The sequence below is a fragment of the Pungitius pungitius genome, chromosome 15, assembly GCF_949316345.1.
Source record: "Pungitius pungitius chromosome 15, fPunPun2.1, whole genome shotgun sequence".
Classification (NCBI taxonomy): domain Eukaryota; kingdom Metazoa; phylum Chordata; class Actinopteri; order Perciformes; family Gasterosteidae; genus Pungitius; species Pungitius pungitius.
Genome location: NC_084914.1, coordinates 196,414 through 266,216, shown reverse-complemented (window position 1 = coordinate 266,216; position 69,803 = coordinate 196,414). Strand labels below are relative to the sequence as shown.

At 48.1% G+C, this 69,803-nt stretch overlaps 1 protein-coding gene and 2 non-coding genes across 3 annotated transcripts; 1 reads left to right on the top strand and 2 right to left on the bottom strand.

Annotated features, from left to right (window-relative positions):
* Window positions 1-9,937: 9,937 nt before the first annotated feature.
* LOC119209370 (contactin-associated protein-like 4) lies at window positions 9,938-66,522 on the bottom strand. Its single transcript, XM_037458655.2, has 24 exons — window positions 66,290-66,522; window positions 46,430-46,540; window positions 42,890-43,083; window positions 41,608-41,755; window positions 39,471-39,668; window positions 35,568-35,740; window positions 35,343-35,471; window positions 34,178-34,445; window positions 33,917-34,060; window positions 32,841-33,012; window positions 28,531-28,637; window positions 27,451-27,570; window positions 27,056-27,256; window positions 25,004-25,166; window positions 24,056-24,183; window positions 23,305-23,475; window positions 20,742-20,960; window positions 17,604-17,843; window positions 16,368-16,592; window positions 15,127-15,260; window positions 14,220-14,307; window positions 12,056-12,274; window positions 11,630-11,701; window positions 9,938-10,569 (listed from the first exon to the last, which is right to left on the bottom strand). The coding sequence occupies exons 1-24, from the start codon at window positions 66,456-66,458 to the stop codon at window positions 10,373-10,375; spliced, it is 3,990 nt and encodes a 1,329-aa protein (XP_037314552.2). The 5' UTR covers window positions 66,459-66,522; the 3' UTR covers window positions 9,938-10,372.
* trnal-uaa (transfer RNA leucine (anticodon UAA)) lies at window positions 31,717-31,799 on the top strand. The gene has a single exon. It is a non-coding gene; the product is annotated as a tRNA-Leu (tRNA).
* Window positions 32,097-32,179, bottom strand: trnal-uaa (transfer RNA leucine (anticodon UAA)). Its single transcript has one exon. It is a non-coding gene; the product is annotated as a tRNA-Leu (tRNA).
* Window positions 66,523-69,803: the final 3,281 nt, after the last annotated feature.

The following is a 69,803-nucleotide window of genomic DNA, read 5'->3' as shown; positions in this document are numbered from 1 at the left end:
AATTATGTGTAATTACAGGAGAAAAGGGTGATAAGATAAGGAGGAGGGGAGATAACAGCTGGGGGGGGGTGAGGGGGGGTTTACAGTTCAACACTGTGCATCAGAACACTTTCATCTTCAATCAGCACTTTATGTTCAATGCATTATAAGCTGTGTTCTTCCAGCCCCTCCAGGGACTACTGCAACGTCAAGGCAGTAAAACAGCAGCGCTCATAATGAACCCTTTTTATTTCTGCTTTTACCCAAAAACAAAAGTACAGCAATAAAAAAAAGAGGCAGCTGATGTGCAGAATGAGAGGCTTAAAAAAACCCTTCTGCATTATGAATATTCACAAAGCCCCGTTTCACTGATGCATTCTGCAGCTGATGGATTCATTTCAATCTGGTCAAAGCATTGCCAAAGAGCGCTTTGTGTGGCCGTGTTTCTTCATCATCATCATCATCATCACCATCATCACCACCATCTGCACCATGAAGCTGCTCAACAGGTCTTCATTATAAACCCGATCTACAAAGGTGCTGCATGTCAGTCACAAGAAGCGACATAAAGAAGACGTACGTCTCATTTACATCAAAATTAGAGAATAAAACAAAATCTATATTTATTAAGGGAATTTATAACTTGCAGGCTTTTTTTCTTCTAAAAATACCATTATTTTATGAAACTATTACAGAGAAACTACCTGGATGAATTTTCTTCCTGATCAGCTGAACACCTGCCCGGTACCTGCTTAAAGCGCCTTATTAGACTAAATATTGATGATTATTGATTTGACCCAATCGACCTGTCGGCAGATTGTTGGACACAGAAATGTTCTAAAGTTGCAGCAGTGTCATAATGACCCGATCGCTGCTGCTTTGGGAATAAAATGACAACAAAGCACAAACAAGGTCTCATTTCACGCTGCTGCAGCTCGAGATGCACGGGAGCACATCGCAGCTGTCAATCAAAGCCAAGGCTCCCTGCACCCATCACATTCCTGTCCTGCATGTGGTTAACTACACAAATTGGATATTTAATCTGATAAATATATTGAGGGAACTGCAGGTTTCTTTGCCCATCTAATTAAGAAATAAATAATCTCATCAATTACACAAATGTGTAGACACCCAATTTTATCTATGAACTGTCATTACAGCAATCAAGATAGTAATGTATTTCTCACCACAATGTAATAAGAGTGTGAGAGTCAGCCTGACATCATCATCATCATCATCATCATGTCAATGCCTCAAAGTTCCTTTTGGAAATCACTGAATAGCAAATATTGTATTAAATATACAGCTGTTCCATCCCTTGTGTGTGTGTGCGGTTCTGTTCCAGCAGGATTACACTTTAGCCAGCAGGGAGCAGCGTCACTTCTCGTGATTTAACGTCGCAGCGGCCTGCAGGAGAGACGCGGTTTTAAATGGTCGCCTGCAGTGCCGTCGCCGACCAACAGAGGTCAGTAGAACACTGGCTCGTTTGATGACGTCATTCACTCATGGGTCGGCATCTCTCGGACGAAAAAGCAGCTTGAACCTTCTCCCGTGTTTCATTAATGAAGGATTAGAGCAAACTAATCCCAGCCGGTACACGTGTGCGTGTCCTGTTGAACTCGCTCATTAGCAAACATTAAGTAGGACCCACGACGTCTTCCTCCAACAACCGACGTGAGAAGAAACTACAACAAAGACATCGTCCACCGACGTATCTCACTCCCTCGTCAGGAGAATCCCTTCAGAGGATCCAAAAAGAAATCAAAAGTCTACCTTCATGTGCAGCAGGTGTTTCCAGCCTCCAGATGAACCTCCAGGCCCTGCAGACCTCTCATTGGCTGTGGATCGTTGGATCAAAGCGGTGCCTGAAGGAGTCTCCTTCAAACAGCATCAGGCCTCAATGCGTCACTCTTATGAAATAAGAAATAACGCGGTGCAAGGACACAGAGGACCACGGGGCGGTGACTTTACCCAGCATGCACCGCGGGGCGGATTCGGAGTCCAAATATTTCTACGTTTATAAATAGTGAAGCGGTTTATCTGGCGACACACTCGTCCTTGACGGGAACCATTTAAATTCCCTTCAAAATGGACTGAAAATACACGCAGAGGGTTTCATGCTTTAAGGAGATTTGAATCCTCGTTTCCTCTGAATGTTGTCGGAGGGACACACAAGGCTAAAAATATGATGAATAAAAAATAAGGTTTTATTTTGTAAACGGAGGACGGGTTCAACAAGAGAGACACTGACCTGCAATAAAAGCTGGATTTGACTTGAGGGTTGACGGAGGGTTATGGGGTCGACTGAAACCACAGCGTCTTGGGGAATCAAAGGGTTCGTCGTGAGAGAGAGGAGCTAGAAGCTCAAAGAGGGAAGCCGACGACTACGAAGACGTGAAGTGATGGAGGCTTGTTTCACAGTTTGTGCGAGCGGTAAAAAAAACAGAATCTAAACGCAGGAGAAGAATTGGACATCATTTAAGATTCACTCATCGACACCATAAGGGTCACATGTACCAACACTGGGGCTTAAATCCTTCACCCCTGAAGGGAGGCAGAAGCTCTACGGGGGGGGGGGGGGGGGGGGCAGGTGACCAGCCGGCAGTATTATGGCGCCACACTCTGCATAAAGACTTTATGAAGACTTTATAAAGACTTTATGAAGACTTTATGAAGACTTTATGAAGACTTTATAAAGACTTTATGAAGACTTTATGAAGACTTTATGAAGACTTTATGAAGACTTTATGAAGACTTTATGAAGACTTTATAAAGACTTTATGAAGACTTTATGAAGACTTTATGAAGACTTTATAAAGACTTTATGAAGACTTTATGAAGACTTTATGAAGACTTTATAAAGACTTTATGCAGATGGGACACGTGGCTTGAGGACACTGGAAACGAGACGTTTTCTTGCAGCTCAAGAAAAGAGTAAAACTTCAGTCTTTTAGAGAAATACTTTCAAACAATGACAAAAGGATCCCAATGCTCTCAAATGTAAAGTGTTTCCTCCTTAGTTCCTTTAGGGTTTAGTTCCCTCTCTTTACGTTTAACCACATTCACAAAGAGTCAAAGAAAGAGCAGATACCTGAGCAGGAGGCATGTTTGATGGTATTCTTCTTCTTCTTCTTGTTCCAGGGATGCAAGCGGTATCTTCATGGTTTGGACCACTTAGCGTCTGTGACTGGACGCTTCTCCTCCCGATGACCCGAGGCAGCGCAGGTCAGGCAGAGAGGAGGCGCTGCAGGACACGTCGGGTCCTTCTGAGTCCTTCTGTCCAAATGCAGCAGTTTTATTAGCACTATAAACACAAAAGACCTTGCTTGTTAAATCACCCTTATTTAAATGTGCATTGGCTGTCTCTTCTTTTTAAGGAGGTGAAACAGATTGAAGCCATAAACAAAACAAGAGACGCATCATGAGACACGAGAGGCTTCGTTTTGGACCATGGACTCCAGTCCCATGGGACGTCACCTCCACACACGGGTCGTCAGATGGACTCTGTGGAGGCAACAACAGGGACCTCCTGGAGTTTGATGGACGCATTCTGTACCTGACTCCATATCCACCGGAGGGGGGGGGAGGGGGGGGGGGGGGGGTCGATGCATCCGGCTGAGGGCGTAACGCTGCTGGAGTTTGCAGGTTGCTCTCTGATCCCACGAAGGGGAAGAAGAAGCCGATAAGAGGATCTCCGCAGGCTTCAGGATGAGTGCAGACGAGCAGGAGGAGGAAAGTGTAACCAGGGGGGGGGGGGCATAACGGAGATGAATGGAGATCCTCTGGGGAGCCGCACAAAGAGGAACGTAAAGCCGCTCTCCTCCTTCACATTGACAGCTTCCTCCTCCTCTGGCGAGTTTCTCCTTCTTCACCTCGTCCTCCTCACCCCGAGAGACCTCAACTCAACAGAGGACTAAATTAAAAAGGTTCCTACATGGAACTTTCAGGCGATTCTTTGTGTCTCAGGGAGCTTCAACGCCGACCGTCACAACCACCCGTCCCCTGAATGCTCCACATCTCCAGCTCCTAGAGGTCACAGAAGGTCGTTTTATACAGTGATGTCAGCTTTTTAAAGAGGAACGGCGTCCGTGTGTGAAATGGCTTAAAAATGTGGTTAAAGAGAACACGTTTGTACTGTGTGGTCGTTGCATGTAAACCACACGCCATTAGGGTGCAGTCTGTAAGAGGAAGAGTTCTTCTACCCATAAACCCCTTGTTATCCATACATCGTGAGGCCAGAGTTCAGGTGGACCCATTGGGTCCGGCGCCAGGTTCCTCGCCAGGTTCCTCAAGTTCTTGAGATTCAACAAAAACGCCAGAAAATCAGTTTTCTGAGAGCTGCTTACAGCTGTTTGATGTTTGTGAGGAAAAACATCTGTCGAGCCGGTTCTAATGTGGGGGGGTGGGGGGGGGGTCACCACAATCACCTTGACGACGGCCACCTACGTTTACTCGCCGCTAAGAAGAAGGCGGGAGCTTCTGTTATTTACGTTTTTATGTAAATATGTGATTTAAATGAATTAAATGTACACAAGGTCAAACACACAAACAAACAACAAATAATGAACCTAATCGCTAATTATAATCAGTGTTTACTTAAAACAACCAAAGCAGATCTGTACATTATGCTAATATCACCTTAAAATGGTACTTTTATTTGAGCTGTATTTAAGTTCAGCTGGAATGTATTCATCGAATAACAGTAAATAAAATTAAATTAAACCTCAATGAATATTCAACAAAATGTTTGTACCATCCCGGGTTATTTGTGGCTAACGTTTTATATATATGTATATATATATATATTTTCCAGCCCCGTTCATCCATAAATGATTTGCATGCAGTTTAATTATTGGGACAAATGAAAGGTTTTGTTCCATTTATAAAAGTCATTATTAATGAAAACAGAAAGAATCTTTTGGATTTGCAGATAGCAGACCAGTTCTAATGAAAGTCTGATTAATAATAATAATATGACAGACATTTGGTCTCCAGAAGATGAGTTTTCGTCTGTTTTTGACTGATGATGTCTTTAAATAAATATATAAACATTGACATTTATCAGTTAAGTATTTTATCAATTAATTGTAAAACAAATTAGAATAAATGAAAATTCTAACCACTGTGCTTCTACTTTAATCTTTCATTTTTTTTGAAGAGTTTGACATATTCTGAAATGTTTGTCTCTTTTGAACCCTTTGTTTGGATTCGGAGTGATTTCGTTCACACACAGTGACGCTAGGTGCTTCCAGTCTCTGTGCTAAGCTAAGCTAAGCTAAGCTAAGCTAAGCTAAGCGGCTGCAGCTTCTAATCTATACAGACATAAAAAGCGGTCTTTACCTTCTAAAAAAAACATATTTTGTATTCTTTGAATGTATTTCTAATGAATTCTTTTTTAAATGTGCTCCATATTGGCCCTGAAGTGCACTCGTACGTTCTGCTCCACCAGGGTAATCAGCACATGGCGCCCTGATGGCGACGCGCAGAAAGCCCCTCTGAAGTGATGGGGATCACTTGAAGCTGCTGGGACTCGTTCGGAGCTTCAGGAGATCTGAACGTGGTGATTAGAGTCTCTTCTGAAACTAAATGTGGCCAAGTAGACAAACACCACGCAAGATTGCACAATGTCACCTTCCAATATGCCGGTTGAACCCCTCAAAAAGACCCATTTTAAAAACACAATTCTCTGAGCTTTTACATGATTACCACCATTAAGTTTAATTATTACCACTTTCCTTCGGGACTGAATCTTTTAATAATATCTTTTCACACAGAAGCAAAGGTAATTACAGCGGCTGGGATCAGTTACGCGTGGGAGTCTCCACCGATGGACTAAGCTCGCGTTTGGACGCCACGGATCACCGGCGAGCCTCCTGGGAGGGGACCGAGGGGACCGAGGGGCCGAGGGGCCAAGGGGCTGAGGGGCTGAGGGGGCTGAGGGGACCGAGGGGGCGAGGGGCCAAGGGGCCAAGGGGCTGAGGGGGCTGAGGGGACCGAGGGGGCGAGGGGCCAAGGGGCTGAGGGGGCCGAGGGGCTGAGGGGGCCGAGGGGCCGAGGGGCCGAGGGGGCGAGGGGGCCGAGGTGCGTGAACAATGGCAGCGAGGAACATAAAAGTGAATCATACCGCAGCAGAAAGAAAACAGCTGCTTGTTGAGCGAAACATTAAAAAAGCAGCTGCATAATCAAGTTTTTTTTTAGTATCTGGCTGCACGAGAGTAACGAGAAGGTCGAAGGGTCGGAGCAGGAGGGAAACCAACGTAATGAAACCCCCCCCTTTTGACCCGGAGAACAGGCCGCAGGGTGATCGCCTCGCAGAATCCTCTCGAGCAGGAGGCTGGTGCGACACTCCCCATTCCCCCCCCCCCCCCCCCCCCCCCCCCCCCCCCGATGGCCCCAAACAGCTGTTTGTGTTGCTTAATCTCTCCGGATAAGTCGACCTGCTCAGCTGACGCTCCGTCAGGAGGAAACCTGAACGATTCGCCCTCTTTGGTTATTTTTCCTGAGAAATCAAATCCTGCAGAATTTCCCCCCCTGTCGCTTTTCCGTCAGCATCAAACAGTTTTTTAGAGGCCGAGGGGTAACGTAACGAGCTGCTTCTGCCCCCCCTCCCACGCGTCACATGACAGATCTGCTTCCAGGCTGCCCAAACAGGGGGCTCCTGTGGGTCTGTGCATCGGGCGAACTCCCCCGGCTGGGATTCAGTCCAGTAATTGTGTGTCTACTGTGACAAAGAACATTTTAAAAGAGCAAAGAGGGAAAACAAGTTTTAAAAAAGAACAACATTTACCAGACGTCTCTGAGGTGGCGCGGCCCCCGGTTTAAGAGCACCTCGACTCTTCCACCTGTCCTCCTCAGCAGGAGATAACCACATCTAGTCTGTGACGGGAAGGAAGCTAATCTGTGAGAAATAACAACAGAACGGGTGTCCCGTCTGAAGGGATTACCCTCCTCCTCCTCCTCCTCTTCGTCGTCCTCCTCCTCCTCCTCCTCTCCGTCGTCGTCCTCCTCCTCCTCCTCCTCTCCGTCGGCCTCCTCCTCCTCCTCCTCTTCGTCGTCGTCGTCCTCCTCCTCTCCGTCGGCATGTTGAGGAGGTCTGAGGCTGCAGGCTGACAATTACAATCAGGGTTTAACCCCCCCCCCCCCCCCATGAGTCTGAGAGAAGTCACGGATCATTTGGAGTTAATCGTCCCTCAACCCATGTTTCTATTGTTTGGTTGTGAATCAACATGATTTACGTTTTATACAGTTTTAGGAGAAGTGGAAACATGGGAACTAGTCCTCTAATGATTAATTGATTATTATATTACAGCTTAAATCATCCAGGATGACTCCACTGTGTCTTTTCATGTAGAGAGGAAATGAACCTGCTTCAACACCTTGTTGATGATTGGCGTGTGAACTCCATGCAAACACAACATCAGCCTCTTGCTGCTTCTTTGACAGCAGAACAAAGCCCTGCGTGCGTCATCGACATGCAGATCCGTGTCCTGATGCGTCCACGCTCCTGCCGAGAGGAGGGAGAAAGAGACAAGGAGGAGGAGGAGGGGGAGGAATGATGGGAGGAGGCATCGATGCGTCCCGCGGCGTTCTAGATAAACAGAGCAGATGCGATGAATGGAAACCAGAAGGTCGTTCCAGGGTCCGGGTTTTTATTTGGGGCTCGTTGGACCTCGTTGGTCTCATTGCTGATTAGTAAATGTCAGCATCGTTAACATTAGCATTTAATAACAATAGCGCTAATATTGTCTTAAAGCTGCACTCTCTGTAGTGACCCCCAGGGGGCGACCCCTCTGGTCCTATAGTATGTGTCTATGAGAGTAAACATTGTTCACGTGAGATCATGACGTCATCTCACGTTCACGCTCGGGTCTGACCTTTCCACTCCGGGTCACCTGGGTATCGGCTGACCCGGAGGTGTTGGTCCACGTCCAAGTGTCCCCGAGCAAGAGGCCCGACCCCCAATTGGGGTAAAAAATAACATGGGTTACAAATGCAATGCGAGTGGCTTTGGAAAAAGGCGTCGGCTAAACGACATGTAATTAAATCGCACACGTGGATTAGTGGAGGATGGCGTCGCTCAACATGTCGCTTTATAATCTTCACACCTGATCTCCAGTGACTGGCTGAGGGTCCCTTTGATCTCCACAGCTTTAGATGATTACCTCATTGCGTTCACCCTCCCACGCTGTGCCCTTTGAAAAGGAGCAAATATTCAAAGATGTATGTAAATTATTATTGTTATTTGACGGGAAAGTCTTTGCTGTTGTTTCTCAGCTTCGTTTAAGAAACAAAAAGAGCTCAGTGGTTTGGAGACAGAATCCCACAGTGAAGTCCTTCCCCAAGGTGTGAATGTGGGAACAAACTGCTTCACGAGCCGAGTGGATTCCACCCTGATAACATTTATTCCTCTGGTGAATCATCCATAAAGCAGAAAAAAAACAACCAGCATGATCTTTTTGCTGATGAGCACAGAAACCAGAATGAGGGTCAAATCAGTTTCTCTGGAGGCGTCACTCACAACATCACGGATACACTGAGCAGATTCTTGTTCACTTGTTTTTATCCTGCAGCCAACAAACTTCATCAAGAGTCCAAATGGAACAATTTCTGTGTCTGTCTCTGACTTCACAAACACAAACGCACTTAACGCGGCTTAACTTGTGAGTACTAGATATGGAAGAAGGTCACAAAGTACACACCTGCTTTTTTTTCCAGTTTTCAGCAAACCAAGAGGAGACGATACTGAGGCCATTGGACTGGTGCACATTGAGGCCCGTTCAGAGGGCAGCAGTGCTCCCTGAAACCAGCACATCACCCACCAGGCCTGCACATCACGGCTTTAAGAGACATTCTGACCGCATCACTTTTACTCTTTATCGAGTACACATTGATGCAACTGGCTGGGAAGTTAGCTTGTTAGCTCGTTAGCTTGTTGTAGCTTCTAGTGTTGCCACCAGAGGTTCGACAGACTTATTTTTATAAATGTACAATTATTAGTATTACAAAATGTTTATCTGTCACAAGCTGTTGTGTTGTGGTGTTTTACCCTGTAAAGAGTTTGTTGTGGGTTACTCATTGTTATTAATTAATTAATTTATAACCGTGTAAGACAATTAGCTCCGGCCGCTCTGTGATGACGTGTAAAAATAAAACCGGTACACCGTGCAGCCCAGACTCAGACTGTGCAATTCATTGTTTGTAAAAACAAATCAAGAGAGGTGCTAGCGCGTTAGCCATTAGCTCGCCAGTCAAAACAATCTACAAACCAGCCGTGTGAGTAGTGAGTACACTGCAAAGCCCTCAGATGGTTATCTTTTTAGTTTTCTCTGGCTGAAGGTCAAACCTTTGTTTCCTCCCCCCCTCCCTTCCCGCTTGTTTGCACGCATCACAGCTCGCGTCCCTCACTTCCTGCTAATGTTTCCCACATGTCGTCTTAAAAAAGTCCCTGTCTGGATCTCGATAAACTATTTATTTTAGCAGCGTCCTTCCAGCGGCGCTCGGCCCTCAGGGTTCTTCGTGAGTTGGTGACGACGGAAACACGAAGAGTTCAATCTTAGCGATACTTTTAGCTACTTTTATGTCATTAAACTCCCGTCCTGCAGCACCTCCAGCTGGGTTTTCAGGTGTTGGTTAATTAGTCTCGGTCTGACTCTCTGCTCCGTCTGTCAGACAGCTTCTCAAACACATTAACCGTCTGTGCAGGAGGTGACACGCGGTGAAAGCTTTGCTCTTCGGGGGCATTTAGAGACAACATTTGGAATACAGCGGAAAAGCTGAAAAACCCTGTCTGTGTTTTTCTTTTACTAAAAAGTTTGCAAACTATAGAAACAAGAAGCGTTCAGTGCGGTTCCTGCTCGACAAAAAGAATACGAGAGAAAAGACAGAAATAAGTACGAGAGAAAGAGAGCAGTAAAAAAAGTCTCTTAAAAGGCTCAGTATCTGCAGGAGAAACCCCCCCCCCCCCCCCAAACCACTTGAACCTCCAAACAGCAGCTTCCTGCATCACGGGCCACTGGGCTTTCATCCGGACGCCAGCTGGTCGCGTCGCGTCAGTCCTTTTTTGCCAGTGGGTTCATTAATATTTACTTCCTTCATTTGGAAAAGACACCATGCATGTTGGTATGTGATGATAACGGAGCCTTTGGGCCAATCACAGTCCACGTGTCTGTCGCCCCCCGGTGGACTGAAATGAACCTGCGTTTAAGTGAAAATCAGTTTGCATCCTTTCCCACACGTTCACTTCCACGTTTACATTTTTAAATATTTAAAAGGATATGAACAGGTTATATGTCCAGCGCTGTTTGCATTTCTATCTACAGAATGTACACTGGGAGGAAAAGCAGCCGTGGTCTCCAGCTTTGAGGCTCTGAGCGGCGCCCGCTGGCCTCGTCCCTCAGATGAAGTACTCCTTTGGCTTTTCGGTGGAGACGCTCTGGGAGTCCCTCTGGTCGGTGAAAGCAAAATCTTGGCTGTCCTCCCGTTTGACCCCCTCCGCCTCCTGGCTGCGGTACGTCTCTTTCCGGCGGTACAGGAACCTGCCGCCGATCGCCAGGCCGCTGGCCATCACGAAGACGGCCGCCGCTATGACACCTGCCGGGTGGAGGACGCTCACTGTGAGAAACGCGTTCCATTTCCTTCAAATGTGTCCCAATTTAAAGTGATCCTGTGAATAGTACACACGTTCAAGCCTAAATCAAGACCTTTGAACGTTTCAGCAGGTGGAGAAAATACTGTGAGCTTTTATTTCAGTAGTGTTCCGGTGCTTTTATTGTGAAGGAAAGGACGGAAAGAAAGAGGAAGGAGAAAAAGGAGTTCAGGAGTGTGCACCAACCTGAAGGCGCACCACGAATACAGTTTCATTCCTTTTAGAGGACGGTCATGTTGTGGTGCACTTCAGCCTCTTGTGGCCACAATTAGGATCAAATAAAGTAACTTTTATCCAGGCAAAATCCTTTTTAGAAAAATAATTCAATTCCCTCACAATATTTACATTTGATTCTTGGTAATAAATGCAACTCACTGATCTTTAGACCTTTGGAATGCAGGACCTTTACTTGTATTTAGGCACCGTGGTATTTCTACATTATTTATTTAACTACTTATTTTATTTGGCCAAGCGGCGTCCGCACTGAGCACGAGTCACACTCGTGTGGTTGTGCTATTGTGTGTGTGTCTGACGGACATGCTGACCTTCCCGGGGGGGGGGGGGGATTTAATCGATCTCAGTGGACTTTGTGAAGCTGCTGTGATGCTTTCTACCCCCCCCCCCCCCCCCCTCAACCTCTCTCTGGCCCAAGTGTATGAATCTAAAACTTCGACGACTCTTTGGCTCATTTCATTATCCGGAGAAAGTCTCATTTAATTGTAATTTTAAAAAACAGCCAAAATCAATTTAGCTCCGCATTGCTTTGGTGTTTGAAGATAAGAACGAGAAGCTTTTCTCCACCAGCGGAGGTTTAATTACTTCAGCTGCCCTTTGTGCACTGAGACACACACACACACACACACACACACACACACACACACACACACACACACACACACACTCTCTCTCTGAATCAACGTGACAGCGCTGATTGTGTTCTCTCGCTGTTGGTGGCGTTTAGATGAACGCGAGCTCAGGGGGGGGGAAGGTAAACGGGGGCCGTACCTCCGATCAGAGCCGAGTCCGTCCGGACGCCGTTGACCAAAGGTTGACCCGAACCCACGGAACCAGAGCGGTCTACAGCAACAGAGAGAGAGAAAGGCAGGAAACGGGAAACATAAGAGAGAACATCGGAGCCGACGGGGGAGGGGGGAGGGGGGAGGGGCGAGGGGGGGGGGGGGGGGACGAAGCTCCCCTCTGTGTCCTCACATTAACGATCGAGCGCGTAGAAGCGAAAGCAGCTCGCTGGCTGCTGCTCGTTCAGCACAATGTCAAGAAATCGACCCGTAATTATTGGGCAGTGAGGTCCAAATTGAGGTGATAACATCCCCTGATTACCCACAATTCACTGCTGCGAACAACCGCAGCGGGCTGAGTGCAGAAGACAAAACCCCCCCCCCAACCTCTACCTGACTCCTCCCCTTTTCCTACCTGACAGGCGGCGCGTGTCCTCCGCCGCGTGGGGATTGGCCGAAGCCGAGGAGCCGCAGCTGGACCGGACCAGCGGCCCGGTGACGACGACGGGGCTGCTGTGCGGGTGGAGCAGAGCGGCTTTCAGGGGGCTGACGGGGTTGAAGCGGACCACCGAGAGACAACCCGTGAAGCCCAGGGACGCCAAGCGGGACAGGTCCGGGTCCACGTCCTCCGGGTCTGGAGGCGGGAAGAGAGAGAGACTGGAAATGATGAATGTGACACTACACCTTTTTTTATTCTCAATTCCGTTTTAAAAAAGAGTTAATATAAAAACTGCTTAGCTTAGCTTAGCTTAGCATAAAGACATTAAAAAGCTCAGGTGTGTCCAAATGAAACAAAATGCTCTGACGTGTTGTATGTCGTTATAATCACAATAAAACAAGGGGCTGTTTGCTAAGGACGGTTCCTCCTACAAACAGTCCTTAGTTCTCCATAGACGCTCATTCTTTGAGGGGGGGTTGGTATTTTTTTGCAGTGTGGTTTCCGGTGCACAAGTTAACGAAGCGAAAGCCTTGAGTTTTAGAAAGAGCTCAGAAACGGGATTTGACTCATCAATGCTATTGATTGAACTTTCAACCTCTCGTTTGGAGGCCTTCGCGCTGACAGGCTCATTGACTCCGCCTCCCAAAGCCCGCCATCACCGCCGGACAATAGTGGCAGCAAATTGACTTTAGTGATTAGCGCGCACACACACACACACACACACACACACACACACACACACACACACACACACACAATGCAGCAGACAAACTACCAGTGGTGCCCGGTCTGCATCCATCACTCCTGCAGACAGATGTGCTTCCTGTCGGTTTACTTCATTGACTTAAATCGCTTCATCCGTCACCAGCGGAGAGCTCGGGTGACGGAGAGGCGACGCGTCGGTGACGAGAGCACCGGGGAAACGTTACGGTAAGCGCCCCTTCACTCCGTCACACACACACACACACACACACACACACACACACACACATCTGTGTCTCCTGTATTCCATTCGGGGGCATTAGTTAGGGAGATGGATGACAGGGTTTGGCTGGAAACAACAGAAAATCCACTTTCCTGCTGCTTTTCTGATCTCGATGTGACTGAGGGGGAGGAAGGGAGGGAGGGAGGAGGTGGGGGAGGGGGTGGGGGTGGGGGGCGCATGCCGACACGACGGGGTTCAAACGGGCCGAGCTGAGAGACGACGTCCCGGAGCTTCACACACACACGTTTGATCTTGATCATTTCCCCAAAGTCTTGGGCCGACTGACTTATTGTGAGAATGGAACGACAAGTGGAACGTGGAGAAACAAAGAATATCTGAATAACACACATTTATGCATGTGTGCAAGGATTATTTTTGCTGCTTCCTCTTCTAGTGGAACAAACAGAAGCACACGGATCATAAGAAGCAGAGAACGTTCTGCAGAACAATTCCTCGGCAGTAACGGTGCCGGTTCTTTGCGTCCGTGTGACGCGTGTGGTCCTCGCCGCTCTGTCCTCGCCGCTCTGTCCAGCAGCGCGTTTCCTGTTAACTCAACAGAGAGCCGCGGCCCCTCACCTCAGAGGGAACATGAATAAGTCATGACGGAGACAATTACTGCCTGCCCCCCCCCAGGGAGTCAGACTGCTGGTTCAACTGGAGCCTTCTGACCGATCTTTATGACAGGCAGTGAAAGGTAATCAAGAATTATTAAGCCAATCAATTATGCATAAAGCTCTTCTTTGTTTGACAGCAAACATGAAACATGAAACAAGTAGATAAAATATACACAAAGTTGTGGGAGTTATTTTTTTAAACCTGGAGTTGCATAATTATTTTTGCTTTATTCATTTAACTGATTTGCACCAATTTGAGAACTATCAAAGTGAATAACTGATCTTAGTAGAAGGTTCTGGTCATTCAGGCGTAAGGTCACTGCTACTAAAAATGTTCTAACCTTTCAATTCATGACCTCATTCAACCCCCCCCCCCCCTCCTCCCCCCCGCCATCCGCGCACTGATGACCGGAAGCCACCGCGCACGCCGTGCCACCAGTCACTGGCGTTCACGCACGGGCAGGGAGGGGGGGGGGGGGGGCAGCGTTCTGGGGCTCGGACCGTGACCCCTCGGTGACCTTGAGGCTTGAAAAGGTCTCACCGTGCACTCGGCCCAGCACCAGCGACTTGATGGCGTTGAACTCGCCGTCGGCCGTCAGGTTGAAGACTTCTTTGGGTCTTTGGTCGATCTGAAAGAGAACGATGTTTCCTTTGAATTTGCATTTTTTAAAGGGAGGTGACCCGTGGCGTTGGACGCTTTCTGTGTAAACGGTACATTTTAAGAGATGTATCTGCTGTGCATCTCTTTGTCCACACTGCAGTGTCCCCATGTGCCTGGTTCTGAATACACAAAGCTTTAGTTTGATGGGAAGTGACAACACGAGACGCACCTCGTATTCTACCGGAGCCTCACACAGCAGGCCGCTGCACCCGCGCAACACGGGGGTCACCTTGTTTTCCATCTTGGGGGCTGATCATTATTCATTCATTATTTATCACCAGAGGCCGCCGTTACCCAGATAAGAATTCACAAGATCCAGATATGATTTCAACGCTCCGTATTTCACGCTGAGCTCCGTTAACGTGTTGTTCGGCCCCTCAGAGGGACGGCGGGGGCCTTAACACGTGGATGAATATCACGATACTGTGGCACAGTGACCGCAGGGGGGGGCGGGTCGCCCTTGGGATCGGCGCCTCATTTGGAAAACATTGAAAAGGGTTCAGCGGCACGTCGGCAGCGGAGCGCCTCGAGCTTCCTTTCCGAACATTAACACACGCACACACACACACACACACACAGACACACACACACACACACACACACACACACACACAGACACACACACACACACACACACACACACACACACACACACAGACACACACACACACACACACACACACACACACACACACACACACACACACACACACACACACACACACACAGACTATGTAATTCTGTTGCCCGGCAACAACACGGGTCCTTGTCAACGAGGCGGTGGTACCTGCAGGGACACGGCGTCCGTCCGCCTCCTGAGGGAGACGGCGTGGAGACGTCCGTCCGCCAGGCTCCTCGCGGCGCTGCTCAGCACCTCGGCGCCTCGGCTGGCGTCCAGCTTGTACCGGACCTCCAGCGCCTCTTCACACACACACAAAAACGCACGCCACACCCTGGGGTTACCTTTGGGGGGAAATGCTTTCACAGTGACAGATTTACAAAGAAAACGTAGTCATCATCATTTGGATGTGTGTGAACATCTCAAAGAGGGGCTTCCTCTATTAATTAATACGTCTATATTAAGAGAATAAGTTCCTCATCAACACCGCAGCTAATCTAATTAGTTGTAATTAATTCAGTTAATATTTAGAACAAAAAGAGCACCTTTGACAAAATAATCCATTAATAATATTTCGTTACAGCATAATAGTGTGCGTAAAGATAAAACATCCCACATCAAAGGTGTGAGGGAATAATTGCTTGTAGTGGGAGGACCTGCAGCTACCTGCTGATCACACATTAGTTCTGGAAGAAAGGCGCGGCGAGGAGGTGTAATGGCAGCCGGGGGTGAAAAGAAACCAGCCCTCTCACGGCGGAGGAGAGAAAGCTCTCAGGGATTTAATTGGACACTTGAGTTTAAGTGTGTCTACCTGAGTCCATCAGAGTCATTAACAACGCACAAAAGAATTAAACACCCATCTGCAGCTAATCTGCCGGCAAAGTGACACATTTGTCCGACTGCTGGATGCTGAAAATGTCATTTTCAAAAGGGCCTTTTAACATTAAAAGCCAAACTCAACAGTGTTATGTCACACAAAAGTATACAAAACACATCAGTAAGTTTTCCGCCCTTTTTATTTTTCAATTTCAGAGCACTGACTGTATTCACCCCGTGTTTATAGTGAATGGCTCTCTGCTATCACTGAAGGTCTGCTGGGGCTCTTCTCTCCTACTTCTGCTCTCACATGTCTCTGCTTTCTGTCTCCTGAGTGCAACGACCCCGTCAAAATAAAATCCCACCCACTGAGAGGACGCCTCTCCTCTCCACGGGGGGGGGGGGGGGGGTTAAAGGAGGAGAGGTCGAGGGAAAGAGGGAGGAAGAGACTCTCCAGGTTTAACAATAACACGGAATGAGACAAAGCAGAGTAATTATAACAAATTCCAATAGGCGGACAAAACAAAAGCACCAGCTGAGGCTTAAACATCTGCCCCATTAAAGGAGCGCCTTCAAAATAAAAGCCTCCCCACCGTGCTTGTTGATGAGCAGGGCCAGGGACTCCCCGTGGTGCGAGCTGACGTAGAGCAGCAGAGCCGGACTCTGGGTGGTGCTGAAGCTCAGGGAGACGTCCTCTCCTCTCAGGGTGGTGTCGGAGTAGATGGAGGAGGGCCGGGCGCTGCTGTTCCGCCCCGACTCGTGCGGCTGCCCGAAGGTGTAGCTCACGGTCGTCCCCGGCAGGAAGCGGGCCGACACCTCTGGAGAAAAGAAGTCATGCGAGTTGTTGCTGTTCGTTTAGTTCTTAGCGGAGGATTTGGTGAACGCGCTGGTGTTTAAGCTCATGTAAGATCTAAAGCTACGTCCCCCAGGCGTAGGAGACCAGGGCCTCGCTGGCGTGCTTCAGATCTCAAGAGCCACACTAGGAATTAAAACTACACACAAGTTAAACTTGGGGATTTATTTGAATGGTAACCGATTAAACACATTAGCTGTATTGCTGATTTAGTCCCTGTACATATTCCTCCGCTACCATCTTATTGCCATATTGCTTCCCCCCCCAATCACTAATTTCTTTGCTGAGAAATGTTCCATTGATTGAGAGCAGAAGCCAAAGACACGACTTGAAAAAGATCGCTTTGTCTGATACATATCAGTAATAAGCAGAAGCTTTTATTTTTCATTAAAATGATTATGAATGAACATAAATGGGTTAATTATCTTATTCAGTGTTGGAGAATGTCAACAGAGTTTTTAATACAACATTAAAAAAATCCTACATGATCAATTTGAAATGGCAGAGTACAAACAAACACATATTTAGACTTTCTCCCCAGAGATTCTCGACTTTAATTAACTTCGAAATGAAGCCTCTGATCAACTCTGCATGTTTGATTAGTGAGCAAGAGAAGTAAAAGAGGCTCTCAAAACATCTACAAAGCATTGGAAATATATATATGTACATATTGAAGTAAATAAAATAGTCTTTAGAACTGTAAAGGCCAATTTAACAACAGAAAACAGGAGATTGACTTTGTTCAAATCAAATGAACCACATCAAACAGACAGCAGACGGCGTGTCCGTGTGTGTGTGAGTGTTTACAGACGTGTGATACGTGATGTGCAAATGAGATGAGACGCACATGACACGACGTCCTCTCTACCGCTAAAATAAGGACTCACAAAAGGACATTCGTTCACATCCATGCGGGGAACTCTGTCCATGGTGCTGAATCCACCGTCCTGGTTGGTTTTTAGTAACACTGGCGTACCTGTGTGACAGAAGGCTCCGGTGTACGCCGACAGGCCGCAGTCACACAGGAAGCCGTTGGCCCTCTCGGCACAGCGGCCCCGGTTCCGGCACAGCGACCCGTAGCTGCCGCAGTGGCCCGGGCAGCCGGCCCGGACGCCCGGCGTGATCCTCGCCCTCTCCTCCAGGTCCAGGGCGACGCCGTTCAGCCGCAGGGCGCGGATGCACCCGCGGAAGCCCTTCTGCCTGGACGCCGTGCCGCCTGGAAACACCAACGTCAAGGAGGGGGAAAAACGCGTCACGCAGCGCGGGGGGGCGGGGGGGGGGGCGTGCGATGCAGCGCGGTCACGTCGTTGTTCGCACACTTCAAAACACGTCATCTCACCACTTGTGCAAAAGAAAACTCTCTTTGCTCTCCGAGTCTGAAGCTGACAACTTGCTGTTGTTCTTAAATAAATCACAGAGCTCCTCCGGGCCGCCTCCCTCTGCTCGGATTTGACCCGTTTGAATTATTGAACCGGCAGAGAAACACCGGATATGAAACATTTCCTCTGACAAGAACATTTTTCATCCTCATTAAAAGGCCTTCTGAAAGTCATTGTTCATCTTCTAGTGAAGTTGGAAATATTAAAATCCTGATCCATAAGGTTGGCACACCGACTGCTGACCGAAAGAATTAGGTCACGGGTACAAGGGCCCGAAAATGGGTTTCCTCAGGAGAGGAAAGGAGCCAGTTGAGGTGGTTTGGGCATCTGGTAAGGATGCCCCCTGGGCGCCTCCCCGGGGGAGGGGTTACATGCACGGCCAGCTGGGAAGAGCCCCCCCCCGGGGAAGACCCAGGACCAGAAGATGGATTTTTTATTTTAATCAGCACCCTAATTGCAAGTGTTATTAAACTTTGAAATTTAAGTGGCAACCATCAGAGACGGTGACCCAAAAATATCTGAGATATACTACGTTAAAGGCCAGGCTATAATGGTTATGTGTAGCTCTCCTCTGCTCATCCGCTTTAATGAGTTTTAAATTGTTTACTAAATGTATACAAAGGTAAATAAAATGGATAATTTAGCATCAGATAGAAATGGTGGTTGGACTCGTACTTTACTTCTCTCCTCAGGCTTGTAGCTCTTATAAATATTAGATATCTAGATTTGTGGTGCTTTTTTTCATGATGTGTTTGCAACTTAAGGTTAACTTGTTGTAACATGTGTAAAAAGCTGCGTCCCAGCAGGGGGGCCGGAGACGGATCCCTGAGGGCCGCCACCTCTGATCAAAGGTTATCGGAGCGGTGAGGATATTAACCTCACGTCTACAACACGGAGAACACCCTCCGCACATCAAATGGAGACAACTGCTTACAGGTGGAACTTAAAAGAGGGCAACAGCGTGCAGATCAAAGAATTCACAAAGACAAAGGGATCAGGGAGACCTTCCAGTCGTCATATCAAACAGCACAGTGTCTCCGCTGCAATTCTGCAGAGTGCAGGCTGGAGCCCGTGAGAACGCGCAAGAGTGGAAAACAATTAGCGTCAAGGTCTTCATCAAAGGAGGATGCACGTGCACACGGAGAGCGAAACGTGGACGGACTGGGATCCAAAACTCCTGGAGATCCCAAGCACAGAGATCAGTATCAAAGGTCTCATGCTTTTCACGGTTTCTCCAAAACTGCCCGATACCCCACGGATCGGCAGCTAAAGACGCGGCTCCTACGAGGAGGAGGGGGGGGGGATCTGGTTTGTGAAGCGAGGATCTGAGGACTCCTCGAGCTCCTCGTGCGCGCGGCTCTGCTCGCAGGCGGAGAGGAAAATGTGGCTCGAACACACAAAGGCTTAACTCCCCAAACAAGGCAAAAATAATTGCCTCTAAACCTTCACAAAAGGGAGTTATTTCTGCATTCATCGCAGAATTTTTTTTTAGCACCTGCAATGCGACTGAAGGAATTGGGGAAAAAGAACAATGGTGTGGATTATAGATACGGGCCAGCCAATAACACGGCTTATTAATCAAAACAATGGGACTAAAGCAAGGCGGGATTAGGCTCATAAATACAGTGTGAATTTAAACAACCCAACACAGCGACTTCTAATTCAAACAAAGGAACAGTTTGCTTCGTCTGCAGTACGATGCTCAGGAATCTGAGGGCCAACCCAAAGCAAATAATTCACACTTTGCCTCACAAACCTGCGCAGAGAGGATTGTGAGTGACACATCGAGGTGGTTCACTGTCATTCTGCAGCTCTGGAGAACTACGGACCGTTTTCTTTCCATTGTGAAAGTAGAGGAATTGGCTTGTGAACGACCTCGGGGCGGATAATTCAGCCAATCAGCATCCACACGCCGCGTGTTTACTGACATGAAGAGACGTACATGGGATTCACAGAATGAGAAGACCTGATGATAAATGTATTTTCATCATTTTCTCCCCCTGTAGCTCCGGGGGGGGGGGGGGGGTCACAGACAGAATTCATAACTGAGTCGAGATTAAGCGGCTGCAGTATTGATGAGGTTTGTGCTGAAGGTTAATAACACGACTGCCTGAAGAATCTCTTCACTTCACACGTGACTCTTACTGCTCCCTGAACGTGGTCAGAAACCAGCGACTCAGCGCTTTCAGCCTCCAATGCTGGCGAGCGGCTCTTGTGCCACTTTGAGACACAGTATTTATTCTCCTTTAATGGAGTAAGTAGGACTCCGGGTCCGTGCAGCTCCACTTCCACGTCATGGAAGCGCACACTCAGCACCTTCTGCATCCAACACTGAAGATCAAACGACGGGATCCAGCTGACAGCGGATTAGCCCAAGAAGAGAGTAGATCTTTGCTCCAGCTGATACTGGTTAAGCTTCACAAGGGGGGGGGGGGGGAATGAGTCAGATTGGCATCTTCCATATTTGACACCGTTTGGTGGCATTTAGTCAATAACTGCAGAGCCTTGTTTGAAACAGCTGCGATAGTGAAACCAGACGAGTAACTTCACCTGGGAGAGTAATCGCGTAAAAATCATCACGGTCGATGTCACGAAACGAAACTCAAAGTGAAAAACCCAGAGAGTCCGAGCTCTATTGAAGGAACACCATTGTTATTCATAGAAGGCTCCTGCGAATCCCTCCCAGAAACAGAAAAACCGAGCCGAACGGCGGCATGGCGTCAGCTCGCCCTCACCGATGAACAGCTGGCTGTTGAGCTGCAGGTGGAGGTGTCCGTCGGGGGGGGCCTCCCGCGCCGCCACAGGAAGTCCGTCCAGGCGGAGCGACGCCTCCCTGACGTTGCGCTCGGCCCGGACCCGGTGCCACCGGTCGTCGTTCAGGGGGACGCCCGAATCCACGCCGACCTCCAGCGGCCCGTCGCCGACGTCCAGGGAGAACACCACCCGGGTGGAGGCTGAGGGAGGGGGGCAAAGTGGTGATCAACATACTGACAAATGTGAAGAACTACTGAGATCGTACCTCGCTCTGCATGAACAACATTCTATTTTTTCCTACTGATTGCAAAGAAATAAATGAAAGTTCATTTATAAATTTAGCCGCTTTTCAATGGTTTGTAAAACGAACTGCTGCACTTTGAGTTTTCTTCCAGCTGCAGTCATTACAGACGCGACCTGCTTTTCGCCTCCAAACATTTAGGGTTTGAGTGGCATGTTTTTTGAGAGGCAGCTGACAAATGTTACAACAATATCATAGATCACCCGTCAATAACGTCTGTTTGGATCTTTAGGGCGAGACCAACAACGCGGAGCTGAGAAGCCCCCCCCCCCCCCCCCCCGCCGGGCCGGGGGCTGCACTACTTGTGAAACAAACCGTTTCCCCTCAGCTCAGCGATGCGCTCGGATCAAAAAGGTTCCCCGTCGCGTTCGTTCCGACAAAAACGCAGTTGATTGGGTCGCCTGGAGGCGCCTCGTGCTTTGGTGTTCTGGGGAAGCAGCGGATGCTCCGACAGCACGGAGCGCGAAGGAGGTAGCGGTGACTTTGTTTGGAAGCTGCGTCTCCGAGGAAGCAGACAACAGAGCAGCGTTATTCGGGCTGACGATGATTTCCCCCGAGGGTCCCAGCCTGCGCAGCACGGGGATAAAAATGAAAACCGCCCTGGTGAAATGGGGAGGATTCAGAAGGAAACCGTGACCCTCGATACGGCTTCAAAGCATCGAAGCAACATGGCGCTGCATGAAGAAAAACACATTTTAAGTGACAACATCCCACGAGGGACCCGACGCCACGTTGTGGTCCAAGAAGAAGAAGAAGGTCTTTGTGTTTTTATTCTCTGATAATTAAACCATTTCTGAAGCAAAGAGCAAAGAATAAACTTGTACCAAATAAAAGTTCTCTTTTAAAATGAACTTGAACTTGGAATGAGGTTTTCAGCTTCACTGCTACAGTTTGCAGTGAGATGTTGCTCCAGTGCACAAAACCAGCTGCATTAAACACCAGAGGTGGGATCAAGTCACTGTTATGCAAGTCACAAGCAAGTCTCAAGTCATTGCCCTCGAGTCCCGAGTCAAGTCGAGTCAAAGACGAAGCAAGTCCCAAGTCGAGTCACAAGTCACAGCCAACAAGTCTCAAGTCGAGTCACAAGTCGTACCATTTTAATTTCGAGTCATTTCGAGTCCTTTTATTATAGTGGGACGGGGAACCCTGGGTGATGGTGCGCTGCCTCACAGACCTAGACTACGAAGGGAAGGGTAACGGTGGATCGACTGTGACTGTGTTATAGTGCTGTAACGCTCACCCCAATGCTGCAGCGTAAATAAGGAGGCGATGACTGGCTTTATTTATATAAAACAACTCAACTTCGGTCACTTGGCCGTCACCACGCCGAACGAACACTTCCGCATACACGGCCCCCCAAAACTCGGGTTGTCTCGCGTAACTACAGCTGGTAACGGAGCATAACGTGAACACATGCAACATCTGCATAACTGATTAACTAATAACTTTAACTCAGCTCATTACACTACTTTAAAACGGACGTTGACATAATGTTGGCGAGGATTTCCATCGGAGTCTGAATCCGGGTTCAAAAATCCCGATGTTTGTAACCATGAACGAGCTGTCTCGTTGATACGGTCAAATGGACTGCAGTGATTGGATGTCGTGCAGGCAGCGCTCTCTGCATACAGGTGGCGCACATTTTTCTGACAGATGCAGATAAACAGAGCGGCGCGGTGGTGTGAAAATGTTTTCCCCCAGTTTTCATGGGAAGTAGCAAGTCTTCTCGAGTCAAAAGGCTCGAGTCCAAGTCAAGTCACGAGTCATCGGTGTTCAAGTCCAAGTCGAGTTGCAAGTCTTTGTACGTTTTGTCGAGTCGAGTCTCAAGTCATCAAATTCATGACTCGAGTCTGACTCGAGTCCAAGTCACATGACTCGAGTCCACACCTCTGTTAAACACTGCGTGTGGAAGGACTAGACTGATGTCCACAGGTCACCCGGTGCAGCCCCTTTGGGATGAACCGGAACAACGGAGCAAAGCTCTGAAATGGGTCAAATTCCTCCAGGCCGATAACAAATATTTGTAAAAAAAGGCGCCCGGGCTCCTCGGAGCTGAAGTTAAATTCCGGTCAGGGAGGAGAAGAAGATTCGTTCGACCTCGACAAACAGTATTTTCCCCGCAGGGTGTTTTGCTGCGGATTAAGTCTGCCACCTCGGGGCGCCACACGGATCCAAATTAGACTTTGACTTGCAGGTTTCACTGACACATCCGTCTAATCCGCCCCCCCGCAGCTCCTACTCACAGCTCAGTTGGATCCGGATGAAGTCTTTGATGCCCAGGTTCTCCAGGAAGACCCCGGAGGAGGCCGTGGTTTTGAACAGGAAGGAGATGTCTGCGCTCAGCTCTCCGTGGAAGGTGGGGAAGTGGAGGTACGACGTCTCCTTGTCGAAGAAGGCGGCGTTCCAGAAGTTCTCTGACAAACGTCATGAAAAGACACGTCGAGATCTTTGGATGCAAATCGGGCAGCGAACAAACGAGGCTCATTAACGAGCTTGCACAATGGCATGGTTTCTATTACGTAGTTTGTTTGAAATTTGAAATAATTCTTCATTTATCTGCCCGTGTGTGAAGAGAACAGCTGTAATTACTAATAATGAAAAAGAACAACGTGTTGTGTTCTACCTTGTAATGCATTAGTGAGGAGCGAGTTTCAGAGTGTGAGAACTAAGAAGGAAATATGAATTAGCAACGGTTCCGTTAATGATAATTAGCTTCTAGATGTTGCTGTGCTCTCACCCAGGAGAATTCTCATTAAACACCTGACACCGTATTTCCATAACAACAACGGGCCTGGAAGGAATCTCTCAGAAATAATGAGTCATTATCTGCAGTTGGACTAAGAGATACTGTCTGATTGGCTGGAGGTAAATGTAGGTTTGTTGGTTTGAATCCTTCCACCAGTTCAACAAAACAGGAAACGGCATTTTTCCACAGTAGAAATATTTCTGTCATCTCTCCATCATGCGTAACCAGGCAACCAGAGCTGGACCTACTGTCTCCATGACAACGCAGCGGTCCCACTCTGTAGACGGCCTCTGAACCCGCCCGCTGGATGTCACCCAGCACCAGAGCCCGGACGGGGAGGCTCTCCTCGTGGGTAAGCAGGCCCGAGTCTTCAGCCCTGGAGGAGGAGGAACGAGGGGATGGAGGGAGTAACAAGGAAGAGGGGGGGGGGAACAGAATTAGGATTTGGAGAAGCTGAGGAAAACAGAGATGGGAGGAAAAGGTTGAGGAGATGATGAAGAAGTAGAAGGGAAGAGACGAGAAAGCAAAGGTGAGCGAAGTGTCGACGAGACAAGGAGAAGGAAGAGGAGACGTAAAACACCTGGGTATGTATTCTGTACTGGGAAAGTAGAGCTAATGAAGAAGAAGGGAGGGAGGACATGAAGTGGAGAGGAAGAAGAAGAATTAGGAATTAGGGGGCAAAGCCAGAGAATAAAAGGGGAGATGGAAGAAGAGAAGGGGAGGAGACCAAGGAAGGAGACAGAGGGAAAGCAATAAAGAGGAAGGAGTGGTACATTAAGAAGACGTCCAGAAGAGGAAAGGGAATAAATCAAGATGCAAATGAAAGAGAAGTGCACGAGGAAGGGATAACAAGCAGAGGAGGAAGAAGAGAAGGGAGGAGATGAAGGAGACAGACGAGAAGCCATAAAAAACAAAGAAAAGGAGCCACTAAATCAAATGAAACAGAATCAGGGGAAGCGGACGGAACAGAGGAGCGGCGATGAGACGATAAAGGGCCCGGCCCGGAGAGCCGGAGCAAATGACAGAGAACTTTGACGTAATTGCTCATAACAGCTCGCTGACACCGGATCGAGTGCAGAGGGAGAAGAAGCCACCTCTTCGGATGGAGTCTCCTCGCTGTGTGAACACCTGTATGGATGGATGTGTGCACACACCACAACGACAAGCCATGTGTGTGTATTAAGTGTGTCGAGTACCACTCGGCGCGGTCGGCGTCACAGTTGCAGTAGTGCTGCGGGTCCACGCAGTCGCCCTGCAGGCCGCATGCACACTGCCGGCTGCCCGGCTGAGCGCCGCCCCAGTAGGTCTGGACCCGACCGGGACCGGGACCCCCGAGCCACCAGCTGAACGGAGAGCCCTCTGAAACACACACACACACAGAGCTTTACCTGAGGGACGCCTTCGTGCTTCACGAGGACACGTCCCTCTTTGCACACGGCACACGCTTCGGTATAATTGTTGTTACTTCTCAATAATCCCGTTAGTCATGAATGTGATTCACGTCCACTAATGAACAGATATTCATCCAAGAGATGCATTTTTATTTTTCTCTCTTTTTTTCACACTATTAGCGGAGAAACGCAGCCTCTTCTCCCGGTCCGCCACCACACAAAAGATGCTTGCAGGACACAAAAGTTCCACTGATGCAGAAAGGAGGAGGAACGGCGTACAGAGGAAATAGCTGAGCGCTGTATGGAAAGAAGCCCCCCCCCCCCATCCCTCTGCGTCCCAACACCAATCCGGGGTTCGTTTGCCAGCTCTCGCTGAATATATTGTTTCAGGGAGATGATAGTACACAGTGAAGAAATGTGCGTCTCATCTCTTGGGTGCGTGGGTGGAGAAGGTGATTGGAAAGGTCTCCGTTGAGTCAGCAAGTCTTTATTTTCCCAGAGAGCAGCGGGGGGGTTTAATGGAACCTCTATCTCTCTACCCATTCTGCTCTTTCCACCACTTTTACTACTTTCATCCATCATTCTTATCCCCCCCCCCCAAAAAAAGTTGCTGGACCGCTCACAACAAGAACAAATGGTGCCGAAGTGGCAAAAAATAAATAAAAATGGAAAGCAAAACAACCGGCTTCTGCAACAGCAATCCTTCGAGGTCCCACATTCGAGACAACGACGGATCAATGAGGGGGGGTGTGGGGGGCAGATAAAACCTGGATCTATTGCCTCGCCCCTGATGCATCCAGCTGCGTTTCTTTAAACTCAACGACGTGTCTCTCGTATTATGGACGTGGCATTAAAGTGTTAGCGGCACTACGGGGAGAAATCCAATGGAACTTGGGGATTGAAGGGATTCAACCCCCCCCCCCTCTATAGTCAATACGAGCACGAGACAAACACGAGGCTAAACAAGGAAAACACGGATCTCGCTCAATACTCATTGCTCAAAAGTAGGGGGTGTTAAGCAAATGCTGAATAATCAATTTGTCTGATTCATTAGTGAAAGAGAAGAAAATCCCTGTAAGCGAGTTTGCAGCAGCGGGCGTAATGATTGTGTTCAGGAGAGATTCGGCCCAACAAAGCTTGCACTCGTTTGTTATTCAACCACAAAAATTAACAACACGCTCTTGTTTGCAGTGATTACTGTTTTCTACGTGCACTTGAGGGGTGTTGAGGCAACAGAGAGGAGCTACTACCCCAGAAATAAGATTAAAAGGATTAAAAGATCAGATAAGATTTTCTTGTATAAGTATAACCACACAGAATTGAAAACAACTTTGCCTCCAGTAGAGTTCATTGAGGTTGTTGAAAGATAGAAGTAAGAAGCAATAACACAATGTCCAGATGCTAACAGAACCGCACAATGGGTCTATTGAATGCATGACGTCAGCAGCCGGACGGCTCGATCGGGGCGGAATGACGTCACGCATGCGTGATCGAACGCGGGAGATGACCGAAACCAATGCTAATGCTAACTAGCGATCCTCACGTACTAGCGGGTGGTGACCCAGCACGCGCGGGGTGTGTGTGACGTTTCCTCCTTGTTGTTTTATTCATTCCGGCCTCGTTTTTTTGTTGTTCCGTTGGGTTGCCGCTGGTACTCGTTCGGCCGAACCTTACCCGCCGCCCCGGGGCGGGGGGTCAGACCGCCATGACCCGGCCCAGTGCAAAAATGTAGCTCGCGAGCGGGAAGAGTGTGCGCGCCCCCGGCTCAGATTATCACACAGAACCTCCGCACAACCACCACAACTCAGCGAATCAACGTGTTCCATCAACGCGTTTCACCTTCCGGTGACGCCTTACCTGGAGTGTTGAGGAGGCGGGACTTCCTGCAGCGGTAGGAGAGCGCCTGTTCGCAGTGCTCCGATTGGCTGATGGCGGCCAATAGCTGCTCCTCTTCAGTGGAGTAGTCGAAGTGAACCGAGTGCTGCTCGACTCCCGGAGACGGCCGGACTCTGGTCAGCTCCGTGTTGTTGTGCTGGATCTCCATCCACGTGTTCTCCTCTTCACAGACACACAGACACGCTTGTAAATGTTAGAAGGTCAGAAGGTCAAAGTTCTTCTCCCTTAACTCTGATTTAATTTCCACAAGTAACACTTTTGTCTAATATCTTAAAGGGAACGCATTTCATAAGTAATTTAATTATAGAAAACGATGAGGGTGTGTGTGTGTGTGCGTGCGTGTGTGTGTGCGTCACCTGTCATGTTGCAGTAGACCAGCTGCGGTCTGATTGGTCCGCTGCCGTCCACGTCGATATAAAAGTGTCCCGACGTGTTGCCGTTGTGTTTGTACGCCTCACAGGACGGTTCGTACACAGCTGGGAGAGAAATAATGAGATCAGCTGACATGAATCAGCTGGCACACGCACACAGGACTACGCGCTGTGGAGGATTGTGTGTTGCTGCATCACTGTCTCATAAACAGAGCAAGAAAATCATCCGGGAGCACAGAGACTCAATGAATAAAACTTCAGACCTTTATCAGCCCTGCCCCTCCCCCCCCCCCCCCCCCCCACACACACACAGACCAGGGCATCCTCCAGAATCAAAGAATCAAGCCTTTCCAGTCAAATCCATATCTCAAGGTCCCCACACTTTGCTCCACAGCCAAAGGCCTTTTATTCCTCAGTGAGGTTGAAAAACGATTCGCCCAGAAAAAACCCAGCGATGAAAATGAATCCAGGGGCGAACCATGAAGAGAAACAGTTACCACCCCCCCCCTTCCCCCTCACCCCTGGGGTTTAATTTATTTCTTTAGTATTTGGCAGTTTAGTCACAGCTACAGTGTCATCAACATTCATCATATTTCTCACATGCTGTAACCACTGGAATGAAAACATTTGCAGTCGAGTAACTTGAATTATCTCATCAAAGCAGAGGCGACGTGCGTAAATATATTTTCCGTAGTGCGGCTCCAGGCCTTTGAATCAACGGGTAACGAGTTGACATTTTAGATATCAGGCAATTCCTGTGAGTGTTGTCGTAAACAATAGGATTTTTATACGTGCTTCATTCACTCAAACTGCGTTGTGACGATCCATCGGTGTTTGTGATGAACATTTTCAGTGCATCATGGAGGAGGAGGCGGCGGCCTTTTGATGTTTGCCAATCAATCTCTTTTTACCGTGTTAATAGGCTTGTACCGCAGTAAGTTTAATCTAACTCTATTTCTCTGTTCTGAGTTTAAATTACGCAGGAGGCATCACTCTGTTTGTCCTGTTTCACATTCCCGTGTCCCCGTGTCTTTCTGCAGACGCTGTGTTGAAGGTCCGACTCACAGCTGTGGCAGGTCGCGCCGCTGTAGCCGCTCGCGGAGCAGTTACAGCGGAAGACGGTCCAGGACTGACTGCAGCGGCCGCCATGCTCACAGCGACTGGGCGAGCACCTGAGAGAGAGAGAGATTACATTTGGGTGGATCTATTTGATTATTACAGTGACTTATTTTTCCCCATTGCATTATTTTGACCTAATATATTTGGATTTTTTTCTTCAAAATATTTTTTGACTTTCTTTTAATGACTTTTTTCAACCATACATATTTTGACTTTTTTTAAAATATATATTTAATCCTAACCCTAACCTTTTTATTTCCATGACATTTTTTGTTACTTTTTTTTCCAAATATTTTGACCTAGCATTTTTTGACTTTGCTGTCCATGACATTCTCTGTGATGTCACATGATGTCACTAACCATCACATCTCTACAAAGATGTTGCTTTTGACATGTTGAAAAAAATATATATATAAAAAAATATATAATAAATAATATAAAACGTGTGTGTGTGTGTGTGCGTGTGTGTCACCTGTCATGTTGCAGTAGGCCAGCTGTTTACATTTGGGTGGATCTATCTTATTAATACAGTGACTTATTTTTCCCCATTGCATTTTTTTGACCTAATATATTTTGGATTTTTTTCACAGAGAGTCGCCATCAGACTCTCTGTGATGTCACATGATCATAATGTTGTTATTGAGGTGATGTTCCTGACTGCGACATCATGTGACATCACAGAGAGTCGCCATCAGACTCTCTGTGATGTCACATGATCATAATGTTGTTATTGAGGTGATGTTCCTGACTGCGACATCATGTGACATCACAGAGAGTCGCCATCAGACTCTCTGTGATGTCACATGATCATAATGTTGTTATTGAGGTGATGTTCCTGACTGCGACGTCATGTGACATCACAGAGAGTCGCCATCAGACTCTCTGTGATGTCACATGATCATAATGTTGTTATTGAGGTGATGTTCCTGACTGCGACATCATGTGACATCACAGAGAGTCGCCATCAGACTCTCTGTGATGTCACATGATCATAATGTTGTTATTGAGGTGATGTTCCTGACTGCGACGTCATGTGACATCACAGAGAGTCGCCATCAGACTCTCTGTGATGTCACATGATCATAACGTTGTTATTGAGGTGATGTTCCTGACTGCGACGTCATGTGACATCACAGAGAGTCGCCATCAGACTCTCTGTGATGTCACATGATCATAATGTTGTTATTGAGGTGATGTTCCTGACTGCGACATCGTGTGACATCACAGAAAGTAGCCATCAGAGCTTAGATATAGACCCAAAGGATCCTTACCAAAGCAGGAAGGCATTCCGGCCGAGTGGTAGATCCACTGGGTTTTTAGATTTCCAGGCCCAGAGGTATTCTGGAGGAAACTGGAGGAATCGGATTAGGATTATAGAATCTATAAATACAATCAATTTTCTGCGGTTTATTTTTTTGCCGTTGTGTGTCTGTGTGTGTGTGTGTGTGTGTGTGTGTGTGTGTGCGTGTGTGTGTGTGTGTGTGTGTGTGTGCGTGTGTGTCTGTGTGTGTGTGTGTGTGCGTGTGTGTGTGTCACCTGTCATGTTGCAGTAGACCAGCTGTTTACATTTGGGTGGATCTATTTGATTATTACAGTGACTTATTTTTCCTTATTGCATTTTTTTGACCTAATATATTTGGATTTTGGATATTTTGACTTTTTTCAACCATACATATTTTGACTTTTTTTTAAATATATATTTTTTCGACCAAATGTTTTTTTTTACTGTTATTTCCATGACATTTTTAGTCTAGTTTTTTGACTTACGGTATTTTTTATTACTTTTTTCCAAATATTTTGACCTAGCATTTTTTGACTTTGCTGTCCATGACATTTTTCAACATGTTTTGACTTTCTTTTCAAAACATTTTTTGGGCAAAAAATATTTTTAGTTTTTAAAAAGAATTTTTTCTCACATATATTGACTCCTTTGAATTGAATGTATCATCCTGAACATTTGTTGCCCAGAGCATCATGTGTCTCAGTTTGAGAGACAAAACATTATTTAAGTTTTCCCAACAGAATCCCTGGTGCTGATAAAAAAAAAAAAAACCTAATTGCGTGAATTCCGAGTGGCATTGTGGGTAATATAGGCGGGAGATTTTGTCCGACACAGAAGAACAATGAGACGTTCTAAGGTAACAGAAGGTCACTGCGGTTATAATGAAAGTGTTGTGGACACATAATCTCTCACCACGTCATTTCCGCTTCATTTTCATAAAAATTGTGATGATTGGAGGAACTTTGCTTTCAAACTCCTGCTAACTAGCTGCCTCATTAAATTAATTGAGGCTCTTTCCATTTCTATCAGGGGAAAAACCTTTCAGCCGAAGCTCCTCAAGGTTATTTAGGAAAAGAACTTCAAGTAGAACATCTTACATTTTTTATATTGGTTCATGTATTTATATGTTGGGAGGTTGTTAAAAAAAAACTTTATTATATTGAATCAAGAGACGTCTCCAGCAGAAAATTCCAAATGAAAAACCTTTCACCGTTCCCCAGTGAGATCAAAAGATGAATTTCATTACTTTCTCGCTTTAGATGTTTCATTCATTTTCTGAAAAAATAAGGAAGTTTGCAGCTGAATGGAAAATATTCTTCTGCTGCTCCTCAGCAGATGTTCTAAAGCATTTGCAGAAGCTCTATGAACTCTCAGGGAAGCTGTGTGCTATTTATAGTTAAATATCAAACTGTTGTAAACATGACATCAGTTTATCTGAACTCTATCAGTGTAGAATGTTGAAAAATGTCCTCCGTCTTTACCTTCTTATAACGTGTTTCAGAGCGCCTTTACGTCACATGTCTTGACGGAGTGGAATATTGAAAGAGAAAACCGATGACTTCACAATCTGCACGCTCCCTTGTTGTTAAGATAAAAATGCTGACTCAGCAGCTTGTCTGGCTGCTACAGTGTGACTTTTCCCTCCATTTATCTCTCCACTGCCTTAATCTATGAGTTTCTATGTAATCTATGAGAATGTATTTCATGTTTGTGTGCGTGCAGCGGTGCTCCAGGGCGGACCTACACCGAGTCATCAGTATCACAGAATTATGTGATTGATTTAATCCCCATCCCTTTGTCATGTTAGTACAAAGTCTCAATCAGAAAAATCTCCATTTGGATCAGGAAGAACCAGGATGGCTGAGTGGTTAAGGCGTTGGACTTAAGACCCAATGGGCAGATGCCCTCGTGGGTTCAAACCCCACTCCTGGTATTATGTTTCTATACAAGATCATATTGCAACTGCACTGTTATATTCAACAATGAATATGTTGATTCAGACCACTGCAATGGAAATCATTGCTAATGGCAGAAATATTTCATTGCATGTTCCATCCCTTTGTCACGGTTAGTTGAGAGGCGCAGAGCATTATCTAGCCTTATGAGTCACATGGTGGAACATTTCATCAGCTTAATCTATAACTAACATTTGCCGCAATGATTCAAATCAATATTTCAATTGCTGATCATGGCAGTGTAATTGCAGTATGTATATAACATAATATATATATACCAGGAGTGGGGTTCGAACCCACGAGGGCATCTGCCCATTGGGTCTTAAGTCCAACGCCTTAACCACTCGGCCATCCTGGTGCTCTGTGGCTTCACCAGAAGACAATGATGTGATGATCTATTCACAAAGATAGAACTGATGATGTAAAAGTTGAAGAATTTATGTGGGATTAAAAGTGAATTGTGTTTTTTTTTGTATCATCATGTTACTCAAATAAATAACGTCTATAGCCATGAAAAAATCACATTTAAAACATATTGTGTACAAAATTTAAAAAAATAGATTTGGTGCTGAAAATTACATGAAATTAATTTCATTCTTTCACCATTTAATGTAAATAACTAACCAAGAAGAAGTAATGGTCACGTTGTGTTCGCCTGTTCCTTCACGACACCCATTGTGTATTAATTAGCTTTTAAAAAGAAAAGATGAATGATCAATTCATGCAATTTTTGGGCTTTGGCTTAGGACTCATTTTAATTGAGGTTTCAACAAATGTTATAACTGAGATGGCGGGGGGGGGTTGAAGCGCCACGTTTTCCTGCTAGGGGAGCGTTCCCAACAACAGTGCAGATTTATAGACGTGTACAGGTGTTTTACCTGTGCTGAATGTTTCATGGTGAGTGTTATTTAAGCTCAAGGTGGAGAACAGCAGCTCACCAGTGGAGACTGAAACTGACCGTGCGACTAAAATCACCACCGATGGTGCACCAACCCGAGAAGGTCTTCAGTGGGTCTGACCTGTCGATGATGCCGCACATGTCGATCTGCAGGTGGCTGTAATTTCCCAGCAGTCTTTGCTGCACCTTGATCAGATCCACCGGCTGGTCCTCCAGTCTGAGGAGACGCATGCAGCCTTGAAAGAGGCCGAAGGGATTCTTACAGTCCTGAGTGTCTTCTGCAGCAGGACAACCTGGACAGGAAAGCAAAGGAAAAACATGAGAATAGAGACAGAGACAGATGGAAGACAAATCAGAGCTAAAGTGGAAGACAGAGTTTAGACTAAAAACACTTGTATCTGCTGGTCATTACTCAGAGTTTACAATGTTCTACAGCAGTTAAGACACACAATGAGTATATAGTTATTCATTACTTCGTAGTCCATTTAGAGTTAGCGTGTGTGTGTGTGTGTGTGTGTGTGTGTGTGTGTGTGAGACGATATAAAGCCTGAGGCGGTTTGAAAACAAGCCTCGATTGTCACACTTCGGAGCAAAGAACAGACGAAAGAGATGAGATTTAAGAAAAGGAGGCAGCGAGGAAGTCAGTGGAGAAAAGAAGGAGGAGCCGAATGGAAAGGACAGCAGCGAAGGAGGAGAGGAGAGGAACGGGGAGGGAAAGAGCAGCGAGAAAGGAAGAGAATGAGCGGAGAAAAGAGGGAGGAGAAGATGAAGCAAACCTTATAAGTCATTATAAAACAGCCCGCAGCTAAATCTGTCCCAGACAAAACACAACGTTGGAGGTGAGACAGCTGCTCTGAACAAATGGAAAAGTGAACAGTCGGTTTAGAGGATGGTTTTAATTATACAAATGTGCTCAGAAAAGGTAGCGGCTTCCATACTACTGTGGAAATAATAATATAAATGTTAGCTGGGTCTTGGTCTTGACATTAAAAATAAAAGCAGAAGCAGTAAATACTGCAACATGTTGTTGAACAGAGCCTTCTTTGAATACTAATGCTGCACACACATTCTAGTGTTGGGACTCCTAATGAAGACTCAAACCATCATGTCCAGTATAAGGATGATGTAAAAGGGCAAAGTGCCCCCCCGCTCTGTGAATGGCACCTTCTGCACACGTCATTTGAGTCGTATCGTTACCACCGAAGAAGAGTTGGCTCCCTGCGGAGACGGGGTGGCCAGCGTGGGCGACGCCCTCTTCCTCGTCATCCACGGCGATGGTCAGACGACCCCGACGGGAGGTCAGCTCCACTGAGCGCCACTGGCCGTCATTGAGGGCGGAGCCTGGGCCGAAAACCAGGAAATATTTAGGAAGAAAAATGTTCAACCTCGTTTGAGGTCGATTTAAATCCGATATGAGTGTGGAGTTGAGCTAAAGGTGTCAAGAGATACACCTCTGACCTGCACTGAGCTCCAGCGGCGCCCGGCCGGCTTGATGGATCTGCAGGCGGAGTCTGGCCTCGCTCAGGTACAACCAGACCACGCCCCCTCCCTCGGGCAGGTCAAAGGTGAGCAGAAGCCCCGCGTCGTTCCACGTCCTGAACTGGAACCCGACGGACACGCCCTCCGACAGGGACGATGTCGCCCACGGCAACCGGAGGAAGCTCTGGGGACCCGGGAACGTCACGGCGACGGAAACCGACTCAGCACAAGAAAAGGTCACGTTGCCCTGAGAGAGAGAAACATGCAGCGTGGAGGGAAAGAGGGATGATTCCAAGAGAGATTAAACAACATTAAACATGAATATTAATCAGCTGCAGAGGGCGGGCTGACGTGACCTCCGCTCTCCTCATCTCATCAGCGAGTCTCCTTGAGAACGGAAGGCGTGAAATTCCCCCGAGAGGTGGGCGTGAATGTGAACGTGCTCTGTGGACCCATTGGGTCCACTGGCTGCAGCGGCTCTATTGTAGAGTCCCTGCGATCTTCGTAATGCTCCAGGAACACAGATGACATCCTGAAGCTCTTTGTGGAGCCGTTAAAGTGGTGCATGGACGTAGGGGGTGGAGGGTGCAGCACAAGATCCATTCACAAACACACTGTACACCACACATTTACCACTTCAAGTCTTACGTCCTTTAGTCCTCATACCTTTGGCCAGAAGGGGTTCTGTATATTAATAACAACTAGTGGAGCCCTATTAGAATCTCTGAGCTGTTATTTCTTAATCCCTCCTTCCTCACTGTAACGACTTTAGTTAGAAATGCTCTCTGCTCTCCACTTATTGTCTCTGTAGAAGAAGCTGATGGTCCTAATGACAGAGACAAGGGGAGTCGCTCAGGGTGCTCTTGACCTCATCCATAAAGCACGTGACTCTCCTCGTGGTCGCATCCCTTCTAGCGACTAAGTCACGAAACAACGGCCAGCAGAATCTTTCATCCGCTCACCGAGGGACAGACTTCGCCTGCAGCTGTCGATGCTGCGAACTCCCTCTGAGATAAAAGCTGCGGGTTTGAAGAGTTGAAGTTTAAAGCTTGTGCTTTGAGAGCTCCGGATGATCGACGAGATCTGTCCTACGAGGCTGATCTACGCTGTTGAGCAACAGTTGATGATGACGAAGCGCTCTCACCACGGCGGTGACCCGGCGGTCTTTGTTCTTCAACAACTCCACCAGGTCCAGGCCGTTGTGCTCGAGGTTCTCCAGGCAGCCGCGGAAGTTCCTCTCGGAGACGAGGCCTCGGAGCGCCCCGACGCTCAGCTGCACGGGGGGGGGGGGGGGGGGGAGACGAGAGACACTCGCTGTGAAAATGCACGTGCATGCAGTGTCGGAGCGGCGTCCCTCCCTCCCTCCCACCTGCTCCGCGTCCCAGCTGCCGAACTCCGCGGGGATTCGAACCCGCTCCGTGTGCTCGTCCACCGTGACGTTGAGCTGAGAGCCGCGCCGCTCCACCGCCACGCGGTGCCAGTGCTGGTCGTCCAACAGGCTGCCGAGGGAGGCGACGCGCCGGGGCTCAGAGGACGCAGGACCTGGAGGAGACGAGGAGGAGGAGGAGGAATGAAGCAAGGTGTAGCAGGAGAAGAGATGGGTGAGGAGGGAAATAAAGAAGGAGGGGAAGCATGGATTGACAAGAGGTTAGAAAGAGGAGGCGCGGGGACGGCGAGGGTGGAGGTGAGGTGGAGGGGAGGGTGGAGGAAGCAGATGACGAGATGACAGAAAAGGAGGCGGGGGAGAATGAAGATTAATCACGTACTGATAAAGACTTTTATCAACTTTTCAAAGGCGTTAAAAAAACGTTGTAGTCATTTGAAGTTGTTGAGTCTGTTGCTCTAATCCTGCTTCCTTTTTCCTTCCTGTCGTCCTCGTCTTTCTATCTTTAGTCATCCGACCCGTTTGTTTGTTTGTCTCCTCCGACCCGCTTCTCCTCAACTGACCCCGCGTCGAGCGTCGTGTCTAAATATTTCTCTTTCTCTCTGTATCCCGCGGCGAGGACGCCGGCGAGGTCACCCTCCCTCGTCTCATTGGGGGGGTGGAGAGGAGAGAGAGGAGAGGGAACCCAGCGGCACGTCATAAATGATTGATGAGCGGTCCGAACACGTGGATCGGTCCCTATGGGAAGAAAACGTTGTGTTTTCTGCAGAGAAAAAGAGGCAAACAGTCAACTATTAAAAATGTATTAGATGTTCTTCAGGGAGGGAGACGGCTTTGACTTCAAAGGAAACAGGCGGTTTGTGTTTCTCATAATGGTGGGGGGGGGGGGGTTCATTTGTCTGCAGCTCGGATGAGAAGAAACGACTTCATCCAAAACGCGGGTGACTTTTATTGTGACGGGTTACACAAACAAATCAGATGTATTACATCGGACTGATTGATGGAACAATTACGGTGTGCAGGGGGGGGGGGGGCGTTGTAATAGAGGGACGGATGATTTGATTACTGCGCGAATGGCTGGGAGAAGAAAGGAATCAATGAGAGGGATCAGAGGCCAAACAACTAGAATATCGCTGATATCCTCTTTTATCACCACTGAGCGTTGTTACAGAAGATACTTTTGTCTTCAGGAGTCAGGTATTTAAATTCTGCATCGTGTGGCAAAAAGAGAGAGAAAAGCTACACGGGGCTGATGAAGCACGTTTGGGATTCATGTTTTTATGTACAACCTTTCAAAGGTCAGTCAGTACGCTTTATTTTATTTATTTCTGGCTTCTCTTACCAAATGAAAATTCTTGAATTCCCGATCTCGTCTGCTTACTTCTATAATGTCTCACTCTTTGGGTCCATTCTGTCACAATTTGGGGGAGGGGGTGATGGAATGACAATGAATTCAATTTCAATTCAATTCATTTTATTTTGTATAGCCCAAAATCACAAATTACAAATTAGCCTCAGAGGGCTTAACAGTCCGTACACATGCAACATCCTCTGTCCCCAAAACCCTCACATCGGCACAGGAACAACTCCCCAAAATATGAAAAAAACCTTCAATGGGGAGAAAAGGGAAGAAACCTTAGGGAGAACGAAGTGTTGTTATTGTCATCATTTTTAATTGTAACACATAACCACTTTGCTGTCAGTTGAATCTCTTCTCTGGCGATCTGTTGTAAAATGTCAATTATTTGTGAGGCGTGTGACGGAGCCGACAGCTGCACCATAGATTTGATGATGCTGTCAAATTATTCAGTGATAAAAATTGACCAAGTCACAATGCAAGGCTGTATCGCCAAATGAGCCTCTTATTGTTGCCTCTCTGTGGCTTTTCCCTCTCCCAAAGCTGTGCTTTCAGATGCCCCCGTTAAGATATTGACCAATGATCCACTGATTTAGCACCGACGAGTTTAAGGTGTTGCTTCACGAGCAAACTGCACCGAGAAAAAGGATTAAAAAGTCTAAAAACGATCTGCCCGCCTGCGCCGCTTATCACCTCATCATTGTCCACTCGTCCTCCAGACAGAATCACCTCGTCTGCTATTCTGTTTCTGCCCGCTCAAAACCTGATTATGGAGAGAGAGAGACACACTGACGGCTCTTATCGGGAAAACAGGCCGGCTTCGACCCTTTCTGCCAGCGACTCGGGTGAAGCGCGCGACACCTGTCACATATTCATCAGCTCTGACTGCAGAGTCAATGCGTCCCTGCACAAACCCCGAGAAACAAGATCATCAACCAGATCATAACTGCAGCTCTTAACGGACCTTCCTGAAGGAAGTGATCATGCAGAGTCATTATAGGCTTTGCTTGTGCTTTCATAGCGTGTGGTGATGTCATACGTAGCTTAAGACAATTGTGATCAAAGTGCGTCATTTCAGTAATGAAGAAGTTCTCAGTTACTGTATGATCATTTAAACGCATCCACCCACAGACTTCTCCACTCCCAATGTCATTGAGCCTGTGACACAAGCATCAATCGCGCATCAGCGCACTAAACCAAACCCAGGATCGTTTGAACAGCCACACTGGTTGTTGGTGACTGAGAAATGCAGAGAGAGAAGAAGAGGTGAAAAAGGCTCATTGACATGCAGGGAAAATGGAGCTCTTCTGGTGTGCAGCAGAGTACGAGACCTATGGAGACAAACCAATATCAACAAGAGTAATGGCCACAAGAAGGAAGAGCTGAACACAAGCAGAGTGTCCCGTGCCACAGAGTTTGAGTTTGAGTTTAAGGGGAGACGGCCTTCACCCAAACACAGGCGGCCGAGCGAGGCCAACGCAGAAGTCTTGCATTCTCTCTACCGACCAGCAGGTGGCGACTCCTACGTTTGCCAAATTAAGTAAAGAAGTATATTAGTAACTCTACTTCTTATTTGGCCATTCCCTCATGTCACTAGTTTTAAGTCTTCTTCAACAGTCTTCTATGGGGCGGGGCGCAAAACTGATCTGCGGCGTTACCATGACTACGTCCTTGTCTTATCTCGGGACAAATCTCACCTTTGTGGAGTGTTACGGTGAAAGTGTGTTTTTTTCAAGGGGACGAGGGGGCAGATGGACATGGGAGGGTTGGGGTGGACAAGTGAGAGAAGAATGGACAAGATAAGGATGCTGAGATGAAGAGTATTTGAGTGAAAGAAAGGAAAGGGTTTCCGAAACGGATGGAGGGATAAATGAAGCATTTTAGCAGCCAGATGGTGATGATTCAGCGTGGGAACCTCTGGTTTAACCCCATTTACACACACACACACACACACACACCTCCACATGTAATGACTGTAAGCCATGCATCACCCCCTCCAGGCTCCGGCCCGAACACATGCTGCAGTGAACGGTACCATCCATCATGTCTGCAACGAGACTGAGATACAACTGCAACAGCAGAACTGGGCCAAGATTTAAACCAATCAGGCGGCAGCGTGCGTATCCACCATCCCACCCAACCGCAACCAATCTGAAAGTTATCTCAGGAGGCGTTCTATTGTCCTCACGGGGATGTTCTCCAAAGAACAAAATGTCTCCTTGCTGATCAAACTACATTTCAAAGAAGCAGCCGCTTGCTAGAACACCGTCAGGTGATTGATTTCAAGTCTTTATTTGAGTGTATTTCTTTCTCCATGGTAACAAAAACACAAAAACTGGATTATGCATTTTGATAATAAAAAAGGATGCAAAAGCTTCAACAGGCACTAATAATTTAAACTTGAATGTGGTTAAATCTATTGAATGCGCAGATGTTTTTCTTCTTGTTGTATATTGGGTACATGTGAAGAGCCCGATGCCTCGTCCCAGGTGTGTTTTCACCTGGATAAAATAAGATGTGGTGCTGTGTACCTCGTGTGAGCAGCAGCAGCGTCCCTCTCTCCACCTCCAGGCTGAGGGCGAGTCCTCCCCCCCCCTCCGCCTGCAGCAGCGTCCCAGAGCTCCTCGTGGTTTTAAACTCCAGGGAGACGACGTCTCTGGACGAGCGCCGCGGCGCGGGACTCAAGCCGTACACCAGGCCGCCGCCCCCCAGGCTCAAGACGCCAGAGGCTGAAAGACAGGAGACAGGAGGAGGACGAGTCAAAGACAGGACGACAGGAGAAGCGGAACAGCGGAGGAACGCACTGCCAATCAGAAGGCCACCTCGGATAATAAGGGCCTCAGAGTGATCATGTTGCTCGGGGAGATGCTCCTACTGGTCCTGTGCATCTTCTGCAGAGCAGCGTGTGACCTGCAGTCTGCAGGACGTTAGTCAGGTGGGTCTTTAGAGGGTCAAAGGCTATTGGCCTCTCAGTTTCTATTTCACTCTGTGCATACAGCAGCTCGTGGAGTTTTAGTTCACAAACAAGCTGCACACACAACAGGGATGTTCAATCCATCACCTTTTGAATATTAGGTGGTAAATAGCTGTTTATGCATCAAGCGGATGTATTCTTTCTGCAGAAAACGGTGAAACATCAAGCTTTCAAACTTAGAAGTGACTGGCCCTCAGTTTCCACAGACGGAACGTGGGCTGAATTATTTTACAAGGGTTGGAAAAAAAAAAAAAAACTTACTATTGTATTCTCTTCAGTAGATTGCGGTTCATTTTGCAGCAACAACCCTGGTCTAAAAAACACTTCTGGTCTAAATCTTTTACAATCAAAGCTTTGACTCTTTGCACGTCTCCACAACCTTTACCTACGTTTTATTCCATTTTTCACACCGTTGAGGTAGTTTGAATCATTAAATTCATTAGGCCTCGACACGTGATCCTCCGAGACACTTTATGAAATGTTTGCTTGGCCTATAAATAACAGACCAAAACCCCCCAAAAAACAGGTCTCACACTGCGGTAAACTGCTGTATCGCAGCTCCCATCAGTACATTGCATTTGTTTTCCCAAGGAGGATTGTGCCGTGCACGCCACATTAGCTCAGCACCAGGAAGAGCACGAGTCTCCTCCGCCAAGCGTCACGCCGACTGACAAACATATTACAACAATATATCAGCTGTATCCAAACCACTACAAGCTATTTATCAAAATCCAGCTCTTTTAATGTGTCCCATTATCCGTCTTCTTCCAGCGGGGGACGCGGTTCTGTCATAAATCATCTTTCTACTTGCTGAACTGATGTAATGAAATAGTGCTGGGAGGGCTACGTTGCCCCATGGATGCAAAGTCAACTAACCAACGGGATTCAAGCGACTGGACGTGGCGCAACATTTTTTTATTGTCCCCCCCGAAATATTAAGCTGGAGGCTAAAAACCTGTGACATCACGATGTGATTTTAGAATAGTTACAATAGTTGTGATTTCCATTGAATTGTGTTAATGCACGTTTTTACAATAAGCATGTAAAGAATGTTTAGGGATTTGTCAAAGGATTCGTGGTGATTGTTGTTTTGTTGCTATGGTGACGATGAACACTTTGGCATTGAAGCACGGTGGAATTTGCGAGGAAGGATAAATAACACAGTAGAAATAGAACAGCAGACACAGTCTATATGGAAATGATGTCTGCACATCAATGTTTACTGTTAGAGGAAGAGGTCTGAGCGTATGTATGTTAATGTGTGGGCTTGTTTTTGATATCCGGGGGGCGTCGATTCTATGAGGGACAATATGGAAAAAACCCCGCTGTGGGGACGGAAATGAGGGCAAAGACACAACGAAATAGGACAAATACCTGCTTCCTCAGGAGGAGGAGGAGGTGCAGGTGGAGTGTATTTCAATTTATGCTCATCCTAAATTCTTATTTGTTTGTCTCGAATCTCGATCTTTTCTCCCATTTAGAAGGACACAATATTGTGTGTTGGAAGACACAGAACGTCAGAACGTATGTGAGACCTGCGTTCAGTCCTTTGAGTTGAGTTTGAGCAGGAATCTCAGGAATGACGCCACACTGAAATACAGTGAAATATGGAAAATACATCAAGTGTTTCTTTTCTTTTGACTATAATGGAACGTGTCATCATCACTGATGGGGGGGGGGGTCTGATGACTCACTGTAAGGACACCCGTAGGCCTCCAGCCGGAGGCCGATCCTCCCGCTGGGGTTCCAGTGCAGGGGGAGGAGCCTCAGGAAGCGAGCGGTCGCCGGCTGCTGCAGTTTGTACTGAACCACGCTGTCTGCGTTACTGTTACCTGGAAAAGACTGGAACACACAGCTGAAATAAGTACAACTACTTACTGAAGATGACTGCACTTCATTCAATGTTTTTTAGAATATTTAGTCAGCTCATCATCTTCATATCACATAATTAAAGAGTTATATCTCATTATTATAACACACACCGTTATAATGATTTTGAACCTCGTCATTTCACATTATCAACTCTTGGAAAATGGACTTTTTCGTAAATAAATAAATTCAACAGCTGCCTCGGATCGAGCAGAGTGAAAGGGACATGATGAGGGAGATGAAGTGTGAATGGGAGACAGGAACACGCAGAAGAAAAGGCAGGAGGAGACAGAATGGAAAGTTATAACGGGAAATAAGAAGCTGGGGGAAGGGCGGGGGGGGCACAGGGAGGGAGAACATGAGAGGAGGAAATACATGGGAGAGAGAACAATTTGAGAAGAACGGTGAAAAAGTGAAAAAGATCCTTCCTCCGGGCAGGAGAACACAAACCAATAAAGATGAGAGAGACACTATAAAGAAAAGATGGATTGCTATATTTTAAAGGCCCCACAGGCCAAAGTATAGAAAGTAAGAAGGACAAAAGAAAACAGGATATTTCCTCCACTGGCCATTCAGCTCGAAGCAGAAGCTGCGGCCTCCACTTCCTCCCCCCGACTAATGCTCAGAAGCACTTTGAAACGCTGCTGAGTTCCTGCAGAGTCGGACCAACGTGTTCTTAAGGCGTGACGAGTCGTCCTCCTCCTCACGCCTGAGATTAGCTGGACTGCTTCCATGTGGGAAAGTTGGCTTCTGCTCTTAATCAAAAGCTGCTCTCTGCACCAGTGTGACAAACCCGGGGTTTAATCTCCATGCAAATAGGAGGCAAAATAGCACTTATTCTATTTATTGCATTTGGCATCACGGGGCTGTGAATCCTCTACAAACATGTGGACCTGCAGCAGCAGTGATGATGACAGAAAGCGATGTCAACAGGTTGTGTCGAGTCAGCAGAGCTGCAGCCTCGGTTTGCACGACGTGTCGCGACGACTCAGTTTCTCTCTCCTGGGGGAGACGGAGCCGCGAAGCCGTCAGCAAACCAAACAAGATGTTATTGTGGTTCCCCGGGGGGGAAAGGTGAAATAAAGGCTGCGTTCCGACTCCACTCACCCCGACGCTGTCCTCCTGCCGGTACTGTTTCCAGTTGTGCCCCGTGTCGCTGAACATCAGCAGGTACGACGTCAGCCAATCGGAGCTGCCGTAGCGGCCCTGCGTGGCGACGGCGGCGATCTTGGTCCGTTGGCCGAGGTCGACCTGCAGCCACTGATACCTGTCCGAGGTGAGAGGAGACCAGCCTCCGGCGCCTGGAAGGCACACGTCACATTTATTAGATTCCCATCCTCCCGGGAGGAGACGGAATGAGCTCTGGTAGATACCGAGAAATAAATTGCATTGCTTGACCTTTTATTCTGAAGGGAAAGAAAATCACACTTTTCTGTTATGAAAGCAAAGTGAAGAGTGAAGAAAAAAAATTGATTGAACCACAACAAACACCTGGAAATCTATTCTGAAGCGATAATGGGATTTGAATCACACTTTCAGAACTTTTCAGTTGGATTTGAATTGCTAATTTTCTCAGTGTTTACCCAGTGGCATCAGGAGTCTGTCTCCTTCTATTATTTCTAACGGGGAGACAAGCATATCGTGTTTAGTCGTGAGACAAAAACATGCAGAACAATCAGATTATCGTACTTCCCTCAGTCAGAAGAAACAAAAAATATCCAAGATCCATCAAATAAAACAACAAAATTCTAAACTACATCAGTACCAGCGCGGTTTTCACGTATCAGTATTCAAGTGTGAAAGTGGATCAGCTGCTTCAGTCACATTAGAAATACAGAACCACAGTGTATCCTCCCTCGCATTCGACGCCATGGACAGGCTGTGATTGGCCGTGCTGCGGGGTCATCGGGTCACATGTTTACACACAAACCAGGTGACCGAAATGTGCACGTCTGCAACCTTCCTCTGATGCGATACGCTTAGTCACATTGCACATGATGGATTCTACACAAGGGGCATGCTGGCAGCAGTTTGTGTACGTGTGTGTATGTGTGTGTAACCATGCACACTGCACACACTGCCAATGCAAATGTGTGTGTGTGTCTGCTTTGAAAGGGGGGGTGACAGAAGATAAACTGGGGTTTGATTGAATGGGCTGCTGCACAATAAAGACATTTCAAATACTGAAAATATGCACCAGGCTTTCTGCGTGTGTGTCTGCGTGTGTGTCTGTGTGTGTGTGTTTGCATAGGAAAATGCTTTACATCAGCCAAAACTCTGAGCTCAAACACCATATGGACAAATTCTGAAGGAGAAGGCTGTCGACCAGCGTCCCAAACAAACACACACACACACACACACACAAACACACACACACACACACACACACACAGACACACACACACACACACACACCTCAGGTGAGGAAGCTTCCACCTCTCTGACAGCACACATTAGGTTTGGTCACCATGTGACCACTCTGCCATAAGGAATATTTAGTATAGAAAAGGTGACTTCTACTCCATCTTCATGCTGGCTGCGTTGTGAGTCTGAGGACAACAGCATCCTACTGACGCACACTGGCCGACGCCTTGGTGTTGTTGCATCACAGCGCGTGTTCTGAGTTATTCACTGTGTGCAGAAGAAAGGAGTCGGCCGACCTTTAGAGAGCTGAAGGCCAAAGCTTAACGAGCAGTCCACTCACAGTCCTGTGGCAGCGGGACATGAGAAGAGCAGACGCCCCGCGACCTTTACCCCGGAGGGTCAGACCGGGGGGGGGGGGAAAGAGGGCCCACAGATTCACCTTCTGTCCAGTGAATAAGAGTCCGCTCAGGTGTGACCGCCATAGAAGCAACCAGGGTACCAGGGTAGGAACAAGAAGACCACGTCTGCGCTGGGATCAATGCATCGTAAAGGTCGTGCCGGGTAGCATGTTGGGAACAACTTGACTGGTCGAAGCAGATCAATTAGGCCTAAATGATAACAGGTGCAGTAATAACAGCCATTGGAACAAAGAGGAGAGAATGCTTTTGGCTGCTTGTGAATGGGGTCTTTGTCTCGGGTTTAATTGAGCGACAGCGTGTCCGCACCTCGCTGTGATTAAAACAAGCCTCGATACAGCAGCAGTGGGGGGGGGGGGGGGGGGGGGCGGTGATGTCAGCAGCCCGACACGCCGCAGGGGAAGCACCTCAGATTCAGACGTTTCACGTGCCACACTGCAAACAAAAAAACAGCCCCATTGGAAATCCTATTTGTTGGCATGGTCGTGTCTCAAGGTCAGCGGTGTTGATACGTAGGGTGAAAGAAACATTGTTGTCACGACAACGATGCATAGCCATTTTCCAGAGGCCACCGAGGGGAGCAAAACAGGTGTTTGGCTGGTTCAGCACAGTCACATTCACCAGTTTCAATTACAGTTTAATTCCACTGTGGCACCATACTCATCATCCTCAAGTCCATTCCGGCATCATCGCAGCGGCGTCATGGCGACTGACGACTGTTTTTGGCAGGAAGACAGAGCTCATTGAGCTCCAACCAGTGACAAGTGACAGGAAACTAATGATCTTCGAGCAGGACACGAGCTGAACCGAGCGAGGGGAAGATGGACGGGGGACGATTCGGGAGGTGCAGGAGGAGACGGAAAAAAAAAGAAAAAGACACACCGAAAGGAGAGGAAGGGAAGCGAGGGAGAGAGAAACAAAGAAGCAGTGGATTCCTCCTCGGGTTCCCGGTTAAAAGGCCATTCATCGCCGATCAATAGTCTATCGGGGCTTTTTATCCACTGCTGGTGTCAGCTACACCGGGTCAATGTCAGGTCCTCCGGTGCCCCCCCGCGCACACAAGCTGCGGCCCGCTCTGTGTACAAAAAAAAGAGTATTTTCTGTTTTTTTTTGACAAGTCCAAATGTTGAGTGTGAGCTGCCGCTGCATGTTCCCGCAGCACGCGCTGGTGCACCTGTGGACCGCGGTACCTGGGTGATTCTGACTCTGTAGGTAGTGGTCCACTTAGTGGGGAACAACTGGAGGAGGCACAGCGTCAGCGCTCGGCAGCGTGAGGGGGGAATAAGACGGGAGGCCTTTCATTTATTCATTGATTATTTATCTGGCCGGCAGCGGCATGTTTCCGGGGGGGAAATGTGACACACGCGGTGATTCGTATCCATCTCCTGCATGCTCGGGCTCGATTAGGAACATGCTTGAATGATATTCCCCGTTGTGAAGCCTTCTATATGCCGTAAGGAGGTAAAAGGCGGCAGTTAATCAGGCAGCAGAACGGCATCCGAGCTCTTTGGCGTCGACATGTTTGAAACCCGGTGACTACATGACAGAGAGATGTTGGAGATCCACGAGGCGAGTCAGACTCTTCAGAGGCACATTAAAGGAAAAGGCTCAACTTTGTGGGAATTAAAATCACGTGAGTGACGGAGCAGGCTGGGATTCCTTCAGCGTCACTGCTGGTGCTGAATGAACCAATCGAAACCCTGCCAGCTGATTCTGGGCCCGCACCCCCCCCCCCCCCCTCCCTGCAGAACGCTCCACCACATGAGCCTCACATCCAGCACAGGACTCCCTGCTGGGCACCTAAAGAGGACGGCGCCTCGGTTCGGGGCGATGTAGAGAACGTTTGAAGCTCCGTCTCCGTCCTTACCGTCCCTCCTGTTGAGCTTGGCGAAGCCCGGCGCGTGGCTGCTGGACAGCTGGGAGGAGCTTCTGAAGGACGCCGGCGGCAGATTGGACACCAGCGTGGCGTCGCACACCTCTGTGGACCAATCACAGAGCACAGAGAAAAGCACATTTAGTAAATGAGTCAGTTGCACTAAAACAGCTTGAGAATCACACTTAGAAAAAATTATTTTTAAACCATTTTTAAAATGTGGGGACAATTTGTTGCAATAGAAGTTACGGAATAAAGACATCTGCCTTCTTCAATAGTGGCAGCTCTAATGTTGTTCTCATTTTAACAGCAGGATTACTCGCTGATCTCGTCCCACCGACAGCTCGTCCCTGGAGAACGTCTCTCCCATCAACGCCTTAATCACTCGCACTCGGAACATCTGCTCCTGTCGCCGTGTTAACTTCACATCCCGTACACATCGTGTGTCACTGTCAGTTTAACCCAACACGCTAAACGCGATGTCCAATAGATGTTCTACTGTCGCGCTGTTTGTCCATTCAGTGTTTCATTATTTACACTATTTGTCATCATTTATAACCGAAAGAAGACAACTCAGCTGGTGTTTTTTATACAGGGGACGGTTGTTATTCTGCACCCTGTGAGGCTGCTGAGGATCTCATGCTGGGAGGTGAAAGTCACCAGCGCTCGCCTTTGATTCCCCCATCATGCATTTCAGCATCTATTCATGAGAAGCAAATGCCCTCAAAGGGGAGACAGAAGGTTTGCACGGCTCCGTCTCTGTTGGGTAGAAGTCTGATCTGTGGGATGCAGGTGTAATGGCTCCCAGGTGGGACCAGGCCTTTCAGCTCTGATGGCGTCGTAATGGATGAGCGAACGCTGTAATAATGTGGATGAATGAACGTAGTAATCGTGACGCCTGATGGAGACAAATCAGTGTTTTTCAGCAGAAACCTTCACGTTTTACTCTTTAATCTTGTTTGAATTGCTGGCTGCAATAAAAATGTCGTTTATTATATATGATGCAATAAGTTATGTTAACTGTGCCTGTTCTAATTGACTGTAAAATCAATGCAAATTAATTAATTCCCAAATGAAGCTGTAGCTTGTTCCCCTGACTTGAGATAATACACTTGTTTTATGAGGAATAAACCGGATTCATGAACGTCGGCTCGATAAATATTCACAATTTCTCCCACTAAAGCCAAACTGACTGCGCCTCTCTGTTAATGGACGTCATTCTCCAGACAATTCCTACGATCCGAGTGCTACTCACTCCTCTCCGCCGACCCCGGGGTCGAGCACTTGGTCTGGACGGCAGCGCGGGGCCTCCGGTGGCTGCTCCACGAGCAGCGGGGCCACTTTCAGAGAGAGAGACGCTTCATCTGGGAGACCACGTTTGAACCGGAACGCTTTGACGACTTTTTACCGCACGGCGCTGCATCGTTTCCTTCGTGGTTCGATATGAAAGAACATTGGAATCTTCCTTCCATGTTATGATCTCACTGGTCCATTGGACGTATGGATCCTCTTTATGTGGTAATGAATGAGTGAAAAAACAAAAAAAGCTGTGTATGCTTTCTGCGGAGTCCAGAGTCCTGATGTACAGGCGTATTATGTGCTCCTCAGTGGCTCTCTATGAACACGCCTTTAACATCTCTATCATTGGTAACAGAGCGGCTTTGAGCTCGGTGCATAATTAAACCCTCTGCTTTAAATGCAGCCTTCAGAAGGCCTCCAGCTCTCTGCTCCTCTGCTCCTGAAACCCTTTCCCACCTGCTGCTGTGGGCGGTGGGGGGGGCGCTCTGCGGGAGGAGCAGCAGAATTACAGTAGTCTGAAGAGGTGAGACGAGAGGGGCGGCTCTCCAAACCTCTGAGGAGATGAGGGGAGCGGTTCCTCTCAGCCGGGCTTTGGCCCCTAAGAGCCGACATCGTGATGTGACGTTGTAGTGAAGGGCGTGGACCCAAGCGCAGCACAGAGGAGTCACAGGGAGGTCTTCGGGAGCAAAAAATAGATTTATTCTATAGACAAAAACAAAGAGTGCAGAGAACAGCTCTAGTCAGGAGTGGGGTGTCCTCTGAATAAGGCCAGTCAGCAGGCGAGTCGGGGTCCCGGTACTCTAGGACAAAAGATCAGACAGGTAAGTAATAGCATCAAATTCTCATAAAGGACCAGATGGTCTGTACGTGTAGCTACCGCTCAAATGACGGAACGATCTGGCGGCGAATGGCAGGAGGACCCAGGCTTATGTAGGGCCATCCTAGATTGCAAATCCCCGTCAGCTGTTTCAGCCACACCCTCTGCAACAGAGCACGGGGGAGTGGCTCTCTCCCGTTGACTGGCCTGGAAAACAAGGTTAATAGGGACAAAAACACGAGGGGCTGCTGGGCTGACCGTTGACAGCATGACAGTACCCCCCTCTCAACGGAAGCCTCCAGGCGATTTCGTCGGCTTGTCCGGGTGGGCCTTGTGAAAGTCCCGGACAAGGTCAGCATCCAGAATGCGTGAACGAGGCTCCCAAGACCTCTCCTCTGGGCCGTAACCCTCCCAGTCCACGAGATATTGAAAACCCCGGCCTCGCCGTCGAACATCTAGTAGTCGTCTGACTGTATAAGCAGGATGGTCGTCAATGACCCGGGCGGGAGGAGGGGGAGTGGCCGGAGGGGACAGAGGACTGGTAACAACTGGTTTTAGCTGGGAGACATGAAAGGTAGGGTGAACTCTGAGGGACTTTGGGATGATGAGTCTGACTGTGGAGGGGTTAATGACTTTCTTAATTACGTATGGGCCGATGAAGCGTGGTGCTAATTTTCTACAGTCGGTCTTCAAAGGAATGTCCTTAGCCGACAGCCACACCCTCTGGCCTGGTGTATAATTGGGTGCCTGGGTTCGGTGTCGATCAGCAATCCTTTTGTTCCTCTCAGCTGTCCTCAACAGCGCTGCCTGGGTGTCCCTCCAAATCTTGCGACAGCGTCGAAGATGATGTTGCACCGATGGAACAGCCAAGTCCTCCTCCTGGGCTGGGAATAGTGGGGGTTGATAACCCAATGATCCCTCAAATGGTGATGCTCCAGTGGCAGCAGAAGGTAGAGAGTTGTGTGCATACTCTATCCAACTCAGGTGAGTACTCCAGGAAGTTGGGTTTGAAGCGGCCACACAGCGTATGGCAGCCTCCAAGTCCTGATTAGCCCTCTCAGTCTGTCCGTTAGTCTGAGGGTGGAAACCAGATGACAGGCTGACCGTAGCTCCCAGGGCGTGGCAGAATGACTTCCAAACTCGCGAGATGAACTGAGGGCCACGGTCGGAGACAATGTCCAATGGGATACCATGAAGGCGGAAGACATGATTTGTTAATAGGGTAGCCGTCTCATGGGCTGACGGGAGCTTAGGGAGGCCAATGAAATGGGCTGCTTTGGAGAACCGGTCCACAATGGTCAGTATTGTTGTCATCCCATCCGAAAGAGGTAGACCAGTGACAAAGTCGACCCCTATGTGGGACCAAGGGCGACCAGGCGTGGGTAAGGGGCGGAGCAGCCCCATCGGTGGACGGTGAGAAGCTTTGGCCCGGGCACAAACCGGGCAGGCGAGGACATATCCCCTAGTGTCCCCCTCCATGGCAGGCCACCAGAAGTGTCGTCTGAGGAGAGCCAACGTACGACTAATCCCTGGATGACACGCGAACCGAGAGGCATGTCCCCACTGCAGGACTTGAGAGCGGACTGACTCCGGAACAAACAGCCGATTTGCCGGTCCTGTGCCGGGGTCTGGGTTCACGTCCTGCGCCTCCCGAACTGCTGCCTCCACCTCCCAGGTCAGAGCTCCCACCACCAACGATGCGGGCAGGATAGTATCTGATCCCCTCAAGGACTCCTCTACCGCGAACTGGCGGGACAGGGCATCCGGCTTGATGTTCCTTGATCCTGGGCGGAACGTGATGGAGAAATTGAAACGTCCGAAAAATAATGCCCACCGGGCCTGGCGGGGGTTAAGACGTTTGGCTGACTGGATGTAGGCCAGATTCTTGTGGTCCGTCCACACAATGAAAGGGATCTCTGATCCCTCCAGCCAATGTCTCCACTCTTCCAGAGCCAACTTTACAGCTAGAAGTTCCCGGTTACCGACATCATAGTTGATCTCTGCAGGAGACAGGCGTCGAGAAAAAAATGCACATGGGTGCCACTTTTGTCCAGGTCCGGAGCGTTGGGAGAGGACCGCTCCCACCCCACTGTCAGACGCGTCAACCTCCACCACAAATTGTAGAGAAGGGTTTGGTTGTACCAGAATTGGTGCAGAGGTGAAGCGGTCCTTCAACAAGGCAAAAGCTCGATCTGCTTCATAAGACCACTGGAAGGGAACCGCAGGAGATGTAAGTCTGGTCAAGGGAGCAGCAATTCTGCTGTAGTCCCGGATAAACCGGCGATAAAAGTTGGCGAAGCCAAGGAACCGCTGTAGCAACTTCCTGGAGGAGGGTTCCGGCCACTCTGCCACTGCTTTAATCTTCTCCGGGTCCGTCCTCACCTGTCCACTCTCAATGATGTAGCCGAGAAAGCCCACAGAGTTGACGTGAAACTCACATTTCTCGGCCTTTACGAACAGCTTGTTCTCCAGAAGCCTCTGGAGGACCTGGCGTATATGAAGTCGATGTTCTGAGAGGTCACGGGAAAAAATCAAAATATCATCAAGGTAAACAAAGACAAACCGGTTCAAAAAATCTCTCAAAACATCATTCACCAACGCTTGGAACACTGCAGGAGCGTTGGTCAGCCCAAAGGGCATTACCAGGTATTCGAAGTGGCCTAGGGGTGTATTGAACGCTGTCTTCCACTCGTCTCCTTCACGAATTCGTACCAGGTGGTATGCGTTCCTTAGGTCCAGCTTGCTGAAGATGGTGGCTCCCTGTAGGGGTTCGAAGGCAGAACTGATTAGCGGTAGGGGGTACTTATTCTTAACCGTGATGTTGTTCAAGCCCCGAAAGTCAATACAGGGGCGGAGAGTCTTATCCTTCTTACTCACAAAAAAAAAAACCTGCCCCGAGAGGCGAGGAAGATGCTCTGATAATGCCAGCGGCCAGTGAGTCGTTAATATAAGTCTCCATTGTCTCTCTCTCAGGTCGTGACAGGTTATACAAACGACTAGAGGGAAAGGTGGAACCCGGTAGCAGCTCGATTGCACAGTCATAACGACGATGCGGTGGCAAGGAGAAGGCCCTCTCCTTACTGAATACCTCGCCGAGGTCATGATACTCCGTAGGCACCAAAGACAGATCAGGGGGGGCAGACTCTGGGATCGTGAAACTGCCCCCGGTTTGAGGCAACGCAGACTGTAGACAGGAAGAGTGGCAGAAGTTACTCCATTCACTGATTTTACTTGCAGTCCAGTCGATGTGAGGGTTATGTCGCTTCAGCCACGGATGTCCGAGAACTAGGGGGGTCTTCGGAGACGAAAACACTAAAAACTGAATTACCTCGCGGTGGTTACCAGACAAAATAAGGAGTAAGGGCTCAGTGCGGTGGGTGACAAGGGCTAGGGACTTTCCGTCTAACGCACACACACAGACCGGAGGAACTAGTGGTTCTGTACGGATTCCTGCCTGAGAAACCACCTCGGTGTCTAAAAAACTCTGCTCGGCACCCGAGTCAATCAACGCCAATAAGGGCAGCGACAGCTGTTTGAGACAGATTTTAGCTGGGATTTGGGTTCTGAGTCTGTTATTACGGGGGTCTTCTGAAGTGCTCGCCAGGACCCCCACAGCTACTGGTGAGCCCTGTCTTTTGGGCGGCGCGGACAAGCAGTCAGAAAATGTCCCATCTTGCCACAGAACAGACACTCACCGGCTCTGATCCGACGCTGGCGTTCAGCGGGAGTGAGGCTTGCGCGGGCTACCTGCATGGGTTCCTCCGCCTGAACGTAGGTACTGGGGTTTGAACTGTAGGTCTTGGGGCCCCCAGGGGAGAGTCTCGGGATTGGAGATGATGCGGAATGGGTGCCCCCAGGAGTGCAGGGCCTATAGTTCCTCTCCTGACGTCGCTCCCGAAGACGGTTATCGAGTGAAATGGCTAGTTTGATTGCTGCGTCCAGGGAATCGGACTCGTCCCGGACAGCCAGTTCGTCCTTCATCTGTTCCGACAAGCTGTGTAGAAAAACCCCTCGTAGCTCCTTGTCCCCCCAGCCCGGACTCTGCTGCCACCACCCGGAACTCCACAGAGTACTCCGCCACACTTCGCTGGTTCTGTCGGAGATTGAGTAAACGTTTAGCAGGGTCTCCAGCACAAACATGGTGGTCAAAAACCTCTCTCAGTTCTCTCATAAAGCGAGCATAGGTAACAAAACCGATGCCGCCCTCCCCCAACAACGCCTCGGCCCAGTCTAATGCTCTTCCTCTCAATAGCCCAGTGACATAAGATACCTTAGCCTCATCTGAAGCAAAGGTGAGAGGTTGTCGTGCAAATACCAGTGAAACCTGGAGAAGGAATCCCCTGCACCTTCCCAGATCTCCAGCATATGGTTCGGGTGGTGGGACTGGCGTCTCCCTTACTGCCAGAGGCGGGGCAGGCGCAGCGGGTGGAGCGGCTGGATCGGGGGATGGGGCCAAGCGGGCGGTGATAGTCTCCAAGCTCCTTCCAATCTGCCCAAGTTGAGCTCCGAAGGCCTGTTGGGTATCCAGAAGTCCCTGGAGCATCTGATGGTGTCGGCCCAACAACTCTCCATGGCTGGAAACTGCCCCTTGCAGGGCCTCCTTGTCTGCTGGGTCCATCTTTCTGGCCAGATCGTTCTGTGACGTTGTAGTGAAGGGCGTGGACCCAAGCGCAGCACAGAGGAGTCACAGGGAGGTCTTCGGGAGCAAAAAATAGATTTATTCTATAGACAAAAACAAAGAGTGCAGAGAACAGCTCTAGTCAGGAGTGGGGTGTCCTCTGAATAAGGCCAGTCAGCAGGCGAGTCGGGGTCCCGGTACTCTAGGACAAAAGATCAGACAGGTAAGTAATAGCATCAAATTCTCATAAAGGACCAGATGGTCTGTACGTGTAGCTACCGCTCAAATGACGGAACGATCTCGCGGCAAATGGCAGGAGGACCCAGGCTTATGTAGGGCCATCCTAGATTGCAAATCCCCGTCAACTGTTTCAGCCACACCCTCTGCAACAGAGCACGGGGGAGTGGCTCTCTCCCGTTGACTGGCCTGGAAAACAAGGTTAATAGGGACAAAAACACGAGGGGCTGCTGGGCTGACCGTTGACAGCATGACACGTGAAGAACAAGCAGACGACTCGGAGGGAGATGGAGCCAGACGTTGAGAAGCTGCTGGACCTCGGCAGCGTTGGACTGAGACGTCCTGTGAATATTAAAGTGCTGCAGCTTCACCTCGCAGGAGACAACCACTTGGAGGGTTTTCACAGTGCATTGTGGGAGGAGATCTTTTTTTTCAAATCATAAGAGTACTGTGGTTTCAGCCAGAAAAGAAAAGTCACTAAACTGTCATTGGTGAGGAAACCAAAGGGAGATGCTTTGCGTCCTTGTATTTTTCTCTGGAAAGTTCTTCAATACAACAGAACCACGAGACCCACACTCACGCCTCCTCTCCGTCATGTTTTCATTCGGTCTCATCCACGCAGACACGGTCCGGTTTCCATAGGAACGCTGAGTGAAGACAATCTGGAATGACATCCTTAACTTCTTTAGCCGAGTTCCACACAGAGGAGGGGTATTTTTATCACATGTTTTCATGTGTTCATATGATCTTAATAAAAACTTTGATTTGGGTTTGGGTTCATGTTTTCTTCCATCACTTCACTTTCTTTAAGCTCCACCAGATTTGAGTTGCTTGACAAACCAGATTGGGTTTTTAAATCAGTGCACAGGCAGCTGTTCACTTCTTCATGGCGTGCGAACATGTTGGTTAAATAGCAAAAACACGTCCAACATGAAAAACGTCAAACAAAGCAAAAAGCTCAGTTAATTGCTGTTTTTTTCTCCACACAGTGCTTTGTCTAACGAGCCTCCTGCCGGCCTGAGAAGCTCAGCTCTTCTCCCCCGTTAACAACAGGAATGTTTGATCCTCGTCTTCAACTCTTCACCCGCCCGTCAAACGCGCCGCTGCGTGATGGCGATTCTTCATCCGCCGAACACGCAGCAGATAATAAGACCATTAGTTGGAGCGCGACCTGTGAGAAAACAGGCCACGCGTTCAGGAGGCTGCGCCTCGTGCATTCTGCAGCAAGGTGCCGTTGAGAGGAGAGAGCGGCCCTCCTCCTCCTCCTCCTCTTCCTCCTCCCCGAGGCTCGTCACGCCGAGTGGCCACGTGGGCCGAAATCTCCCAAACGACGGATCAAAAGCACAGCGGCGGGCAGCATTTAGGACTCTTTCGGCGTTTCTTCCAAACCGCCGGTTTCTGCTCGGCTTAACAAAGAAAAGAGAGTTGAAAGAAGCCGTCGAGATTATTTTAATAATATTTATTTTTTGCACCAAATATTCACTGGATATTAGAACGGCGTAATTATGCAGAGTTAGAGCGAATAAAAGCTGCGGGCTACGTCAGTGGTGCTGATGGGTATAATAAAATATCTCCTAATTCACTGGCCACACTGACTAAATAGTTTGAATATATTTGCCTGCAAATGTCTCTTAATAGCGAGCAGCGGAGCAACAAGCCTCCGTGGGGAGCAAATGTTCGGCACATAATGTAATTGTGTTCTGTCATTCAAATAAAATACTCCACGCGGGGATATTCACATCATCCATGCACCTCGGCAAATTTAATTTATTTAAAATAAGAAACACTCGGGATTCATGAAACTGAAAACATTTAATTGCACCAGAGCTTATACCACAAACTATTTTTATGCAAACTAGTGTGGGAGCAGCACACATTTAATCATTTCATAGCGAGTAACGCATGCAACTGCTCAAATATTGTGAGTTTGAGTCTGCACTTGAGCACTAGACGTCATTTCAACATTGAAATCTTCGTCTAACACCGCATTTCAACGTCTTTTCAACCGTCTAAAAGTAAAGACAAAAGATTTGTCATGTTGTAACATAAGATTGAAAGAGAGACAATATTAACTTATGTGGTTCTCATAATAATTAATGAACTGGTTGTCAGAATTTGGTTTATGCGACGTGATTTCAACGTATTTAATATTTCACTTATAAATAAATATGGAACTACTGTGTGCCATCAAGAAGAAGCTGTTGATGAAGTAATGCGGGCAGTTTCCGTTCACACCTGTAGATTGATATTTTGATTTGAATGGTATTATACTAATTCTTAACTGAAACCATAGCATGTTGTGAATAGCTTCTTAAAGAGCACTTCATGATTTATGTTCAGCCAAAAACGACACTATTCTTCACTCAAAGCCTCCCACCACACGGTCCATTAGAAACAAATAATAATAATAATATTCGCCTGAATGCTGGATTCAGTGCATCCCTAGCTGTGTTAAGCATCTAGCTAGTATACCAGGAGGCTAGTAATAATGTGTTCTGCTGCTGCTTGTTGACAGCTGAGTTTACATTCACCACACTGATCATGTTCACATTCACAAACGACAAAGATTTAAAGTTTAAGAGAGTGAGTACTGAATTGGATGCTATTTCATTGCTACATACCTAGCTAGTCGCTAGTGACCGTTTCTTCGTCCGTTTTGGTTCTTTCGCGCCGCTGGTATCTCTTCTTCTGTGGCTTATTTCCGGGTGCAGCGCATATGGCGCAGTGACGCTCATCAGCGCCATCTACCGTGGAGGTTTTAAAAAGGGACGAACGAGTCTCGGCCGGATTTTCTTTTTTTTGCGAGAGTAATCGGATGTGTGGCGTGAGTGCGTGTGAAAACAGGCAAAAACGCGTGAGAGTTGGCAGCTCTGGACCTGGAACCAGATGTTTTACTTGTGCTGCTCTTTTTTAGTAAGCTAGTCAGCATTAGCACAGGTAGTTTGCTAATTAGCATGCTAGCTCGCGGACAAGCTCATTATTTATTATGAACCATTACTGCATATTGAGAGCAAAAGCTAGTGATGAATGGTGTTTTCATCCGTCCCTAAGGACACGCACAACCAGCATTTTTCACTTTAATATGGGAATTAAAGATGCGGAAGCTGCTAACGCCTCCCTGAGCCCCCGCCGCAGGTCGCCGTGAAGGCCAGACGACGTTCACGCCTTCAGCCCGCTGCGTTTAAACGGCCCTGCAGACACGTCGCTAACGCTTAAAGCAGCGTGGCGGGCAAGAAGAAAAGATCCATCCGAGTAATCCCGTTAAGGGGAGACGTGATTCCAGTGACCAGAGGAAGATCACACCCCAGACAGCCCCACCTGTGCCTCTACGTGTGTGTGTGTGTGTGTGTGTCACTGCATAGTCTTATAAATAAACCTCTCTGCAGGTAATTTGAAGTTCTCCATCATCTCCCACTCTTCCCCTCAGGCTGGAGACACACAGGCTGCTGCTTTAACCAACTAAGTGGGGACCTTCCGTCCCGTCCAGGGGAGACGAGCGTCGATGCGCTGCACCGGCGACCCGTCGCAGGACGGAGTAATTGGGGAGAAGTTGTGAAGTCGTGACAGGCTGAAATTAAGGGCATCAGTATTAGATGGTGGTGAATATTTCCTGTCAAAGCCCGCGGGTCACATGCTGCTCTCAGCAGATTGTTCTCGCCGTGAAACTTCAGCACAAAGAGACCTAAGCTTCCGTCGCATGGATAGTTGCACTATTACAGAGAGAATTAGAAAATCCACCAATTCTATTTTCAGTTCAGGAATAAAACAAGAGAGCACAACTTTCCCTCAGAAAAAATCTGTTTATTATTAACTCAATCCGGTATTACTTACGGAAACATTCTTTATTCAGAAAGCAATGCCAGTTACGGAAATGTAATTATTGGAAATGTTTATTTGATATCATGTCGCTTTGAGCGACTTCAATGCTGCATTGAATATTGCAAAATCCTCGTTTCCTTTCTTAAACGACTTGAGCTGGAACAGATTTGTGTTTGTTCAGAGACGAGCGTAACAACGAGGGCTTCACCCATCCGTCTCCGTTTGAATTACACCCTGTGATCGAGTGGGTTCGCCCTTTCTCCTCTTCCCCCCCGGCTGTTCGTCAACGGCTCCCCGCGGAGACAGAGAACGCCGTGTCACTTCCTGTAATCCACTGCGTCCGGCGCTGCAACATCACTCGCGGATGCATCGGGCCGTGAATCAAAGCGCCGCGTCGGAAATAAAACTGATGAACGGCCTCCCAACGAAGACACTCTGGACTTCCTGTCACAAGGGGTTGGTGGCGATGGCGATGGTGATGATGATGGTTTTGGGAGCTTTTCCTACAGAACAGTATTACACACATTTGTTCTCCGCCTGTCTTAAATCTAATCTTTCTCCCTTTTTTTCTTCTTCCTGAAAGTTGAACTATTTTATCACCCGGTTGATAACTCACAGAAATTTAATTCCGCTCGCTGTTCCGTTCGGCGTGTTGAGCTCATCACTCTGTGGCGATATGATCACTAGGGATCACAAGTGATGAGTCGGCACCCGACTGCCCGGCTCATTACGTCTGTTTCCATGTACGCCCCCCCACCCCCCACCCCCCCCCAGCTCCACGGTGGGCCGCTCGGGCCCGGGTGCGAGGATGTGACGTAGCCTAGCAACCGGCACACAAAAAAAGTCAAAAGGCCGGATTGGTCCTTTTGAAATGATGTCCGTAAATGTGGAGACACTCTTTGCGCCCTCCCTCACGTGAAGCCTGATCATTTGATCCATCGCTAATGACTCAATATTGATCAGTGACAGGCTTGCAGTAATCTGAAAAAGGCTTAAAACCAGCTCGTATTCTCAGCGAGAACACGATCGCGTGAATTGAATTCTATTTTAAAAAGGGCAGCATGCTGTAAGGACACCAATAGAAGCTCTCCCCTCTTTGACAAGGCATCGATATTCAAGCCGGAGCCGTTCTGCAGAAAGTGAACACACACAAACAGGCGGTGGTGGGTGGTGGAAAGGTGGAGGCAGTCGACAACGTGACTGCAGGGACACACACACGCATTCCTCTCCTCGTCCTCCTGGTCATCCTCCACCTCCCGCTGCTTCATCCTGTGAAGGTAAATCTACTCAAAGGTGTGAGGCCTCCAGAAAGCAGATGGTGGCCTGGACAGACACACACACACACACACACACACACACACACGCACACACACACACACACACACACAGACAGACACACACACAGACACACACACACACACACAGACACACACACGCACACACACACAGACACGCACACACACACACACAGACAGACACACACACAGACACACACACAGACAGACACACACACAGACACACAGACACACACACACACAGACACACAGACACACAGACACACACACACAGACAGACACACACAGACACACACACAGACAGACACACACACAGACACACAGACACACACACACACACACACACAGACACACAGACACACACACACAGACAGACACACACAGACACACACACAGACAGACACACACACAGACACACAGACACACACACACACAGACACACACACACAGACACACACACACACACACACACAGACACACAGACACACACACACAGACAGACACACACAGACACACACACAGACAGACACACACACAGACACACAGACACACACACACACAGACACACAGACACACACACACAGACAGACACACACAGACACACACACAGACACACACACAGCAAAGTCACTGAGGGATAAAATGGGAAAGGCAGCAGAAAATGTCACTGCAGTTGTGAGAAACAGAGGGAGCCAAACAGCCTGCAGACTCTGACCCCCTAAACTTTATCCTCTAACACTTGTTATTGCTTTCCTTCCTCCTCCTCCTCCTCCTCCTCCTCCTCCTCAGTGCCACTGACTCAGCTCCGTCCTCCTCTCAGCAGTGTAATCCATCGATTTTAATTAGTAGCCTTGTGTGGGGAGCTTTGTGACTTGAGTTTATGAAAAGTGATACACAACATAAATATTATTATCAATTCATTTCATTCTTTTTTATTTCTGGCACATTGTGCACAGATGGTCGGGTTTACATGAAATTCCCCAGAGGATAAAACGCTAATGATTAAACTGGTGTTATACCCTCAGGCCAAAGGTTCAACTTTGCATACAAGCTAATATAACTGTCAGTTTGACTTCGCAGGCTGTGGAATGAAACGCTGCGATCGCCCCGCGAGGATAATCGCTGTCTGGCCAAACGCTATTCATCGGCATTAAAGAGCGCGGCGACCTTGGTGACTAATGCGGCTACAGTCGGTAGGTCGAAGCTCCCCGGTAAAATATCCAATTAGGACCATAACTAAAGCATCCGCTCTATCCACTAATAGAGCTGCGAGTGTAACATCCGTTTATCTATGAGTGACCTCATCAGACGGACGGTGATGTTCCAGCCTGGCCGTCTGGGTCGGAGCCCCCTCCCTGTGGTGCAAGTGGCTCGCTGCCCACCTGCCTGCACCGGCTTTGTTCTTCTCTGTGCAAAACAAGCAGGCCGCCTTCACACCCGCCTCCTCCCCCTCCTCCCCCTCCTCCTCCTCCTCCATCCTCCTCCTCAGCGTTTGCTTTAACCAGAGGAATCCTGCAGCAGCTGAGGGGTAATTCTGGAGTTTACAGATTTAATCAAGCACCTCTAACATTCCCCCTGGAGCTTCCACAGTTCAAATAACCCGACTCTTTCTTAGGGCAACAAATTGCCTTCAATAGGAGAGTAATGACAAGCCGCGAATTTGCCAATCAGCCTCCAGTATCTCAATAATTCACTGTGACTGCGTATTAAATCGCTCCTGAGTCAGCAGCCGCTGAATAATCTGAGCAGGTAAATAACCAAAAGCACGCCGAGCCGAGAGCCCAATCAGCGGGTACACGGGTCAGCGGGTGATTACCTGTCCGTCACGTCAGTCCCTGCTGAAGCTTAATCAGCTTCCCGCCGGACTCACAAACTTCCCTTTAGATTCGACGCCTTCAGGGCAGGAGTTTTGCATTTTTTCGGGTCGTCAGTTTCAAGCTGCAGGACGGAGTCGCTGAAAAAGGCCTCCGAGAGCACGGCGAAGAAAGGCTAATCAGCACGGAGACACGAAGTTTGTCATTAAGCGAGGATTAAAAGTCACTTAGTGCCCTTCAGATTAACTTCAGTTATGTCGGGGATCAGAGCGCACACACACACACACACACACACACACACACTCGGTGGTTCTGCATCAGCTGAGACGGGAGATAAACACCAGCGGGAGAAGGGACTCTTCAAGATGAGCGACTTCGGGAAGGATCTCTGAAGTGTAACAAGCTGCAAGACATTCAAATACAGCCGTGAGTTTTACTGCGAGGTTTCTTTCTTTTAATTTATTCTGTAATAAAAACCGTCTTTGGCCGGATGGAACAGTGAGACACTCAGAGCACGTTCAGCAGACAAAAGCCGTAGATGTTCCCTCTGTTCTCCTGTATGATTATAGAATTAACAATAATCAAGTAAGACTTCAGGTGACAGCTTGTCAGCGTGGGCGGGTCTCTGCGTCTCACTGCAGAAATACCAGGTTCAAACGTTGAATGATTCATAATTATCTACAGCTGAGCTAACAGAAGCCCATTATTCATTGCATTCAGTGTTCTATTTCCAGATACTGAGGAGAGGTGTTCAAGATCCTTCTGTTACTTAATGGTGGTTGTATGTGATGAAGAATCAATGCAGACACTTCATATTTCACGGTTCGGTTCGGACACGGACACCTTGGCAGGTGAACCCAACGTCCACGCCGTCTCCTACAAGGAGGGATGAGAAGCAGCTCCACTTACGGGAGGGATTCAGGCGCCGCTGCTCAGACGCCCGAATTACTGCGAGAGTAGAAACACAAATATCAAACCTCTCCGGACGCGTCTCAGCTCGCTCATTTTCACTCTGATAAACGGCTTGAGCTCCAACGCGCCCCGAGCGCTGGAAACAAATGAAATGTGCAGAGAGCAAAGTCGGCGTGCCCCGTTATTAAGTGACTGATGCTCTTTTGGGAATAAATGGCAGAAGGAGAACTCCTTGGTTCCAGGGAGCCGTGTTTGTTTTTTTGGGCTTACGGTGGTCACATGACCGCTTTTCCACCGAGGCGACGAGGTCTGTGTCCTCTCGATTTGGGGCCCTCGACTCGATTTCTGCTCCTCGAACGTTGTGAAAGTGTCCGTTTATCCATCCGTCAGCTTTGAAGAGTTGATTGATTGGTGCCTTTGTGTCATCCGGCTGCAAACCATCCGCCGCGCTTCCCCTTTCGTCCCTGACTAATATACCAGTGCACACTTTTGCATTCATCGTGCAGTATTTGGGGGATTTTTAGACGTGTAGAAGTGTGTGTGTGTGTGTGTGTGTGTGTGTGTGTGTGTGTGTGTGTGTGTGTGTGTTGTCTCCTCCCAGCAGCAATGACCCAGTTCTCCCATAGGGAACATTAAAGCTTAATTTTTTCTTCCCCTCTTCTCATTCGCTTTCTTTCTCGCGGGGAGCTTACGAGTCTTCTCCTCATCGATCCTCCTCTGTCGATAACGACTTCATTTTCCACGTCGGTTTAATGAAACCTCCCCCCTCCTCCCCCCCTCCCTCTTGGGTAGCAGTAACCTCTCCGTTAATTGTAATAAATATTGTACAGCATGATAACTAAAGCTGTGAGGGTCGATGAACTGAATCGATGGCTTCCTTCATTCAGGTTGCTGCACAGAGGTCTAAAGAACGGGGCTTTAAAGACTTAACACTAAATGATGATGATAAATAGAAAGCGCTTTAGCTTTTAGTCTTGTTTGTTTTTTCCTTACTGATTAAGTAAACTAGACAAAGTTAGCTGGAGAAGCTAAAGAGCCAGATGTTTCCCTCAGGAAAACCTTTACCCAGTTTGATGACTGGTGGTTTTGTGATACACCAACAGAACACCTTCCTGCTAACAGCGCTAACGGTGTTTACCTGTTAGCGCTGTTAGCTGCTGGGCCAGCTAAGAGCACTAACGGTGTTTACCTGTTGGCGCTGTTAGCTGCTGGGCCAGCTAACAGCACTAACGGTGTTTACCTGTTAGCGCTGTTAGCTGCTGGGCCAGCTAACCGCGCTAACGGTGTTTACCTGTTAGCGCTGTTAGCTGCTGGGCTTAGATGAGGGCCATAGGTGTACCCTGAATATTATGCAAGTTTAGCCTCAGACAATTGAACAGCGAGAGCTTCTGTCAGGCATCTGAATTTTTGTCGCAGCGTTGTGCGTTCACACAAAGAGGAATTCATCAGGGGAGACGCGGGAGACCAATCTTGCGCCCAAAGGAGCCACTTCTAAAGCCTCATTATAAGATGAACAACATATTACAGACGCTGCAACAATGCTCTCTGCTTCTCTATCCTACTTCTTCTCCACTGGAAGCTCATTACTTTGTCGCCACCACTCCGTCCTCCCACACATTCACCGGAGAACAATGCGCTGGGAAACAGGAGGCATTCTGGGAAATTAAGTGGAAGTGACACAAGACGCGGCACTTTGAAGATGTATTCATTTAACTTCTCTGATGGGTGAGATGGAGAAAAAACCCAGGAATTATCCAACATTTAGTTTTTTCGGATCGGACCATCAGGCGCCCGTGGTTGGAGGCTCGTGGAAGCGTCTTCTTGCGTCAGAACAAAGCTGGAGGCTGCAGACGTGTTTGAAACACACAGCGCTCACATGCAAGCAGGATGAAATACAGTAAAAGTGATCAAGGGAAGCAGCAGGATTTCTTAAGGCAGCTGAGGAAAAGCATCAGCCAACAATACCTCAAAGCTAATTAAATCCAGTAATTAATACAGACATAAATGCAAAGTAGTGCAGAGCTCGGAGGAGCCGGTGAAATAAATCAGAACAAAACCAGTTATAAGACAACAAAACTTTCTAAGGGCACAATTAGAGACGCAGGAGAGAAGCAATAAACAGCAGAGAAACACAACCGGCTCTAATTAAATAAACTTGTAATGAAAGAAACCTCTCATGGCATTACTTCTGTCATCCGGGGAAGATCTGCTAAAACCCTTCAGACTCATTTCCATTCAATCCCGCAATTTCAGTCTTACAATGAAAAACATCTGCGACAGTCGGCATCTCCGTTAAAACCGTTTAGACGCCCACGAACAACCCGGCGCTCGCCAACGCGCTGTTTCGATACGATGCGGTGGCCGCCACTTGGGCTCAAAGGGGAACCCGGTTGGACCTTTGTGTGCAGCAAGCTGAAGAGTCTTGAATATTGTCTCTGATGCTTGTTTGGAAATGTGTGATTGTCGTGAGGTGGATTGTGTCCTGTTGGTTTTCTGTTTCAGATCATTGAGAATAAGTAATGAAATGAACTGTAGTTCAAATCATTCTTGGCCCGTATGATTCTATTTGGGATTAAAAGGTCTTGATCCTCCCTCAGCAAACTTTAGAAAGACTCCCTGTCATGATGCGTGGCCTCTCGACCTGACCAGGAGATACCAAACCTTTCAAAGCATGTTCGACAGCACAGGCGTGTGCGTCCCGCTCCGTCCCCCCCAAGCTGGGGACCCAAAAACGCCACCGTGATCAACGGCCACCGGGCGCTTTCTCAAATGTCACCGCGTCCGTACTCGAGGGAACACTGAACCGAGACCACGAGTCAAACCTCTAAAGGACCATTCTGTCTTCCTTCCTTTTCCCGTCCAACGCGGCCCTGCTGCACACGTGACTAAAATCCCTGCTGAGCACGCCGCGCTCTGATTAAACGCAGAGCGACTCGGCGGCGCCCTGCGGGCTCGTTTCACGCACGACTCCCAGGGTTCTCATCCTCGCTCGCCCCCTGTGGTTCAAACATGTACTTGTCATTTAGTAGCACCGAGATTAACAGTGAGTTGTCTACGTGGGGGGTGGTGGGATGGGGGGGGGGCTCAGTCTCACACCCCACATCCCTCCATCTCTTCCATCCTAACTTAATATGCCGCCGTGGTTTATGGTCTGTGCATGATGAGTGTGCTGCTGGGGCGAGATAAACGGATAGAGAGAGAGAGAGAGAGAGAGAGAGAGAGGGAGAGAGAGAGAGGGAGGGAGAGTGAGAGAGACAGATAGAGAGAGAGAGAGAGAGAGAGAGAGAGGGAGGGAGAGAGAGACAGAGAGAGAGAGAGAGAGAGAGGGAGAGTGAGAGAGACAGAGAGAGAGAGAGAGAGAGAGGGAGAGAAAACTAAACTAAAGAGAACAGCAGAAAACACTATTTCTGCAACAACTGCACCAAATAGAGACTGTTTGTATCAAGCTTAAAATGAAATATGAATTATAAGTTTCCACCTCTGACACGGTGACATAATTATGTGACAACATACTAAAATAAAATGGTAATATTGTAATTGCTCACATTATTTCATCCAAGGTGCTAACCCCTTTTTTTACATATAAAAGTAGCGAGACAATGTATTGAATGAAGCTGGAGGCAACGGAACGTGATGTATCGTCGATGTAAAGTTTCCTCCGGGGGGGGGGCTTATGGGTAACAGCTGGCCTACAAACCTTAAAATGCCTTCAGCGTTGCACTTAAAGGTCCCCTAACTTTGACAAAGTACCGGGCAACAAGCCGAAATCCTAAATCTAACCAAGTGATTGCTTGCTGCTATTAACGCTCGGATTTAAGATCAAGCAGCTTTACATAAACTGTACCCTGAGGAGAGAGTAAACGCCTACATATATATATGTATATATATATATATATATATATGCATAGAGAGATGGCATTAGATGCAGGAGGAGGAAGAGGAGGAGAGAAAAGAACAAGAACTTAGAGAAGAAAGAGTCTCACAGCAGCAGGAGGGCGGAGATCCAGGTAAGAGAGGAGGAATACAGGGACAAAGGGAAATGTTTCGGGAGGATGGAGGAAAAAAGAAGAGAACCTAAAGTTTGCATCCGAGTCAGAAACAGCTGAGGAGACGGATGCTGAGACGTTGGTTTCATGGAGGAAGACGAGCAGAGGAAGGACGGATGAAGACCTAAACATTCCGTGTCCATGTCGCCTCTTCAGTGTCTAAATGCTCTTACATCTGCTGCAACATCATCATCATCAATCATTTAATAAATCATTTACTCAACATATTTGACCTGCACTACAATTCTTCCAAATAAGAATCCAGAGAGGAGGACGATGAAGACTGCTCATCGTGATCTTTAACAGCAGCGAGGAGAGAAAAGGGCCAAAAAAAGACCAAACTCATGAAGCTCATTGTGTGGAAGAGGAGAGAACAGAGGAGGGATGAGCCCCCCCCCCCCCTCTACCGTTATTCATCGCCTCCTTTTCCAGCCCCTGACACACCTCCAGTCCTGCAACTGTGCGCTGGACCCAGAATGCTTTCATGCTGCACTGAGCATCAAATGAACCATCGAGGCCCCCAGAGGACGAACCTCCACCTCGATGCTGCTCCTGGTCCTCAAACTATGAAACATGACTAAATGGGCTGAGGACGTTGAATAAAAGTTAAAAGCACCAACGTTATCATCACGTTATTCCCCGTTTAACGGATCCGGTTCTCGTTAATACACTTAGAAATAAGTCATCATTTACATTAATATCGCTCACACACACACACTCACACACACACACACACACACACACACACACACACACACACACACACACACACACACACACACACACACTCACACACACACACACACGTGATGACGCGCGGCCGATACTCAGAAAACAAAGGCGGACAGAGCAGCTGTGTTAACCACATCGTTCATATACCGGGACCCCCCCCCCCCCCCCCCCCCGTTTAAAGCGGGACCCTCCCGCCGCGCGCTGCCCGGACTCGCTGCGTCTCCTCCCGGGAGAAGTGTAAGAAAAAGCCGCATCGCCTGCTCACCTTCTCCGGTTGTCCCGCACGAGCTGCAGAGGAGCAGCGCGACGTGAGCGATAATCCCAGCGGCTCCTTGACTCCTAGAATGACTCCTAGGATGACTCCTAGAATGACTCCTAGGATGACTCCTAGAATGACTCCTAGGATGACTCCTAGAATGACTCCTAGAATCCATGGTGAGGAAGCAAGAGAGAGAGAGAGAGACGGACAACTTCTCCTCTCCAGCTCCTAGAGAGATCTCCTCAAACCCGACAGGAGGGAGAGAGGAGGGATGGAGAGGGAGGGAGGGGGAGGGAGTGAGAGAGAGAGAGAGAGAGACACACAGAATGGAAGAGATAGAGTCAGGGAGAAAATGTGAAGTAATGATTACAAATAATAAGTCCATTAGTTTGAGTGTCAGGATCAGAACAAGTTGCATTTGATTTGAAAATGATGAATAAACTGTTCTCCGGACTCACATCTGACAAACTCAAAATGCGAATCGCTAAAGCAGCACGTGAGATGTTTTTTGGGTGTAAGAGAAGAAAAGCACGCAAACTTCACACTAGTCTTTGCCCTGCAGGAATATCCCACAATGCAATGCGGTGGTGACGGCTCTGTTCCGTCGATCTGTGTCACTTTGCGAAGCCTAAAAAACACTTTGTTGGTTCAGAGTAACGAATCATGATTTTTTTGGACCATGTGTTACCACGGTTACGCATAAGCATCCCACCCTCAGGAGGTGACCTGTCAGTTACAGTTCTGTGCGCAGCCTGTCTGTCACAATATGGGTGCTGAGGGTGTGTTAATGTTACTTCCAGACCCCCAAACTGCTGCCTTCATCCTTTGTGTAGAATGTAATCCTTAAAGGGTTTAAATGCTGCATTTCATTCTTAAAGTAACAGGACTGATGACAGAAAAATCCTCTTATCATTTTTAAAGCACAAAATATGACTAAAACAGTGTTTTGATGAGGGCTGAATTAGCAGTAATGTGCGCCATCGCTCAAACGCTGCAGACAAGGGGACCGCGATGTCCCGCCTCTCTTTGTCCACTTACTGCACACATTTATTTCCCTCTGGCAGCAAAAAAGTCACTCAGAAAAAAATCCAAAAAAACGGTCAATCAGCCTCACAGTCCTGCTTCAGCTGACCTTGATTTCTGCTCGGAGGGAGCAGAAGGAAGCGTCTCCTTCAGTATCCAGGAGGAAGTGTCTCTTATGACCACCAGGTTGTCTTCTGCAAGCTTCTCATTTTGCTGATTTGTCTGGAAATTCGATTCTTAATTTGCTTGTCTGACATTTGAATGAAAGGTCGAAGCGCCGCAGGTGGATCGAAGCAACACGGGAGCGCCATGCGGAGGTCATTGTGTTCGACGGGTCACGTGGTCTCCACGCGTTCACGAGGAAGACGCCTGGTGGGGGAAACCCCCCCGAGTGCAGACGGGAACCGGGAGGATGAAAAAAACCCTGTTGTGAGCAAACAAAGCGGGAGAATCAGAGAAGACTGAAGGGGTCCCAGCGTGCACTCACACACACACACACACACACACACACACACACACACACACACACACACACACACACACACACACACACACACACACACACTCACACACACACACTCACACACGCACACACACACACACACACCTCAGAGAGAGGCAGAAGCACACCGAGAGGAAACAGAGGCAACGTTGGAGGAGTTAAACACCATCTGAGCTTTTGTACTTTTCCAGAAATGAAATATCTCCCATAAACAGGACACTAGAGTCTCACGTTGTCTTTTCTCTCCTGTGAAAAATGGCTCTTTGTGAGTGAAACGCGGCGCCAGCAGGGAGAGAAATGCTGCCTTCTCGTCTCCTCTTTCACGCCTCCCTCACCTGGACTTTCTGGTGTGGAACCGTTTCTTCTTGTTTGACCTCTTGGACCAATTAGGAGGAAGTTGTGTGCGGCTGTGGTCACGGGCCGCAGGGCGGCGGGGGCTCTTTTTGGGGGGGTGCAGAGCGTGAGGGAGAGGTGTCTCTCAATCGAGCCCAGAAATCAACAGTAAAAGTTTGTTTCTGAATAACGATCCCGTCAAGGCCCGAGAGTTAAACCGGGTCTGTCTACACACACACACACACACACACACACACACACAGGCTGAGGCTGAGAGAGATGGAGGCCTCCCCTCTCCAAAAAACAGATGCGATTCCCTGGATGAGGCTCATTTTTTTCGTGTCAGCTTGGAGATTTTTGAAGCAGAGTCAAACCGAAATGTGATGACAGTGGGGGTAATGGGGGGGGGGGAGGGGGGGGGGGTAGTTTAGCAATTTGCAGAGGAATGAGAAACTAGCAGCTGACAGAATGTCATCATCCACACCACTCCAAAACAGGGCGGGGGGGGGGGGGGCAGAAATCTGATGCAGTGAAATAAAAGGTTCCTTCTCTATTTCACGAGATGACGCAATGAACCAAGTTCAACCACACAATAGAGAGAGTAAAGTACACAATTACAATTGAAGTACTTTGAGTGGCGGTCTGGTATCTAAACAGGAATTTGTAAAGCTGATCCATGGTCTCATCTTAGATTTAACATCTTCATCATCCTTCTTGGGGGGGCACTAAAGGACCCAGTTCCTTCAGAACCAGCTCCATCCCAGCCGGTCCTTCTGCATCACTCCTGCATCCTTCTGCCGAGGAAGCCTCCACCACGGACCGAACACCAGAAGGAGAGCGGCATGAGGATCAGCTGAGGGGGGGGGGCAGGTTTTGAATTTGAATAAAAGTGAAACTGAGTTATACGAGTTATGATTTCTAATTATGAGATCATCCCACCGGCAACTTCGGGAACATTTTCTCATACATAATTTTTTGGGGAAAGCTGAATATTGATGTAGAAGCTGAATATTTTAGAAGAAACTCTGGTAAGTAATTACGTGAGACTCTGAGGGTGTCAGGTGAAGATGAGCATAGAGGGAGGGGGCCGTGTTTCACAATGAACTATTCGCACATTCAGACGGCAGGCGAAAAGGTTGGGTCAAACTCTAAATTCTGTGGCCAACACCAATCAGTTCCTTTTGGTGACCTCTGACCTCTGTCGACCATGTGGACCAATGAGGAGAGAGAGAGCAGCAGAGCCCAAAGAACCCTTTAGAACATCATCACATCATGATGCTGTGTACGTTGTTAGCACACAGGCCCGTTAGCAACTGAGCTAATGAACTTCCCTTTTTTAGGTTAGTGTCTTAGTGTCTCTCTTCAGGGTTAAAGGACATTAAATGTTGTTATTCTCCTCACTCCCAATACTGGGAGGCTTCCTGGCGTCCATGGCTCCTCCACTGAGAGTTCCTCCACCCTCCATCAGTTTGTGCCTCGCAGCGAGCCATCAGTGGAAATAGGGAGCAAACTGATGCTCAGGCTCCGCTTTGTATTCACGCCGGTTCGAGGCCGGCGGCCCAAACGCAAAAAAAGACGACACTCGGGGAGCAGAGATCAGGCGGAGAGATCCTCCACTTTCAGAAGGCTCTCCACTGTAATCTCATCAACCACAGCCGACAC

Bases quoted from the DNA above. Each gene is read 5' to 3' on its own strand.
- LOC119209370 (XM_037458655.2), bottom strand. From the start codon at position 66,458: ATGGATTCTAGGAGTCATTCTAGGAGTCATCCTAGGAGTCATTCTAGG. The intron at 24,184-25,003 runs GTACTCGACACA...CTCCTCCTCCAG, and splicing joins GACGCCGACCGCGCCGAGTG to GGCTGAAGACTCGGGCCTGC. The intron at 10,570-11,629 runs GTACGGCCCCCG...TCCACCCGGCAG, and splicing joins GGACTCGGCTCTGATCGGAG to GTGTCATAGCGGCGGCCGTC.